Raw genomic sequence first — 71,604 nt, 5'->3', positions numbered from 1 at the left:
CTTCAAGATAGAGATATCTTCCAGCATAACCTGGCTTAGGTAAATGAATTCATAAAATGAGGAAGTAATGGTTCATAGATTAAGACACATGGGATGAGAATAAATTTGTATTATATACTTTATTCTGGGATTAGAAACCAATGACCCGTAAGTTCCCGCTCCAAGGATCCACACCCAGGGGCCTCTCCTGACCCTACAGGAACCCAGAAAGCGAGCTAGGGTCCAGGACCCCAGACCAGCCTACTCCATCAATCTGCACTTGTGACAACTCCCAAATGGGCGTGGTCAGTGAGACAGGTAAGGTAGGGTAGATACCTCATCACAGGGAAGCTTTTCCCCCAAGACAATCAGGTTGAGAGGATTCCATGTGAGGAACCAGCTGTGGCTGATGTGGATGAAATGGAATGTGAGCATGCCCTGAAACCTGAAAATGTGGGCCCCTGAATGCCTTGGGAGCAGTCTAACCCCTGAGCTCTCCAGAATGGAAGAAAGCCTGGCCAGTATCCTGATTTTACTGCATGAGACCCTGAGCCGAGAACCCAGCCTCACTGCTTCCCAACATCAACCACTGACAGTAGACTAGTATGTGGCTTCATCTGAGAAAGACAACACATGGGGACCTTTCCACAGCAAAGGAAATCAATACTGGCAGATCCTTGAACAGCCCTGACCATCCCACAGTGAGATACTGCCAGCATCCTCAACCTGCCTTCTACTCGGCACTCCTAATCCTCACCCTTGACTCCTTCCTAGTGACTGCTCAGAAGCCACTGATAGCATGGAGGTTGCCTTCTGGGGTGGAGCCAATCCTGCTCCCACTGCTGTGAGTGTCAGCAATTTCAGCTGAGGCTGTTTCATCGCCAGGGCCGTTGGACCATTTCCATAACTGGGTCATATTGTGACAGGGCCATGGCACTTCACAAGCTGCTATGGCCACAGAGATGCTGCCTGGTAAGCCTCAGAGATGCTGCACACTCTCTGGCTGTCCATCACTCTTAGGATGTCATGGGATAACAGTAGTCAAGGACAGCAGTCAAGGGAAGCCTGTTCAGTGTTCATATGGCACTATCCAACTCATCTGACCCCATAGCATTTTCCTTTAGCCACTCTGAAAAATCCCATGGCACGGCAAAGGCCACTGGAGCCAGCTGGGGAAGCCTGGCTCAGTGGCTTGTGACACTAGATCATAAAGATCTGTGATGTTCTAAAGCATCTATCTAGCTTTGTTGTATCATGAGCCTGAGTCTACATATGCTATCTGCAACCTGGGGCTATCAGACAACATTCAGATGATCCCTGTGTCTAGGACATTCTCATGCTCTGTGGGCACAGGAAAATTAGCCCTGGGAAGACTAGTGAGAAAGGTATCTCTACCTTCAATGGAATCAAACTAAATTTGTAACCAAGTGACTAAAAAATATGCAAATATAACTGACAGTATTTCACGGAGAAGGGAAGATAACTTTTTAGTCGAGAAATAAGTATCCTCCAAACGACAACTTGCTGTCTTTAAACAGCACTATAAAAATAACCCATTTGCAGAGAGAGACAGAGACAGAGACAGACAGAGAGAGAGAGAGAGAGGAGAAACATTTAAGCAAGGCCTGCTTTCCCAGATAAAGAATTATAATATAAATCAACAGTAATTTACATGGTGTGGCCTTCAGCCAAGATAACAGGCAGATGTGGGGGGTAGAACAGACAGTCTGGGAAGATTGGGATCCTCACAGACTTCACATACAGACAGTGTGACAGGAAAGATGATGAACTGTTCAATGGTTAGGATTGAGAAGAACGGCCAGTTCTCTGGGGGAAGGTATTTTCTAATACTCATTTTAAAATGAATCTTAAATGTACAAATCTAAGTCCAAAATAACAGCCTCCAAATACAGTAGAAGAGAATAATAAATAGATGGGCATTCACTTCTGGAGTTAGGAAAGGATATTTTTACATAATTCAAGAACTGAAACCATCAATAAAAATACCGATGGGTGTGATGGATTTATACTGTGTGTAAATTTCTTCATTGGAGGAAAACACAGATCTAAAGTGACAATGGAAAATTTACAAGAACATTTGTAACAGGCCCATAAGATGAATTATAATGATCTTGTCAGTGAGAAAAAGGCTGAGTTCCCCAGGAGGAAAGTGGACAGAGAACACAACAGACAAAGTGACTAGAACACATGGCTGATACATACATGCAAATGTATTTGACCTCAGTGGTAATAAGTGAACAGATGCAAGATAATGACACACTTCTGGGTGGGGATCTAATGACACCAACCATGGCCTTCATGCTGAGTTGGTTATGCCAGGGATCAGTTGAAGGCCATGTGGCATGTGTGTCATCAGCAGCCTCTTACAGTGTCCTTCCAGGCCACTGAGCATCTCCCTGCATGAGATAAATGTGTCACCCACATGGGCTCTCTGTGCTTCCATCAGAAACATCTCTTTTTTTTTTTTAACTTTTTTATGAAAGAGCTTAGTAGAAATCTGGCCAGCATAAATCACTGTTCTGAAATGAGTGCCTCTCCCCTGTAACTGTCACTAAGCTTTCAGGAATCCACCCTCTATTGTCATTGGACAGGAAGAAATGGCAGCTACAATGACATTCAAGTCACTTTTCTAGAGATATTTTTATGAGGAAAGGAAGCTGGAGAAATGGCTCAGTGGCTAAGAACATTGGCTGCTCTTGCGGAGGATCCGGTTCAATTCCCAGGACTCATATGGTAGCTCACAGCCTTCTGAAACTCTGGTTTCAGATGCAACACTTTCCTCTGGCTTTTACAGGCACCAGACATGCAAGTGGCACACAGATTCATATATACTTTGTGTGAATTAACTCATTTGACATTTGAAAAAAATGTAGAAGGCAGATCCTGTATCTGTATGCACTTCAGAGATGAGAAAAGAAATTTCATGTATCTGATTCCCCTGGATGCTCTGTTATATTGCCACAAGCCTGTTGGCCAAACACAGCACAAAAGTCTTCACTTTGTGTCCCTGGAGGTCTGGAGGTAGAAGCTGGATTCAGGAACTGAAATCACCAGCTCCTTCTATGCAGTTTTAGAGGAGAATGCATCCCCAGCCTTCACCAGTCACATTGGCCACCTGTGTTCCCTGGCCTGCGCCTCTCCCTCTGCCTCTCCGTGCATCTTCACAAGTTTCTCTATCTCTGCTTCAGTCTGCACATCACTTGATTCTGCATCGACCTGACCCAGACCCTCTTATGTGAATGCTCGTGGTTGCATCGCATGCCCTGATCATCAGGAGCAAATCTTCTATTCTGTGATTTTTAGCCTGATCACATCTTCCAAGTCTCCTTTACCATACAAGGATAGGGCATGGACAACAGTGCGGCCATTATGCAGTCCACCACCTAAGAGACTGTTTAGTACTCAGCCAGAGTGACAGCACTTACTGCTGAATTGTGTTGAGTTCATAGATAGCACATTTAACTACTTATTTATTTATTTGGGGTTTTTTGAGATGGGATCTCACTATGTAGCTTTGGCTGACCTGGAACTCATTGTGTAGCTCAGCCTGACCTTAAACTTCGTGCAATCATCCTGCTCTAATCTTCCTACTACTGGGATCACAGTCATGAACCGCTATGCCCAGATAACTTCTGTTTTACTTAGTATGCTTTCTGTGTTGGGCTGCTTCTAACAGCCCTGTGAAAAGGGAGTGCAGAGAAATGGATGAGCCCCAACTTGTGAACATGATGTCTCCACAGCTCCACACCCATCACTCAGAGAAGCCCTGCGTGTGATCTGCTGTGTACACCATAGCATAGTGGAAGGACTTGTTTCCCTGTTTTATGAATGCATCAATAAAAATCCTCCCAGATGTCAGGTATCTGGCCAAAGTCACACTGAGGGGCTGTGTCCTAAGTGGTTGCATAAGACCACACTGCCCCCTGGTATTTCCAGACAGTGCGTACACGATTGCTGGTTTCTTTCCTGCAATGCTCTGTGAGTTTTCACACTGTGTGTGTGTGTGTGTGTGTGTGTGTGTGTGTGTGTGTGTATCTGTGGGCAACTTTGGGTTTCAAATGTGATTTGAGAGAGAAGAAAACCACCCTAAAAAGCTCTTGAAAATCCAAATTGTTAGAACACAAGAAATATAGTGTTCTTGCTACAGAGTTCCTCCCTGGAATTTATAGACTCCCCAAATCCACCTACTGGGCAATAGTTCCTCGTCACTGCCTGGACAACATCCCTTCTAGCCATATACTACTTCTCACCTGTCTTTATGAGGCCAGTACTCTGCCATGTGCCTTTGCCAAGACTGTCCCCTTTCTTTGAGAACACCTGGCCCTCATAACAATAGTACTGCTCCTGGCAGACTCCAAACATTACATCTTTTGTGAGGCATTCCCGAATCCTTGATGAAAATGGGTGATGCTGAGCCTCTCTGCTCAGGCACTGTAGTACTCACAGTGACCACCACACTTGATCTAGGCTAACTTGGTCAGGCTCGTAGCTACCTGGAGGGGCAATTGTGTTTCTTCTGCCTCATCATTCCTGGATACGGGAGTGATTCTCCTCAGTGTTCATCATACCTGGGGACAGAAATACTTTCCCTCAGCCCCCATTACACCCAGACAAGAGAGCTCATCTCCTCAGCCTGCATCACACCCGGGGATGGTACTGTATCTCTTTATCCTCCATCACACCTTGGAAACAGGACTTCTCCTCCACCTCCATATCTCCAGAGGAGTGGCTGGCTACAGGCAGATATGAAATTGATAGTTATTCAATCTGTAAAAATAGAACAGAAATGGGTGGATCTCAGGATCTCAACGTGGACTCTTACTCTTTGGGGGGGTGGTATTTAGGTGAGGGAATCATACAACACATGAGAGTTTCATCAAATCTCGTGGGAACCAGGAATTTCCCCTGAAAAAGAAACATGGGAAGACCTTCAGATAAGGGAATTGAAAACATAAACCCTGGACCCTGGCTGCCAGAAAGGTTTTTTTTTTTTTTTTTTTTTTTTTTCCTTCTAAATTACTACCACTTGGTTTAAGAACAATAGATCATGCTTGTCGGGTTTAAAATGGACCGGATTCGTTTTGCTCTTGTCAAATCTGAGATTTGTGAGTTAAACCTTTTTCGTGAAGAGCATGACCTTGTGCTGGTCACGTCTCTGTTTCCCCGTGGAAAGCAAGCACTTTACAAACGCCACAGTGTTCTGTGGGATTCCAGAGCTGTGAGTCAACATACTTACCCAGTGGTTTTTGGGCAGAAAAATCTGAAACAAGCAAAAAAACAAAAGGTTTTCTGCAGTGCAAGATGTGCATGGGTAGCTGATGTTGCAACATAAAAGTATTTCACAGCACCCTCAAGGGCTGCGCACAAGACATACTCCCTGCCTACTAATTCCCAAGTGTCTCAGTTAAATGATTATGGATTAATCCCTGCATTGTGAATTGACTTGTAATATACATTTGAGTGGGCCCAGTAGTGAAATATAGTACTTGAGATTTATGACCTACAGATTGAAGAGTGTGGAAAAGCTTGAGAGAGGAGGGCGAGGGGCATGTGTGAGAGAGAGATGACATGACTCTGTTGCATTCTTAACTCTACCTTGGTTAATAGAGCAGAGCAATTACTCTGAGCTACATTAATGCAGCATAAATCATAGAAAATGCTGGGGCTTGGGCAGGAAGTTGGAGGTGGCCAGGTTGGGTTGGGTGAGACAGACAGGCAGAACTCTCCATGAAGGGATTCTACAGAAGAACACACGTCAGTGGCACCCATGTCGGGAACCTACTCACTGGTAGGGAATAAAGGTTCAGAGACGGAATGGGAGGGGGGACTTCTGTCTTGTTGCAGTGGGCCTTTGTCCCATAAAGGGAGAGAGATGATAGGACCAGAGAATAGCCTGTTTTCTTCAAGATGCTATAAGGAATGTGTGCCTGCTCTTCAGGGGGTAACAAAGTGAAAAAGTCCCTCTGAGTAAGTACACAGGGACCAAGAGAAAGGGGGTGCTGGCGGAAAGAAGCCAGGGCAGCAGAAGGGACGGGAAGAGAATGGCAGGGAAGATGAACAACTGTGACCCGAAGGAGGCAGCTTTGGAGAACAAAACCAAGGGCACAGATGGAACTCCCAGAGGAGGACACCAGGCCATGCTCAGGACCATGCAAGGAGCCCTGTCCACTAGCTATCTTCAACAGGCACAGCTGAGGGCAGGCTGTGGGACTGCTGATAGGTCAGAAGGGGCAGAACCGTGCCCTGTCTGCGGGTACCAGACAGTGCCCCCGAGGGCTCTGTGGCTGGGTGACAGATATTGTCTCTGAGGGCTCTTCTGAGGGCTGAGCCCCCAGAAGGTGAGAGAGGCAGGCCATGGTGAGATCACCCCTGAAACTGGTTACGGCAGGAGCGCACTCAGGAAATTGCCTCTGCATGGGCTGATGGGAGCACTAGACCAGGAAACAAGGTCACAGCAGCTCACAGCTTAGCCCCACTCCCCAGGGAGGTGAACCCTGCTTCCCTTTTGTCTAAAACTCTTCCTGGAAGGAATTGGCTGGCTCTGGAGCTCACTTCCCTTCTGTCCACTCAGGAATGCTAGTAATGACTCGGCAGGTACAGGAGGAGAAGGTTGGAATGAAGATGAGTGTCCATCCACTACAAGTGTCAGACAAAACTGATGACTCTGAGCCAAAACTGCCACAATGTTGCACAGCACATTCCAAAAGTGGAGTGGTTACTGAGCTCACTGAAGCCTCTGTAGCACCTGGCCATTGTACCATGCATGCTGGAGACCCAGATGGTACAGTCCCTGGCCTTCTTTTCTTTTGCTCTGATCTCCCTTAATGCTCACAATCTTTTGAGTTATTCCATCCATCTGAACATGGCACCTAACCAGCAGGCTGAGCAAATGTCAAGCTTGTTTGGTGGGGGAGTCTTCATGGGCTGCGTGGTATCTTCACACTCACTCAAGATGGGGTGCCTGCTGTGTAACAATCTTTTGGGCCACTGTGAAGATGTGTCGCTCTCATTGATTTGATAACAAACTAAGTGGCTGATAGCTAGGCAGGAGGAGGTTAGGTGGGACTTGCAGACAGGGAGAGAGCTCTCTGGGATGAAGAAGGGCGGAGTCCCCGGAGACAGCAGGGAATAGCAAAATGAGCATGCCGTATTAAAAAAAAAAAAAAAGTACAGAGCCACATGATAGAACACAGATAAGAAATATGGAATAATTTAAGTTGTAAGAGCTAGTGAGTAACAAGCCTAAACTGTCTATCGGCCAAGCATTTATAATTAATAATAAGTCTCTGTGCAGTTATTTGGGAGCTGGCTGGAGGGACAGAAAATTACATCTACAGGTGCATTTGAGTACATCTGGAGTTGTTAACTTTCTCCCCATGTGCCATGATAGCTGTATAGGTGGCTGATGGAGGCCACCCAGGTTTTATTTTTCTACAGTGAATTTTTGTACTCCATAAAAATTATACCACTATTATTTGGACAGTTTAACACTTTTTAAAAGACACTAATTGTTTTGAGTAGAATTTAAACATAGTTCCCACAAAACTGCTGGGCACTGGGCTGGAAACTGGTTCTAGGCTGGGCCTCTGGAAGAACAGGTCAGGCCAGAGAAGAGTAGAGAAAGGCTGCCCTCCTGTACTCAGGAAGGCTGAAAGCAGAGAGTTGCCACATCCTGCCTTGCTTCAAGGACTCTTGTCTTGTCCAGAGCAAGAAGTTCTAGGCTCCCCTGTTACTGAGGGCTTCCAAGGTCATCTGTGAACTGCTAGTTGCACAGCTAGCAAGACATGTCCTGTCCTATGAATGTCTAATTGCCAAAGTATAATTTGTATCTAAACTCCAGTTACATTGGGTTTTGTTTAAACAATTGGTACATGATAGAATGGATGCGTACCTACAGAGAATCATGTGGTAATTTTGTGTGACTAGAAGGGTCATGATGAATTAAATAATTAATCTATGCACCACTTCTGTATTGTGAACCTTCAAATCCTTTTGTTAGTTTCTACAAAGCATATTATGAACCGTTCTCTCTCTAATGTTCTACACAATGCCAGAGAGTTTTCATGAAGGTTTTGCTTACAAGACAGGTAAGGGCCAGGGTGAAAAGACAATATTCTGATCACCCCATCTGCTACATTAACAAGTCCCTCTTTGAAGACAGATCAAGACTTTAATTTATTGTCATCACTTTTGCATGTGATCTGAATTAATTCACCTCAGGTGTCAGTTTCCTATCACAAGCAGAAGGTCACACGAACTTGCTGGCTCTGTCCCCTTCTCTGATGATTATTAACTACTTTGACTTGAGTTTTGGTGTCCACTCTCCTATCTAGGGAGCTAAGTAAATGATCACTAGCTAGCCTTTCTCTCCTTCTCTAGTTAAAAATGATCACTCACAAGAGACCAGACTCTGTATACCCCATTTGCATAAAGCTCTTTAAATAAATGCCAAGGGACATACAAACATTTTCCAGTGAATTTTTTTTAAAACCATGTCTTTAATAAAGATGTCGTTCCTATTTCATAGCTTCAAAGACAGACATTCATGGCTCTAGGTTCAGCTATTTGTCCCAGAAGAGTCGAGGCAAATCTTGGCTGGGCTAACTTCTGTTGTCTCTGTGAGGAGCTGAATCCCAGTGGAAGGCACTTTGAACTTTCCTGTCCTGTGTTCCAGCTCCTGGCACAACTCTTCCCAAAGAGCAGAGTGAGGCTCTGTACATTATGTTGATGAATGAACCACTGAAAGAAATTGGTTTTCACAGCTCCCCCTCCCCTATATGATGTCTGTTTACCTCTGAAGTTCTGGCTATGGACAGTCACCTTGGGAGGGCCAGTGAGGTGGTTCATTAGGTACAGGCGCTTGCCACAAGCCTAATGACCTGAGTTCAATTCCCAGGACCCACACACTGGAGGAAAAGAATCAACTCCATCAGGCTCACTTCTGATCCTGGTGAATATACCATGACATGTGCATAGGCACGCGCGCGCGCGCACACACACACACACACACACACACAGGCAAATTCACATAAACAAGTAAATGGTAAAATGTAAGCGGAATTAGGAATGCCAAGTAGCCATTATGTGTCCACCTGGTTGGGTCTCTGTCACCTCTACAAGGTTAAACTCAAAAGTTGAAAGTCAACCCAGGAAGTGACACCCCACCTTTCTGTTCACATGGTTCAGGGTAGACTCCCAGGAGTCAGCACAATCCCTTCCCTCCCCTCAGCCCACCAACCCTCTAACCATACTCTTGCCGGCACCAGCGGCATCTGTGCACACTGGGTGTCCTTCCCACTCAGTCCCCTATGTGGACAGCAGCCAAGTATCCCCGGGTGTCTGCATCGTGGCCACGGAATCATCTCTCTGCCTCCTCTACTGTCATCTCCCTGTCAGTTTCCTAGGACAACCACATCATTGTTCACACATCAATACTATGTCATTCCTAAACTCGGTCATATGAAAGGTTTCTGCCCCAGCTTCTGGATGCCTGTCCAATCTGACCCATGCCCACCTCTTGCCTCAATTATTCCATGCAAGTGCCCTTTGCCCCTTGCCTTCTGGAGACCCTTACAGACCGCTGTCTTCAGCACAACAAATTACCCCAGACTCTGAGGCTGTTGTCACTCTGACACTTTGCTCTTGTTTGCTTTTCAAGTAGACTTAACTTTGTAAAGGTTTTGTGGTTATTTTAAAAGGCAAGGGGGGCAGTGCAGGGAGGTTCCCCTCCCCCGAGCATTCCTTCCTGCCTGTATGCAGCTCCCTATCAGTGCTGATTCCCATCAGGGCTGAGTCAGGCTGGTTTAGGGGAGGTTAGAAGTCCACATTAGGCTTCACTCTTGAGTTTGTAAAGCTGCACACATGTACATCGAAGAGTCATAAGAACAGCAGCCTTGCTGTGAAACTCCCCTATGCTCTGCCATTTACCCTTTCTTCTCCGGAGCACCCAGGACCTCCTCCGTGACTCCACAGTTTCACCTTTCCGGCATGCCATGGAATCACAGAACTCACAGCCTTATTACATGGGCTTCTTTCCTTAATGAATCAACCGTTAAGGTCTACCCCCTCCCCATACTCTTTAATGATTGACTGCTCATTTCTCTTCACTGCTGAATACTATTCCATTGCCAGGATGCACTATGGTTCACTTGTTAATCTGCTTTCTAAAGGACATCTTGATTTACCCCTCCCCAAGTTTTGGTGTTATCAGTGAAAATTTTCTAGATGCTCACATGTGTATTTTTCTGTGGTCCTATATTTCAAGCCCTCTGGGTCAATACCAAGGCACAGCACTGCTTAACTTTCTCATTCCTCTTCTCCCTGGGTTGTGATTTTCTTCAGGTACCAGCTGGAAAACTTCCATTAATTCCTCCACTCATGGGTCTTTCAACAGGTACGTTTTTGAATGGTTGCTGTGTGTGAGGAATGATGTCAGCCGTGTGGACACAGCAATGAACAAAGACATGGGTTCTCCTCCTGGAAGCCCCCATGCCTGGGGAGAGAGGTGGTGAGCAAATGCATAGGCATCATCTGCTGGGGATGGCAGCTGAGAGCTGGGGAGGGATGGGATGAGCTGAGTTTGTGCCAGGATGCTCTCTGTCGGGGTGGCCTTGCAGCAGGCATATGAGTGAGGTGAAGTCAGAAGTCAGGGGAAGGAAAAGGAGATAGAGGGGTGAAAAGCAGGGCAAGGGGGCTTCGAGAAGCAGGGCAAGTGGTTGGTGGCAGAGAGGTGACACAGCTGTCCTCAGAAGGACAAGACAGCAAGACAGGCAAGTGTGAAAGGAGTCACTGGTGGTCTTCTAACTTTAGGGTTTCTTTTCTTAATCCATGGAAGATATTGTGGACTTACATTTAAATACACTTTTATTTTGGTGTGTGTGTGTGTGTGTGTGTGTGTGTGTGTGTGTGTGTGATACGCTGGGAGTTAGGATGGGAGTTGGCACTGCTTGTTTTGAGGCATGGTCAGGGCTGCACAGGCTATTACTTTTCTTGAGCTGCTACCCCAAGAGGCATGACGTGATTGTCCACATGGGAAAAGAGAGTGTGTGGGAGGTCTCAGCCTCGAGTGCTGGCTGTCACCAACAGGGATGTAGTTACATGTGGAGGCGTGTCAGGTCTAGGATACCCCAATGGAGAATGAGAATTTATTATAGCTTGTGAACACTGATGTCATGAGCCCTCTAGAGATACTCTTTCAGCTACCCCACATCTTCCAAATTCTCCTAAAGGACCCCCATGAGAAACAAGCCTATACCCAGGCTCACAAATGTAGAAAGATGTGTTCCTCAGATGGAACCAGAGACATCAAAGGGCCATTGTGTGGGAAGCACTGAATGGAATCCATCAGCCCTTGTTTTAGTGACCACAGAGTGGTGATATGGGGATCTGTCCCACAGCAAGGGGACTTAGAGATGTTGTGATTAAGTCAGCAAAGATGTTCGCCTTGCTTGATGAGACACAGGGGCCTCCCTGTAGGAATAGCTCTTTGTTTCCTTGGAATATTCCCAGAGGCAGTTTATGATTATCTTAGGGCTCTGAAGAACTTTTGTTCCACATCCATGTATGGTAGGTATATGGCCAGAGTAATGTTCACGATGGCTCTATCCCAGGGCACACAGATGACATAGGTAAGCAGACAGATGGGAATGAGAGGCCAGCAATGTCCTCGGCCTTGTATGAAGAGCAGTAGAACTGGACACAAGGGTTAGAGATCAACATGGGTGTGTTTGAGAGTGGTGGTGGACAGTCTGTAACTCTGGCTTGGGGATGATGACACTGTGCTCATGAGGAACACTGGTATGGTCACTAAACAAAAAAAAAAAAAAATCCTGGCAAGGCCACTTCCTATGCATGCTGTGTAATGTAACAGCCACCCACACTCCCAAGGGCTTTCATATGAAGGGTCTTGAACCAGCTCTGATGAGTTCAAAGGGAACGGCCTCTGATTTCACTGGCACCACACCACACAGCTTCTACAACTAGTCCTGGTGCCGGAAGGAACCAGAGAAATGCTGGTGGCATGGGTATGTTGAGGAAGGGGAGGTAATCCTGGCTGTCAAAGGGACTGTGCAGGAAGCTAGCAAGAAGGGGCAAGGATCTATGGGCAGAGACCTGGAGAATACACCCTCCCTGTTGGGGAGACTCCTTGCCTCTCTCCTGCTCACTCACATCCTCCTGTGCTGACAGTGTCCAGTGCAGTTTTCACTCAGTAAACATCTGCTACAGTGCTGCGGTGACACGCAAGGAAAGATGAACAATGCATGGGCTCTGGGCCTGGTGAGGACCAGTGTATTACAGCATCCTGGGCAAGTGCGGGAGACTCGGGAAGGCCGGGTCTCAGGTGTGTATGTGGATAGGCAGGTGGAAACAGGTGGTAAGAGAGGGCCTGAGAAACTTTAGAGGGTTGGTAACACCACATCCTAATGTAACACAGACAAAAAGTGTAGCAGGTGAAAAGCCCCACGTGTGCTCTCCAGGCTGTAGCCTGTGGGGGCTGTTCGAAAGCCTGCTGTATGTAAACACCGTGCTGGTATCGGGGAGATAGCTAAGAATCATTTAGCAAGTCACACAGGGCCAGCCACTTGATGACTCTGGCCCCTGAGTAGGCATTGTAAATCAGCTAGGGCCTTGCTAGAGTGGTGCTTTAGGCTCTGGTAAAGAACATGACTGTAGGTTCCTACTCTCTCGTGCTTACCTGCTTTGAATATTTTATATTTATTTCAGGGAGTGTGATCCACAGACTTTGCGAAAGATAACTGGGGGTGCGGGGCTGGAGAACCTGAGCTGGGTGCATTTTGGCGGAGAGGTGGCAGCCATGTAAGATTTGGAGACTGACAAGGACAGTAGGTACACAGAAAGCCTGGCTTGGAGCCAGCCCACCAAAAGGAGATTTGGTTTTGTGTCTGCTGCTAAAGAATCTGGAATCTGTCCAGTCTCTGTCTCTCAGACAATGCTCACAGCTGGGAGGTGAAGGACACTGAGCAAGGAAGGCACAAGCTGGACAGATTTTGTAGTGCTCCCTCCGGGAATCCCAGGGGGAAGCTGGGAGGACATGACCATGCTCCCTCCAGAAATCCAAGGGGAATCTGGGAACCTGGGATGGGAGTGTGGAGGTGACAGGGTGGCTTCCCACTGGAGAAACACAGGGCTAGTTGTGGCACAGCACCAGCAGCACTCTGAGATGCATGGGTGTGGGGAGGGGTGGAGGTGCAGAGAGAAAGACTCAGAAGGATCCAGCACAGCTTTGCATGGAAACAACCAGAGACCACAAGCCAGCACCAGGGGACCTCACAGAGGAAGTGCATTAAGTGGATCTGGGAATCCTGGGAGGATCCCTGCTTGGAAAGGCACCATGTGCAGCCCACACAGCCCAGGCAGTCAGCCCATCAGGGCGGCCACCTGGAGTGGGGCAGGGGAAAGGAAAGGAGCTGGAGAAATAATCACACGCCTGATGTCCACTGAGAGTCATGTGTGCACACTGAAGGGAAGAGAGGTGGACTCACGTGACACTTGTCTTAACCAGGGAGGGTGGCACGTGGTAGGGGTGGCGGGGGGGGGGGGGGAGAAGAGGGTGCAACCTGAAAGCCAGTGCATCCATTGTGGATGTGTAATCAATCACTAGGGCCCCTCTTAGCTGCCACGTCAGGCACGGACCTTGGCCTTTACAGCCCCTTTAAGAAAACACAAAGCCCCTTTCAGTTTGCCGGTCAGGCCTTTCTCTCTTATCTTGCAGTTAAAATTTCTCCCAGTCTGGGAATTCCATTCCATTCCTTGAGGGTCTAGCTGGGATGGGGGTAGGGCAAGAAGGCTTGCCTTTCCTCCGGTCGGATCTGGTGTTCCCCAGCTGGCTGGTATTCCTCCAGGAGTGGACAGGGAGAAGCTGAACCAGTGGAAACCATGAATGACTCTGTCAGCTGTGACACAGATTTGTGAGGTGTCTCAACCACAGCATGCTTCCTCTCAGGGCCCCACGAGGGCCATGGGACTCTGAAGATCCTGCAAATCCTACCATGTGACTCTCACCTGAATCCAACAAGGTCAGCCCTAAAAGCACCCCAGGACTGACCAAAGTTAAAGTAAGACAGGACCATAAAGATGGCTCACGTGGGGCCACTGCAGGGACCTGCAGGAGAAGAAGGCCAGAGCTCGGCAGCTCGAAGGAGGAGCCCTCAGGACTGGGCTTTGACCGTTTAGAAATACTTTTTCTCATATTTTGAAATTGTGATGTAATTACACAATTTCCACCTTCCCCTTTCCTCTGCCCAAATGTTCCTATATACGCCTCCATGCTCTCTTTTAAGTTCATGGCCTCTTTTGTCATTAATTGTTGGTGTGTGTGTGTGCGTGTGTGTGTTTTTCTAAATGTAACCTGCGCAGTCAGTATAATGCTACTTGTCCATTTGTTTTCGGGGCTGCATTTGGTGTGGGATAGTGGTGTTCTTTCCTGGGGAGATGGCTTGTCATACTCTCAGCATTCTTTAGTTGCCTGTAGTCAGTTCTTTGTGTGGGGTTGAGGCCTCATGAGCATTCTGCAGCCCACATTGTCATGTGTCATTTTTATTCAGGTCATGTATAGGCAACCACAGTTTTAAGACTTAGTGAATAGGGGACAGGGGCTTTGTCCTGAGGTGCTGCTGCTGCTGCTGCAGTCTCCGCACTGGGAGGTACGATCCAATAGAACTGGGAACCAACGCCATGTCCCAAAAAGGCATTATTATGGACCTGGTTCTGCAAGAGACACGGCATGAGGGATGCTGATGTTGCTGCATGGGGAAACATCACTGTCAAGGTGCAAAAGTGAGGATTTGGGCACGGAATTAAGCACACTGGAGCAGGAGGTATGAACTCAGTCACTTTGTGATGTGTAGCTGCAAGGCACACAGCCTGTGTCCCAACATCAAGAAGCAGAAAACACAAGTGGAGGATCGGGATTGACGCAAAAGCCCAAGAGTCACCTTTCCCCCATTAGTAGAGGTGACAAAGGGCAAAGGAGGGATCGTTCCACCAATGGGCAGCCAGGAGAATTGAGTGACAGATACAAGGGGACTGGAAGCTGCCTCAGTGTTCAGGGCAAACAGAAACAAGTTTTAGTAAGCTGATGGCATCATGGCCTTGGGGTCATAGGAGGAGGTCAGAGCTCCGGACAGCTGTGGTTCTGGGGAGACTGCCAGCTCCCCTCTGAAGAGTTGCAAACCCTGCCTTGTCCCTGACTGCTACAGAACACCTGCTGGTACCATTTTTCTATGTCTCTCTGTTCTCTTGGGGCTAAGTCACTCTGTGGTCTATTATAGCACAGAGACCCTCATTGCTCCAGTGTGGTGAAAATGTAGCTCATTGCATGTGCGTGCCTGTTTCCCATAAGCACGGGTATGCTCAGGCATCTGTACTGGGCTGTCCTTGGGGTTCTGACAGGATACACCCTCAGCTTCAGCCACTAAGAGCACCACCTGTGCACATTCACTATGTTCCCTTTAAAAGGGTCCTGCCTACCTCCCATCCTCCTCTCTCCCTCTCTCCCTCTTTTTCCCACTCTCTCTCCTGCTTTTTCCTTTCTCCTCTCTCTCCTGCTGCACTGCTCCTGTCTCTGGAGACTGGTCTCACCCCTTCCCTTTCCCCCTTTTATGATCCCTTTCCCTAATAACATTGCCCTCTGCTTGAACCCTGTTGCATGGAGTCTTTCTCTCAAGCACTGCTTTTCTTAAATTACAACAGCAGGTACCTCTGATCAAGCTCCCATAAGCAACCCACAGCTCCCTGGAAACCAGCCCAGGGAACATATTCAGCTCTAAGTGAATCATTTGGTGGAACTCACTGGCCCCAGATAAAGAAAAACATGTCACTCCCTTTCATATCCTCATCTAGAAGGCTTAATGTTAGCATATGTCCCCTCTAGGTCTACCTTCCTCCCATGTGACAGGTCATTACAACTACCATGTATGCACAAGCAAGCAGAGGTCCTGCCTGGGTCAGGGTATGGCGGCGTGGGAACCTGTCTCATTTCTGCCTTTATATCTGACAGTTTTGCATTCTGTCTAGGCTAAGACTGATTGAAAACAGGAGAGGCCTTGCTGTTCTTTTAGCATGCACGGGAATTGTTCCCAGAACTGTGCTTGTCCTCCTGCGTTACCCATCCTGAAGGGTAGAGCTGAAGCTTGGAACACCTGCGGCCCACTGCAGTCAGGTGTAGTCCAGACACTGGAGAAAGGCCTTTAGGACCAAGCTGACAGGTGGAGGGCTAGCTAGGTCACTCCTACACAACCTGCTTCTGTAGAAGGTCCCACTGGCCATCTCCCCTCCCCCAAGGATCTCCTAAAGGCTATTGGAAAGAGGCCCTTCTAAAACACTCACGGGGAAAGATAGCCACCTGGTGGCCAGATACTAACATTACATTACAGAACGAGAAATGGACATAATTGAAGACTTGTCAGGATCGGGGGCTCTTACTGGTGGTTGGGGGATTTAAAATTCATAACAGAATTCAGCCCACTTTTGTGTAGTTGATTAAAGACTCTCTTTTCCTCTTGTGTGTGTAAGTATGAAGACACACCTATGTGAGCATGCGTGTGGAGGCCAAGTGCCACTCATTCTTCAGGTGCCACCCACCTCGTTTTTAGAGACAGAACCTCTCACTGACCTAGAAACCAACATGTATGCTACTCTGCCCAGATAGAAGGCCTCAGGGAGTCGCCTGCCTCTGTGTGCCCAGCCCTGAGGTTACAAGTGTGCCTGCTTTTTGTTTGTTTGTCTTTGAAATGTGGGCTCTGGGAATCAAACTCAGTCTGTGCACTTTGACGACTGAGCCCCATATATATCTTCTCATAAAGAGAAATGCAGTGCCTTCAGATGACAAGTGGCTCTGTGAATTCCCATGGTGAAAATTCCGAGCTCTCTGAACTGACTGTCGGCCACTCCAGCTGAGGCAGGCCACTCGATCACACCAACTCCCAAAGCTTTGCTTCCTAGAAGCTACATATGTCTGGGGATGGAGGAGGGCTGAGGCAAGGATGTGGGCCTTTAGGTAGATTCTCCTAATGGCTCTTTGGACTTCTCTCCCCTCCCTCTTCCATCCCCTCCCTCCGTCTCTCTGTCTCTTGCTTTGTCTCTCTCTCTCTGCCTCCGTGTGTGCACGCCTATGCACATGTATGCATGCGTCTATGTATCTGTGGAGGGGTGTGCATATGCAAGTGTGCACATGTGAAGGACAGGGTTTAGGTCTCTTCCTATGCATGTTTGAGTCTTCCATGGGACCTGAAGTTTCTGGGTCCCACTAGATTAGCTGCCAGCACGCCAAGGGATCCTTCCGTCTTCTCCTTCCCAATGAATGCTGCATCTCTGCTTTTCGTCTGGATGCTGGGTATCTTAATATGGTTTACTATTGCTGTGAAGAGACATCATGGCCACAACAGTTCTTACAAAGAAAACATTTAATTGAGGAGGCTTGCTTACAGTGTCAGAGGTTCAGTCCATTAAAATCATGCAGGGAGTATGCCCGACCGAGTGAAGACAGAAAGTGGTGTTGGAGCTGAGACCACTAATCTTGCAGGCAACAAGAAATCAACTGACTGTCACATCAAGTGAAGCTTGAGAAAAGTACTTCAAAGCCCACCCCACAGTGACATACTGGCCCGGATTAAAGGTGAGCCCTCCAGTTTCAAGGACTGATTAAAGGCATGTGTCATCCAGCCTCCTCCAACAAGGCCACACCTTCTAATAGTGCCAGTCCCTATGAGTTTATAGGGGCCAAATACATTCCAACTACCAATTAGGCTGAGGTATGTCTTGGCTGTTTTGTGTTGCTAATACCATATATCAACAGCTGGGTAAGATTTAAAAAGAGGTTTATTCTGCTTATGGTTCTGTAAATCTAAGACCAAGTAAAGGCCCTCTTGTACAGTCTCTCATGTGTGTGGTACCACAGAGCAAGAAGCCACAGAAGGTCATCTCAGGGCCTTCAGCCTGGTGGCCGGCCGTTACTCCTCTTAGGCATCTCTCTAAGTCTCTTACTCCAAACACCAAAGTCTGAACAGTGGTTGCAGCTGTTGTGTTGTGTTTTGCTGCCAAATTCAGGCAAATGAATCCCAGATGCCCTAGTCAGTGAGGCCAAGAGCGCACCAGGCTCCGTTTGGGGGTGAAACGGCTCCTTAGCCTGCTGTGGATGCTGGCCTCTTCCTCCTGCGCACACTCAGCTTATAATCTTTTCACTCCTTTCCTGCCAGGGTGCAGGTATACAAAAGGGTCGGCTCTTTCCTATTTTTCTCATCACTGTTGCTGGGCAATCTCACCTGGACTCTAAAAGTAGCCAATGTGACCCCTGTTGCAGCTTCAATGCTTTGTTTTGAAATCCACCGACTGGCGGCGAAGAGCAGTGGATCACTTTCCAGTTCAGTCTTCTTTCTACAAGCTTCGGGACACTGGTCCTATCTCCAAGTTACCGGTGGTGATGTTGTAACAGGGATGATGTTGTAACAAGGGTGAGGATGACCTTTCTTCCAGCTCCCAGGAGGCCCCTCCTTTCCCCCTGAGAGCAGTTCCTTACTCTCATCCTCTGAGGCTTCACCAAGAGCATTTTTGAAGATCATTTAGAACAGCAGTTTTCAACCTGTGGGTCACAACCCATTTTGGGGAAGGGTTGAAACATCTTTTCATAGGGGTTCACATATTGGATACCAAGAACATCAGATATTTACATTATGATTCCTAATAGTTGCAAAATTTCAGTTATGAAGTAGCAGTGAAGATAAATTCATAGTTGGGTGTCACCGCGACATAAGGGATTGTATTAAAAGGTGGCAGCATTAGGAACCATTGCCTTAGAACTTACTAGATGCCTGTTCCTCCAAATCCCTTTCAGTCTCAAACTATCACTCTCCTGTTGCCATGTACTTGCTACCAGCAATCCCCTCCACACTTGGTTGTCTGAGTCTGTTTACTGTTACTAATAACAGGCCACACGCTGGGAGATTTAAAGGGTGGAGTTGGTCTCACTTAGGCAAAGCAGCCTAAGGCTAAGGGGAAACACCTGGTAGTGGCCTTATGCCGGGAGAAGCCCCGAGGCAGGGCATTGCAGGGCAAGAATCAGAGAGTGCACCTGTGTCTCAGCACTGGTCACCTCTGTAGCTACTGCTCCCCCATCGAGGGGCTCCGCTCTAACCCTACTGGTCCTCCCCACCCCAAGTTTCTACCTCTAAATGCTCACCTAGTGGTGTAAATGCCTATTCTCCTACTAACATGAAAAAGGACTTAAACAACAGCCCGTCTGTGAGGGGACAAATCATAGCAAGGTGTAGTTATCTTCCAAGATGGATAGAGCCATCGGTGAACGACAAATAGTTTATTTCTGCATAGTGAACCCTGAGGTTAAAAAAGAAGATCAGCACACAATTCAAAATGTGGTATTTGAAAATTTAGTTGAAACTAAGAAACCAACAAGGAAACGGGTGTTATCTTGGGACTAAAGAAATAAAGTGGGGGGCCTGGAAGGCCAAGTGGGACTTCCACACACCTCGGGGAGATGACCGAGTGCTTCAGGAAGCAGGCAAGCACAGGAAATGTGCTATGGTAGGAGAGCATCACTTAGCCTCTCAGGACCATGTCATGGTATGCTGTTTTGCCAGAATGTAGTAGAGTTCTCTGCTAAGGCGATTTTCAATAAAATAAATACAAACAAACCCACCCAGTTGGAAAATGAAATTACTGTGAAGATAAATCTGTATGGGTCAGAAGTGAGAACTGGACAGTTGCCAGAGTCCACATCCATTTCCCCAGTCTCTAATGCCATGATTCAGAAGATGGGTTTAGGGTAATGGCCAGAGGTGGGGCTAGTCAGTGGATCTCTTTTATCTCCTAATGTGACCACATTGGGTACATATTTGTCTGCTTATCACTATTGTGTCCTTTAGTTGGCATGTGGTGGATGGGTGGCCAAGCCTAGCCTGTTAGTTACCAGGGATTGGCTCTGACCTTAAAATTTAAGTATGTTCCTCTTATGCATTCTGTTCAGCAGCCTCTGAGACCCGGACCTCACCTTCTACACAGACTGTGTACGGTGTGTCAGATCATGGGCCTGTCTGCCTGGGTGCAAACTACGACAAGGCATCCAGCCCTCTCTAGGTATCCATCCGGTCCTTCAACGTCAAAGAAGGTGGCTTGAAAAGTGGACAGGGTGTGTGGGGTTTGAGTGTTATCAATTGCACTTTCCACTGGAGAGTTAGGATAGGACTGCAGGGTCTGGATGCTCACTGAACACATGCAACACCACTGACGCAATCTCAGAAATTGGGACTTTGTAACCAGATGAGGAGAGGCCAGAGACTCCTGGGAGGAGATACTTATGGCAACAAAGAAACGTTTCTGAGAGCGGTGGATACAATGATAGGAGGTCAGCGAGAGTTCAAACCCCGGAGTCAAGCAGCCTTTAAAGCCGAGTGAGACGTTGTCCCTTTCACCTCTACAGCATAAGCACGGTGGCCCAGATGTTAGATGTGGGATTCATCTCCTAGAAGGATGGGGCGGTGGAGGTTAGCCTGGAAGGCGCTAGGTCCCTTCTGCCGCGAGGCACTTTGGGAATTGTAGTCCGTCCTCCGCCCCCCAGGCTAAGGTCGTCCTTGGAAAGACTGTGTCCTAAAGGCATCATAGGCTCCGCCTCCTGGAGGCTGAAGGGATTTAGGTGTCTACACAGGGCCTGTAGCGCGGCAGGCATGCAGGAGAGGGGGCAGACAATCCTTAGAGGCAGGACCTGGATCTTGATCCGCTCTCCCGGAACGCGCCCTAGAGCTTCGTCTTTTGTGCGGCCCCTGCACTGCGCCGGCTTTCTGCTCAGGCGTCGCTGCGGGCAGCCCGGATAAGGGGCGGGGCCGGGTGGGGCGGGGTCCTGCTGTGCTGTCGTCGCGCTTGGGCCCTCCGGGCTGCGCCGCTCCCCAGTGCCCTGGGCTTGCTATGCTGGTGTGAGTCCTAGGCCGCCTCCACGGGGACCTCTGCGCACGCATGGACCTGCCCGCGCCCGGCGGGAAGCGGCCAGGCTGGAGGTGGCCGGGGCGGCGGGGCAGGGCCGAGGCAGCGGGCCCCTGAGCGCGCGTCCTGCAGGCCCGGTCGGAGCACCATGATGCCCGGCGAGACGCACCCGGCGGCGCCGGGGCCAGCCGACCTCGCGCGGTGTCAGGGCTGCGCCTCCCTGCAGCAGGTACGAGGATCCCTGGCCCACCCTTTTGCGCTGTCGTGGGATCGGGTGTCTGTGCTTTGTTTAATCACGGGTTCCAGAATTGGTTCACCTGGTGCGATGCTGGTGGCAGATTAGAGCGAGCGTGCTCTGCAGGGCTCCTTTCTCCCGTGCCCAGATCCAGGGTCTGCAGGGCCCAGTTGGATTGGTGGGTGACTCTTAAGTGCAGAGGGAATCTTGCTCCCTGGGATGAAGGCCTTTTCACACTCCAGATTATCTGATACTTGAAGGCAAAGGTTTTATGTTTTTATGTTGCGTGTCCGAGTCACTAGCCTTCAAGATGCGGGAGCTGCATTTCAGCTTACGCCTATCTATTAATGCACCGTCAAGCGTAGCTTTTGCTAAGTAATGTGTTACTGGTCTGATTAAAATATTCCACTGAGATGTTGCGGTAGTTTGTTACGGTGCCATGCTCTGTTCTCAACAATGAATCGCTGCAGATGAATTGTGGGGTTTACTGATGTAGTGGAAATATTCCCAGCTCACCTCCTTCACCTTGTCCCAGTCACCTGATCGCCTTTCTGCCTTGCGTTCTAGGCACTGTTCACATGGTTGTGAATCAGGTGGACAGGAGTAAGATGACGTATGCTAGTATCAGCAGGATTTTAGATGTTGGAAAGAAAATTATGGAAGATGTCAGGGTGTACGAGTGATGTGTTTTTGAGGCAGTGGCAGATGTGAATGTTGAAAGGCAGCTCTGGATATCGGTTTTAACGGGTTGGGATCGTTTCTGTGATGAGAAAGGACTGATGCTTGATGAACAAAGCTTTCGGAAGCCTCTTGGCTGGTGAGATGAGATCAGAAGGGATGCAGGCTTAGGTAGTCATCCATAGATACTTGATTTTTATTGAAAATGCAATGTTTGTGTTGATTTATATATTCTAGTTGTTTTTTTGGAATAGGAAATGGGGCTGGCACTGTTGTATAAATAAAATGAACATTGTGTGGGTATGTTATAAGCCTCTGCTCCCATCTAAATGGCATGCTCCTACATCTCTAATAGACCATATTTGTTCTTTGAGCCTGTTCATTCACTAAAGAATTTTTTTGTATCTCCATAGCAACGTAAAGAGAAGAGGAAAATTATAAGTAATGTATTGGTATTGGTGACAAATAGAGTCAAAAATAGGAGGGAAGAGTAGGTAAGGACCAGGATGGTGGTTGCTGGGATTTTGTGATCTCTGGGAAGATCAGGTCTGAGCAAAGTAGTAAGACAGTAGATTCTGTTGATTTTTTTTTTTTTTTTTTTTTTTTTTTTTGAGACAAACATCCTAGTGGATGCCTCGAAACCTGAAGCAGGTGCTTTCCCAGTGTTTTTGTACAGAGTAAATGTGGTGGTTTGAATGTTTTTGCCCCTATAATAAGCCCATGGGGAGTGACACTATTATGAGGTGTGGTATTATTGGAGGAGGTGTGACTTTGTTGGAGGAGGCTGGATGACACACAGGCCTTTAGTCCAGATTTTGAGGCTGGAGGGCACATCTTTAATCTGGGCCAAGCCTTCTGTTGGAAGCGTGTTACTGTGAAGTGGGTTTAGAGGCTTCATATACGCAGGATATAGCCCAGTGTGTCGATTGATTTCCTGTTGCCTGTAAGATATAGTAGTCTCAGCTCCATGCTCCCTGCCATGTTCATGGTTGACTGAACCTCTGCAACTAAGCAAGCCAAGTCAATTAAAATTTGTTTTCTCTCTTCCCCCCTACCCCCCAACCCCCCCCCCCAAGAGCTGCCGTGGACACAGTGTCTCTTCACAGTAGTAGAAACCATAGAACTAAGATAGCAAGAAAGCCAGTGAGACTGAGTGTTTGGGGTTTGCAGAGGCCAGAACAACAAGAAGAGCCCTGGCCACACACCATTGTGTAGGCCTGGGCTTCTCAGAGCCACTGGAGGTATTTTCACAGAGCAGCTGTGTGAACTGTGCTCCTCTGCCCTCCTGAGAGCCACCTCCACACACTGCCCACCAGGAGTCTCTGTTCTGTTGAATCATCAGAGGCATAGAGTCCTAGAGTCCTTCAGGTTGCTTGAGACCATCCTTGTACCTGTCTATTCTGATAGCCTTCATCCAATTACTGGTTCTCTTGACCCTTACCATCTTTACTGTAGAAAGCATTCTGACCTATGCTATGTCCTAGAAGCTGCTGCTTTCCCTTCCCAAGGGCACCCCTTTTCCTTTCCCTCCAAGACACACTTCCACTCTTGGTTCCCAGAACAGCAACCAGAGGGGAAGGTTCCTTTAGATCCCCATAGGCCTGGTCTGTAAACTCTTTTCTGTAAGGGGCGAGATCATAAATTACTGGGCTTTGGGGGCTTGTTCACACCTGCTCAGTTGCCATCAAGGTGTGAAAGCAGCCATAGACTCAAGAGTAAAAGAATCCCATGGCTATGCTCCTAACAACAGGAAGTTGGCTTTTGGAAAGGCCTTTCAGGGCAACTGTGTTCCAGAGAGGCTGTGAGTCCTGTCTCTGGAACATTTCTTTAATTTTCAAGATAGGTTTCTAGCAGATGTAGACAGTGAGGCTCTGTGCTTATTTCCTGTGTATTGAGAAAGGGAACCTTTTGTCTATTAACACCACCAAAGCAGAATGGGCAGTACAGGATGGAAATGTGTAGTACAGGTGGGAGGCCCAGGAAGCTAGGTTTGGCCAAGGGTTAGTCTTCTCACCAATGTGGCCCAGTGAGAGTATTACAGCATGGGAGTTCATCTAAGGAATGATAACACGAAAAGCACGTAAGTGTGAGCAGCAAGACAGCTTCTCCTGTGGGGAAGGAGAAGGTACCACAATTTCAGTCTTTGAATAACTTTGTGAACTGTGATGGAAGATGAAAGGAAACTAGCCGAAGTAGGAAGGCTGTTGGAAAATATGAGGCTGGAGTTTTAAAATGGCATTAGACTAGGGAGTTTTAGCCATTTTCAGATGTTTGTGGAGTATCTCTGAAATGTCCTAATGCATTTCCAAGGAAGTGGAAGCTGGTTTCTACTTTTCTATGGATGCTGAGTTCAAAGGGAAAAAAAATATTTCCTTTTTTTTGAGGGGAAGGGGGTTTGGGTAGTCCTTTGAGACACTTAAACTTTGAAAACCTCAACCATCTGAAGAGGGTCTGGGACTGAGGCTAGGCCCTTGAAGAAGAAAGCATGGAATGGGGAGGGGTGGAAAAGGTAAGGACACTTAAACAGGAAGTGCCTGCTCTATGGAGCTTACCTGTAGAGAATCCCTAGAGTTTCAAACCACTGATTCTCCTGGATCTTCTGAAGATGTCCACATAGGCTTTCTCACAGTGACACCTACTGCAGTGCTGGGCCTTCTTTCTGACTTGGAGCCTTAGGGCAGCATGTCCCTTATCTGAAATGAAGTCTCTTGCTTGCAGAATATCTTCCTGTCTGCTGGCCCTTGTTTTTCCTTTAACATGGAAGATACAGTTGCCTTTTTATCTACTCCCTCAGAAATGTATCTAAAGGCATCTGTGCTTCACAATATCTTAAGTATCCTGTGATAGCTTCATAGAGCACTCTTGACCTTTTGGACTGTGGTAGCTTGTTACTGATTTGTAGCCCACTATCCACTTGTTCTAGAACTTCAGCAGTCACAAAAATCAGTGTGGGGCCTAAATCTGATGATACTATGTGTCCTCGGAGTTGGTGTGCTTATTAAAGCTGCAGATACTCCCCAGAACAGGAGACTGGTCATGAGTATTTCATTTATGGCATCCTCCACATGTGGAAGCTCCAGGAGCAGAAAGCATGAATGTGAAAGAATGAATGAATGCCTAGAGAGAAACCTGCAGCTAGCACTCCTCCTCCCCACAGAGGGCAGCCCTCCCTTCTGTAGAATTGTGGAGTAGTGGCTCCCACCTGCACTCAGGTGTGGGTCAGAAGGACCCAGAGGGTCTCCACCCATCTTACCTGCTGATCTCGCTATTCAGAGAGTTTAGTTCCACACAACGTAAACGAACCTGGATTGGACACGGAGAGAACAATGTCCAATTAGGAGCATTGCAGTGTAAGCTGGTGATACTGGGATGTCTGACTTTTCACACTGGCATGCACACAGGCCTTGGGGGCAGTGCAGAAGGGGCTAAAACAGGTAACTTGGAAGGCCCTCCTTTCCCTCTAGGACAGTGACTGTCAGCCTTCCTAATGCTACAATCCTTTAGTACAGTTCATGTTGTGATGACCTCCAACCATAAATTCGTTTTATTGCTACTACATAACTGTAATTTTGCTACTGTTAAGAATCATAATGCAAACAACTGTGTTTTCCGATGGTCTTAGGTGACTCCTTCGAAGGGATTGTTTGACCCCCGGGTTGAGAATCACTACTCTAGAATGTTATATTTTTGTGGTTTTAATGTCCATCCGCCCCCCCCCATTTGTTTTCTCTAAGCCAGAGTTCTATGTGATCAAAGTTGATAGAGAAAACTGAATATGATGTTCTATTAAGACAGCCTGTAGTACTGCCTACATCTTTTTTTTTTTTTGCAAAAGACACCATTTTTAATTGCTTATATTATGTGAATTTTTATACTGAACCTTCTTGTCTCTTTAAATTTGTTGGTTTTTAGTTGAAGACTGTAGATCCCTAATCTTGGAAGTTGAAGGTGGGGCACTCATGCTGCCTCTGTCTTTCCACAATCACCGCCCATCCTCTTACTGTGCAGGACTTCAGTTAGTGGGGTTGAGATTGTTTCCACGTGTCAGTTCAGGTTAAATAGGTTAATTCAGACCACGGGTTAAATATACTCTAACGTACATTATTACTTTGCATCCCTTCATGGTTTATTGCTTGCCCTAATTCATATATATTTTAAAAGAGAGTGTAGCGTGGCTGATCTAGGTTGCTCCGGAACTCACTGTGGGGCTGAGTTTTGGGATTATAGCCATACACCACCATGGCGCGTTTAGTAATTGGACTTTAGTTTTGGTTTTTCCTATTATTGTTTTGGCACATGGTTTGAGGGGATACAGTCCATGGAGAATATGTGCCAACTGTAGTGTGCTCACTCTGCGCCAGCAGTGAGGATGCTGGGAGTGAGTACAAGTGCTTGGCTTGCCTGATCCCTTCCATTCCATGTGGCACTTAGCCCTTGGGATGGTGCTGCCCACCCACAGTCACAGCAGGCTTCCACCCTTGCTTAAACCTCTGGAAGTTCCTTCCCTCACAGACACTCTGTGTGCATTTGTCTTTTAGGTAATTCTAATCTAATCAAGTTGACCTTGAAGAACAATCAGAATAATTCTCTTTGCTCTCTTTTCATCCTAAACATGAATATTCACTGCATGCTGGAGATTGCAGTGCACTGAACATGTAACATGGCTGATCCTGGTGGCATGCCTCCCATTAAGTTAGGCTCTTTAGTTTCCCTGAGGCAGGTAGAGGGTAAGAAATGTTGCCCCATCACACAATCAGATTCAAATGAATGTAGAGCTAAGGTTTGTTTGCTGTCTCTGGCATAGTACTTGAATTTACAGTGTGGCATCTGGAAGCACGGCAGCGAAGATTCCAGGGGGAGTAGCAAAGACCTTGAAGGAAAATGAGAAAAAGAGAAGCATTTTGGTTTTAGAAAGAGTTGAGGAGTGCCATCAGCTTTGCCTAAATACCCTTCCATGCAGCGTGGCATAGTGGCACACACCTGCAACCCCAGCTCTCCCAAGTCCAAGGCAGGAGGAGCTGCAGCCTCCAGACTAGCCTGGCTGCCAGGCGATTTACTGGCTGAGAAAGGAACCTTTAATTCTTTCATTCCCAGCCTCCCCTGCTGATCCAGGGCTCTGCTGCACCCTGCTTGTTTCCACCTACACTTCTGTTCTCCATCACACTCACTCTTGGGTGACTTTATGCTCTTGGCAGAACCTGCTTACATCTTCTGGTGCCCCTCCGAGCAAGGATGTTTGGACAGGGGAAGCTTGAGGAGACTTTGTAGATTTGAAAGTCTTTCTTATACAGAAGTTTGAATTTTCTCTCCAAATTGGGAAGTCTTCCTGGGCAGGACCCTGGTCTGTAGCAAGGTCCTCCCAACTTCAGGTGCTTAGAAGGCTTTGCCCTGTCTCCATCAATCTGAAATCCTAATTCTGTTCCATAGGTGGCATCCTGTTGGGATCCACGGGCTTCCCGATAGACGTTGGAGAAGCACTTTCCCTCACACAATGGACACTGGGGATGGGGCCCAAGGCTTGACACTGTTTCCCATGTCTTTACATCTTTTCCTTGTGCTTTGTCCAGAGCACTTGTCATTGGGCCTGTGGGACGGGTTCCTCTGACGCCAAGATTTGGTGTCTTTTTCTTTCTCCCGTCTCTGTTTTTGCTTTCTTTTCTAGGTCAGAACTTTTGAGTCTGTAATTATGCTCTGTTTGTAATCTAGCTACAGCTTGACTAGTTCAAAATGCATGCTCTTGATGTGTGCAATCAGTCAATGATCCACACATGTAGCAGTTGAGGGATTGATTGGCCGCAGCCTCCTGAGACATTTCCTTCCACCTTCCGTCTCAGAAGCCTCTCCCAGCTAGCACTCCTCCCTGCCCTCCTCCCTGTGTCTACCTACCGCTGAGTCCTCACCTATGGGCTTGCTTATTATGGACAGTTCAGTTACATGACTGGGATTAGTATGTAGGGTCTGTTGTGGGTGTGTGGGTGTTGCATCCAACACAAAGTTCTAACGGTTCATGTGGTAGTTGTATGGCTGATTGCTTTGCCTTGTCAGTGTTGGGTTGCTCAACCATCTTAATGGGCCTTAAGCTTATGTTTCTGTTTGTAGCGGGAGCAGTGCGTGCTCCTGGAAATATTACTATGAACTTGCCATGGCATATGTTTTCTGTTCTGAGTGTGGGCCCAGGAATGTCATGGTGCTTAGTTCCCTGGCATCAACTGTGATGGGGGCTAGTTTCCTACAGTCTCACCAGCACAGGCTGTTCTCTGCTTTAGGTGTTCTAGTGCCTGATTTTCCGGTTGTTCTCAGAGTCCCTTTAACTGTCACATGGATTCTCCGGTGTGCCATCATTTATGTCATTGTGTTTGTGCTGTTGAGGGCTTTTTTTTTTTTTTTTTTTTTTTTTTTGTCAGCTTTTGTTGTTTACGTCAAGTCTGGCCCGGGTCTCCCATTTTCCATTCATTGTACCTTAGGTTTGGAAATCTTCAGTGGTTCATTAAGAGCTGGGGGTGGGTATGCTGGCTGCAAACTGAGTGTTCAGGGCCTGCTGGGCTGTTGTGTGGGGGTATAGCTCACCTACTCACTGATGGAGGAATAGCCAGCTCCAGCACTTGGATCTTACCTCTGACCTCCCTGGAAGACAGAGAACGAGTGGACACCATTTTCAGATTAATTTGCTCAGGTTTTGTCACCCCATGTTGGGTCAGCATGGGTCAGCACTAGAGCACGTGTGTGTCGAGTAGACACCTTGGGAAGATGGCAGAGGACCACTTCCCCTCACAGAGTGGGAGACTGGAGCTGGCCTCCAAGGCTTGGCAGGAAGCTTGCAGCTGCTTCTTGCTTGAGCTGCATCCTCCTTTACCTCCAGAAGAAACTCAGCATGGCGCTGCCTGCGCAGACCACTGCACAGTGTGCCTGGACCACCCACTTCCTTGTCTCACCCCGACTCTGGGCTTACACAGCTTGCACTCTGCCTTCTTGTGTCTGTCTGTGTCTCAACCTCGGTCTGTGCTCTGTGTAGAGACAGTGGTTCCCGCATGGTTTTAGGTGCTTTCAACTGAGCAGTGCAAACTCTGGCTGCTACTCTTTCCTGGCCAGTGAGTCTGAGTTAGAGCTCACTGGTTTTTTGTTTGTTTTTTGTTTTGTTTTGTTTTTTTCCTGATCCATGTTATTTAACCTGATTGCATCTACAGAGAACTTTCCAGGTAAGGTTATTCTGAGGTAGGGTAGTAGTGGGAGGTTAGCCTAGAACTTGAGCATACCATTGAGGAGAGGAGAGTGTTTCAGTCATTGACACTGAGCAGACTGCTTTTCACAGCTCACGTGGGTGGAAAAGAATGATGAGTTTTGGAGTCATTTTTAACACTGCTAGGAATAGTGGACATAGTGCAGAAAACAGTACCGCTTAAAGAGTAGAGTGACAGGGAAGCTGAAGTGGGGTGGGGGTGGGGTGTGAACCCAACATGGTATTTAACAAGAGTTGTCATTGCTTGCAGTTGTCTTCATCTCTGGAATTAAGGTTGCCTCAGCAGTAGAAGTATATTGTTGAAATCTACTACCGATAACAGAAAGAACCAACATATTTAAATAAATGCTAAATGTATCTCATGAGGGGCACTTTTACTATGGACAGAAGTCTCAGTGCATGATTGAAGGAGGCTGCACTTACCTTGTTCTGATTGAAGCCTGGGGTGCCTGTGACCATGCCTGTTCTAAACATCACTGCAGGAAGACAAGAGCAAAGGAGATAAGCATAGTAGCAGAAGGGTAACACTGTCATGGGACCTCTGGATAATACACTTGGGCACACAGAATGTCCAAGAGAATCTGTAGGCCCGTTGCCAATGGAATTTTCTTTGTCCATTGTGTCTTGCAAACTTTTACATCTATTTGTAAGTGACCCTGTAAAATGAACAGGTTTGTTGCAGTCAACAAATACTAATTAGTTAACTTCCTTCACACATACAATACCCATTTGAGGAACAATGAAGATGGTATTCATGCAGGACATAGAAACTGATGTAATTTTAGGAAAGCATCTAAGACGAGCTCTTATATAGCAGTAACCAGCCATAGAGTTAGAGCTGGAAGCATGCCCCTTATATCCCTGCAGTGCTTGTGTTTGAGTTTGGGACAGGTAAATATTTGCCATCTGAATTCTCTTGATACCATGAAAGTGGTGCATGGTCCTCATCTGAGCTCATGTCCTCCTGCTAATGCACTCCCCTTCTTGGAATTGGGGAGCCAGGTTTGCTTATGTTAGAGATTCTTTGGCTTCTTGTGTGTTCTGACTGCATCAAGGTTATTGTGTTGGTGCTAGGTGCATGGTGTTCAGTGCCTACAGACATGTGAGATGTCTCTGCTGTGGGTGCATCAAGCTTCCGTGTGCTTTCCTGTGCTTTGACGGTCTTCAGGGGTCACCCTGATAGAGGTAAACCACTACACATAACTGGTAGTCTATGTACAGAGTATGTAGTGTATATGAAAGGTTTAAGTGTTGGCAGCTGAATGTGCTGGTGTTACTAAAGAGTTCATCTGCCACCTTTTGATGTAAGTTCGGGGAGTTTGCATGAATAAAAATAAATCCTAGAAGAGGCACAAACATAAATAGGAAAAAAAGAGTATGTAAATGCTAGATAGTATAAGATAATTCTCATTTTTATATAGGAATGACCCTGCTAATTTTTTTTTTTTTTTCTGGGAACAAAGCCTTAGTATATACGCAGACATATCAGCTGTGTCAGTGTTTAGACACCTCTGGTTGCTGTGTGAGTGTCCTTGAGTGGTTATTTACCAAGAATGCATATGTGCACATGTGGTGAGAAGTTACTGTACTGCCTGTCAAATACTGTGGCTTACAATGCATGGGCAGCACCGAGCAAGTGTCAGGCTGTTAAGGAAAAAAAAAATTCTCAGAAGTGACTGAGAATTCTCATCATGGCTGAGGGTTAGGGAGGGCCTGGGGAGATGGCTGAGCCAGAAATGGTGCTTTCCACCCAAGCCTAGCAAACTGGATTCCACCCATCGAGCCAACTCCACAAAGCTGTCCTCTGACCTCCACACGTGTGCCACAGACACCATCTGCACACATGCAAAGATGCTGTCCACAGGTGCATGCACAGACACACAAATAAATTAATAAATAAATGCTATTGGAAATGTCTATAAGGCTATCCAAGATCACAGCTGTGGAGAAGCCAGGAGGTCCATTGTTTGCTGTTAGGAAAGACCAAGCAGGACCAAGTGTCCTTCAGAAGAGAACTGGGACATTGAGCCCCCTGGGAAAGGTGACAAAAAGCTAAGTTGTATGGAGATTGCAGAGGACCTGAATTTTTCACTGCATCAGTGCTAGCCAGGGTTTGTGACTGTTTTAGTTGGGATGTACATGTGGCTACAAAGATAATATAGACACTCTCAGTAGAGAGTACTGTCTTCTCCAAAGCCTCTGGATTGATGTGAGGGTGACTGTTGAGGCAGAAGAGCTGGGTGTAGCTCTTAGTGTGAACCTGTCTGTATTAGGGGTGGGAAATCTACTGTGGTGTGTTTAAGACGTGCTGTTACTCTTGGAGTTTTTACTGATTGGAAAATTGACATTTAAAGAAGCCAGCTAAAGAAAAGAAAAAAAATCTGTGTTGTAGTAGTTGGGAATCTCTGGGTAGTGTAACTAATAACACTGTGATCTTTAGTTTCCTAACAGGATTTGGAGCCAGGTTGGGATTGGTCCCTGCAGTGTAACACATCCTCACAAAATGACATTTTAACTTAATCTTGATCCCACTATAATATTTTATCTCTGTTATGTTATCTCAGTTTTTGTTATTTTACTATATTTTTTTTTTTTCTGGCAGTTTCTATGTTTCTGCTAAGTTAGTAGGCAGCCAATAACTTGTTACTGCTCTCTGGCTTTAGTGTGAAGGGACCTTGCAGTTTTCACGGAGGGTAAGGGCAGAGTTTGCAGAGGAGTCCTGTATTACAGAAGAGAATTGCCCATTTCTGTTTGTGTAGTGCTGTAAACAACTTGCTTATATGTGCATGTTGTAGGACAGTTATACATAATGAAATGCCATAGCAATATAAATAGCTGACCATGACTTTTTTCTTTCAGAACTTAAATGAATATGTTGAAGCATTAATTGCCTTGAAGCAAAAAATTATTAATACAGAGTAAGTATATTTGCATTTTGAAAGACCTTTGCCAGTCTGTGCAACGGGCTGAAGTGGGTGGTGGTTTGGAACCTCACAGTGGACACAATGGCGCTGGGTAGAACCACTGAGCCTTTTGTTTACTGACTCACAGGCTTTTAGTAGAATGTTATCTTTGCCAGATTAGATTTAAAAAACTGTTTCTCTCTAAAGGTGTTTTGTGTGCTGGGTTCACACTATGGTATGCTACATAATGAGATTTCATTATTTTTAATATCCCTTGATACTCTCGTGTTTCAGAGAAGCTCATAACACTTGGGTTACGCATTGAGGAATTGAGGTGATGTCAGCCTAGCATGCTTTGTTTCTGGAGACCAAAGTAGAGAGGCCAGCTAGAACGAACGGTCTGAGCCATAGCTTTCTGTGGTGTTCTTTTCTGTGGTGTTCTTGCCCAGTGACACAGGCACCTAACCACTCTCTTCTCTTTCACAGCAACCTGCTGACAGAATACCAGAAGAAATGCGATGATATCCTTCACTTGTTTTTCCCATTTAGACATCAGTACTTATGTATGATAACTCAAAATAGGAAGGAGGGCCCTCCTTTTTAATCTTGAAAAAGCAGTGTCTGTTAGCTTAAGGGGAGCTTCTCTTTAAAGCATGGGTCTCTTAGTGCAGTAGCAATGGCCATGTACAGGGGGAATCCCAAAATGAGATCGCCTAGCATCTCTCTTGTTTCTATTGCTCGTTTGGATGGTCTTAGGGTCTTCAGCTTTTTAGTGAGTGGATTTCCCTCCTGCATAGTGGTGTGACGTGACATCACAGGGGTGGATGCATCGTTGCAGCTGCAACAGTGCTTGCTGATGAATGTCTTTGAATCTTTTAAAAACCAACCATACACAAATCATACAAGTAATGCAGTTGTATGTTTGTAAGACAGTGCTCAGTTTAGATTCACCGCTGAGTAAGCGCTTCAGTGTAGTTAAAGTGGTCAGATGTTTGTGGTAGCATGAGGAAACTGGCCCTACCACATCTTTTAGTGACACCCACCTTGGGTGACATCTCCTTCAGAAGAACAGAACATTTCCCCGCCCCCCCCCCAAAAAAAAGTCAGCGTGTGTAGACCCATGGAGATTGGTGGAGAGCTGGGTTCTCCTTCAGTGCTGGGGCAGATCCTGGGTGCATGGTCTCTGCAGTACCGTGAGCCATTTAGCTGATTGTGGCACCTGAGCCTGTGGGATCACAGCTCACTTGAGCATCTGTTGTGAAATCCGTGTCGGAGTGACTTCAGATGCTGACTGTCACATTGAACTCTACAGGTCACTGGACATTCCTGCAGGTGACTTATCTGCTGAAATGTAAAGTACAACAGGAGCAGAGGAGAAATGGTATCTGCAGTTGACTGTAGGTGCTGTGCAGCAACAGTTGTCACAACTGTTGATAGAGAAGTAGTAGCAGATGGGATGGTCAGTGTTGGAACAGCAGTGATCACAGCACTCTAGAGAAGGGCTGTGAGCTTTTTGGTCATTACATTTGCAGTCTCATGATAGAGTGGGTAGTGTAATGTTCTAAAATTTTCCTATCAAAATGTAGATAAAAAAAATTCTATTTCTTAAAAAGTTATTAGTTAGGTGTCCGTGTGTGGGTGTGCCCACATGAGTGCAGCACCTACGCTGGCCATCTGATGTAGTTGCGGGTGCTGCTGGGGTCTGACTTGAAATTCCGGAAGAGCAGTATGTCTATTAGTAACCACCCAGCCATGTCTCCAACCCAGACAGGGCCTTTACGTAGATAAAACTTGCAGTTATGTTTTTGAGATACAGAGATTTGGCTTCAGCCACAGAAACTGATTTTAAACACACCCTTGTCATTATCTGCAAACATCTACTTGTTACACCTCAGAAGTATAGCTGTCTTACCCCTGGGGCGCCAGTGTCTGGGCTTCGTGTAGCTTCTTCCTGATTGGATCACTTGTAACACCTCTGCTGAAAGCCTAGAGCATCTCCTTATGAGGTCACTACAGCCATGAGACTGAGGAGGATGGATGTGCACTTCTTGACTCTGAGAAGAAGTGTAGTCCCACATGGCTGTGGAAACCTAATGTCTCTGTTGGACTTTTGGAGAAACGGAGGAGGGTTTGGACGTTCTGTTGTAAATAAAAGTATTTTCCCTCAGTTATATCAGTCTTGTAGTTCTAATCAGTTGATTAGTAGAGAAATAGATGTTTTGGCTTGGGTTCTGTCTTAATCACTGTGCTGTGAAAAAACACCATGACCAAAGCAGCTCTTACAAAAGAAAACATTTAATTGGGTGTTGCTTTCAGTTTCTGCGGTCCATTCTATTGATATCATGGTGGGAAGTGCGGTGGCGTGCAGGCAGGTGCTAGAGCAGCAGCTGAGAGCTACATCCTGATCTGTTGGTAGAGAGTGGTCAGGGGGAGAGATGCTGGGCCTACTGTGAGCTTCTTAAACCCGCCAAGCCCACCCCCAGTGACACACTTCCTCCACAAAGCAATACCTATTCCAGCAAGGCCACGCCTCCTAATCCTCAAATAGTGCCTCTCCCAGGAGACTAAACTAAGCATTCATATTTATGAGCCTGAGGAGGGCATTCTGATTTAAACCACGACAGAGTCATATAGTGGTAAGTAGGGATAAAGTAGGCTCACCACTGTTAGAGATGGATGTGTGCAAATTGTGTACCGTTGTGGTCCGTCCAGCCTAGGTGCACATGATTACAACAGAATTTATCTTCAGACAAATATCATCGGAAGATAAAGGTTCAAGTTTTCTTTAACAAGTTTTACAGCTGCAGTTTGCAAGAAGGTGAGCTTCCGACTTCCTATCTGTTGATAACACCGGAATTTTTGTGTGGAGGTGGATATATGGCAGGCCAGAGCCTAGGTGACCTGCCTCGGATTAAAATGCTTCAGATGTTCCCCTTACAAGCAGATTAGCATTGTCCCATTAAATGCCTCAAATGTATCAATTGCATTGGTTTCAAATTAAACCTTCTGGTTTGCTCCAGTAACTGTTGACCACACTGTGAGCTGAAATTCTATTACTTTTGCCCACACAATTACACTGTTCAGTGCCATTTATCTTGTGTTGTTTGTAACAAAATAAAGCCACTAAAACTGTAATGATATTTTATGCTCCTACTATAATTATAACTTAGAAGTCAGCATGAGGGTATAAATCAGATTGTATTTGGATTACGGTTATCACTTAGAAGTCAACGTGAAGTTATAAATGAGGTACAGATGGCATCACTGTAGCACTTAATTGGAACAAATAGGGGAAGATGAGGATCTGAACATCGGACATCCTAGATGTTTGGCAGACTATCCTCAAGACAGCTTCTCCAGTATATAGAAGTCTATTGGGCTAGTTTCTGATGTTGCTTTTTAGTAGTTTCATTAAAAAGTTTGTTACGCTTAAAAGATACAAAGCAGTCTGATTGTTAGCATGAGTGGGAAGAATCATTTAGAATTAATAGCGCACTCCAGCTGTTTGTGCTCAGTGATGCTGATGCCTTGTCCTTGTCTGTTTTCAGAGAGAACAGCATGCTGCATCACCAAGTGGAACAGATGCTTCAGAAAATCTCCCCTCTACAGAAATGCCAAGAGGAGCTGGGGTCCTTGAAAGCAGAGCTGGAGGAGAAAAAGGTGCCCAGAGCCGCTTTCCTGTAGGGGGTCACTGCCATTGTCAGGATTAACTTTGCTTTTGCTAGAGCCACTTTCCAATAGAGGGTCACTGTCAGTATCAGAATTAATTCATGCACTTGATCCGCTTTCCTGTAGAGGGTCACTGCCAGAGTCAGGATTAACTCATGCAGTTGCTCACGGGATTCGGGAATGTTTACATGTTACTGAAGGATGTAAATGCTAGAGGAAACCCTTCTGTGTCTCCTTACCTTATAGAGCGCCCTGCTCTGGTTGATGGCTGTCCTTAGAATGATTCATGGGTCTCTGCACAAGGGTTGAAAGGGTTATGTGTAAACTCTTGTAGTTGTATGTTCCATGTAGTAATTATCTTTTAATTTCAATTTGTTTCTTAAGTGAGAAATAGCATGTAAACATTCAGAATTGATGGTGGGAGAGTCATTGTGTGACAGTGTGGGAGGAATTTGATTTCCTTGGTGGTACAAGTCTAGCCTCAGCTCAGCATTTAGGGCCTCTGCTCTGGTAGCATCCAGCTGTCCATTAAGCACCTCTCTTGAATCTTGAGCCAGTTACTATGAGTGGTTTTGACAGCTGGTTTTGGTGGCAGTGCTTACTCTGGTTTCTCAGGACCATGAGGTCCACAGAGAGCCGCTTTCACTCGCATTATTTCAAGTTCTTACAGGTGAATGTTTGCTTATTTCCTCAAGGGAGATGGGACCTTGGGAGAACATGTTCAGATAGGAAGCTTTGACTTCTCATGGACTCTGTTCTTCATAGTCAAGCTCTCTAAAGCAGTCCACTCAAGCTGTTATAAAGTCTTTCCTGGTGAACTTATATCCTTCATAGGAACCCAGGGAGCGTGTCCCTGGAGTTGATAGGCAAAAGCATCCGAAGCCTCTAGCTAGGTGGCTGGCCTGAGGAGGTGGAGCTGTCTGAGTTATTATCCAGCCTGTGTCACCTCTGGTTCTTTTCAGAGAAGATTGATACTGGCCATTACCCATCTGTCTCACATTGTGGTTTTAGTCTGGTTTTTCATGTAATATATGACTTTACATGCCAGCACTCCTGTTTCTCTAGGAATTCTTTGTGGCTTAACTATAGTACAAGTTAAACAGCCAATCACGGTGTCCAGTCCTATATACTCTTGGTTATATAATGTCCATAGTATACCCTCAAGGAAATGTGAGCCATGGAGTCAGACGTGCAGGAATATGCCATCCTCTCAAATCCTTTGTGAAGAGGGCTTGATGAAGGTCGTAGGGTCAGAGAAATGCCATGTACAGACTACATCAGGGACATGGTGTCTTTCCAGCCCATAGGGTCATCATGGCAGACGAGTCACTGTTCAGACATTTTCCCAGTTAGTATTCATTAGAAACTTCTTTTCATTTTTCTGACAGTAATAACATTTACTGAGCCCTGTATCAGCTTAGATTCTGTTACTATAATTGCTGAGGCGAACATATTAACTGGTATGTGTTCAAGCCAGTGGTGTGGTGTGCAGATTGGAATTGTGTCGATTTGCCTGACTATACTGTCAGGGCTCTGTCTTTGGGGAACCTAGCCTCCTCACAGAGATGCTGAAGGACTTGTGGGCTTTGCTAACAATTCTGGCTCTGTAGTCGGTTAGTGTTGTGCTACCAGATGAGAATTTAGCTTATGATAAAATGAATGAGGACCACGGCCAGTGGCTTTTGGGGTGATACTCACATTTCCCATTTGCTTGTTAGAGTTGTCTGAAGCTGTATCAAGACACTCACCAGGAATACGCCCGTGTGAAAGAAGAATGCTTGCGTAGTGATGCCCAGTAAGTGGATTACTGTTGACACGTGCTTTCATCTTCGACACTGAAATATTTGCAAATAATTGGTGTTTCCTTTCTTCCGGTTTCTGTTCATTGGTTGTAATTAATTAGCCATGCAAACTTGGGCTAATCTCTCAGCCACAGCTTTCACCGGTGTCACATGGGGTCGGCGCTGGTGATTAAGGTCATCTGGTGCTGAAGCACTGCACACACAGGTGTTGGCCATACTTACTTTATCATGTGGGAGCTCCACCTGTGTCTGTGTGTGAGCTCCACCTATGTCTGTGTGTCCGGATGCAGTCATGGGCCTCCTGTCTTTGCACCAGTCCTTACAGGCTTCACCTGTTGTAGTGTCTCACTGTAGGAGGGCCTTCCTTACCACAAGTGAAATGGGCCAAGTATCTTGCTAGTTATGTTGAAGTTTGGTACCTCAGCCACACCATGCAATTGCTGGTGATTTAGTTATGAGTGAAAGTCTCTTATATATACCATGTGTGGTAAGTTGTAATTTCCTTTGCCATCTAACTTACAAGGTTTTATTATTAGGAAGAAGAAACTAGAAGCTAAGGTGAAGAAGCTGGAAGGTAAGTGCACCTGTTGTTTGCCGGCCAGCAGAGCCATGTCATTGTACAGACCCTGGTAAGTGTGAGGCTGAGTGTCCGTGCAGTGTGCTAGGAAGGGTTGTGTGTGCTACTGCTGCTCAAACTAATCCTTTCTCTGTAACCCTTTGCTATAAACAGGCAGCGTGGAAGGAAATGCAGTGATTCAGTTTTGAAAGTTGGATCTTGTAGCTGTTTCTGCTTCTTTTATTCCCAGTTGAAATTAGTGGTTACTAGAAAAGGTAGGGTTTCCATTGCTCTCATAAACAACATGACCAAAGCACTTTGAGGAGGAAATTTGGCTTGTATTTCAAAATCCATTGAGAGAAGCCAAGGCAGTAACCTGGAGGCAGGCGCTGATGCAGAGGCATGGAGGGTGCTGCTTACTGGTTTGCTCTTTGTGGCTTGCCCAGTCTGCTTTCTTATCAAAACCAGGACCACCACCCACAATGGGCTGGGCCCTCCTGCATCAATCACTAATTAAGGAAATTCCTTAGAAGTTTGTCTACAGCCTGAGCTATGGAAGCATTTCCTCAGTTGAAGTTCCCACCTTTCAAATGATTCTAGCTTGTGCCAAGTTGAGGTCAAGGAATTGATGTACTTAGATAGTTCAGGCACTGATACATACATACATACATACATACATACACACACACACACACACACACACACACACACACACACACACACACACACATTTCTATGAAGTGCCCCATCCTGGTCCTTCCTTCCTCACACCTGACTTGAGTTCCATGCTTCTGTTTCCAAGTAGGCAGAATACAGAAGGGCACACTGTGATATGTTATGTCTTTACACCTTAGCATTTTCGGAAGTCAGCTAGGAGTGGAATGTCCATTTTGTTTGCAGTTACTTATGGGTGGAATCGGGTAGAGGCAATGGCTATGCTGTCACTGTCTGCCCAGCATGATGTTCAGGTGTCTGCTCTCGTGGGCTTTCGGCATCACAGTGGTTGTGCTCTCTTTCAGAATGAGGTGTTTCCATGTACGCTGTGAACTTAGGAGCTCAAATTTAGTAGCTCGGGCATTTAGAACAAGAATTCGTGAAGTATTTATTGCTGTCCTCAGTTTAGACATCAGCTCTGCAGATGGTTGGATGTTACCCATCTCATGAACATTGACAGGCACTAAGCGCACGGCTGTGTTCCCGGTTGGTCCTCTCTTGTCTGTGGAGATAAGTGGAAATGCCTAAGAGGCTGTATGCAGCTTTGAGAAGGTACCCATTACGTCAAATGTAGCTTTAACTTTAGTGTAACAGGAGTGTAACCCTCCCTGTAAATTGATAGGACATGATGAAGCGTTGCACACAGTCTAGCTCAGTGAGGAGAGAAGCGTCACTGGGGTCTGGTAGGGCTCTGCTTTCCTTCACAGCTGTGTATGCATATGTCTTTGTGATGTCGGTTCCAGCTAGATTCTCACTGGTGTGTGCATCGTGTGGTGCTTTTGAATCAAAAAGGAATGAATGGTTTGCGCACTGCCCCAGCCAGAGTGTTGCATGGAAGAATTTGGAGTTGCTGTGTCAGTTGTGGGAAGGATCCTCACAGCCTGAGTCAGTTCTTTAACTTCATGAGTAGGTAGTAACTGTCGGTGACATTTGTTCAGTCTTTGGAAAGGAAAAAAACTGGCACCAGATCACACAGGATGAGGTCACTAACTACCCCCTCTTTCTGACATATTACACATAGAGGCTGCTATCAAGCAAACTCAGGACTTCAAGCAATTGAGAAATGAAAAGAAAATACTTGAAAAGGAATTTAAGAAGACACAGGTACTGGGTAAAATGATGCACACACTTTACATCCTGACTTGGGGCTTCTGAGAACACAGACGCTCATTAAAAGTTGCACACACTTTGCATCCGACTTGGGGCTTCTGTGGCATCCAAGTTGCGGCTACAGTCACTGTCTGTTACCTTGCGCCCATCTGACCTTTGCTCCACAGTGTTTGTTTCTGTACAGCATAAGCATTCTTGGTGTTTCTCTCCCCCCAACACAGGAAAGGTTTGAAGAATTTTCCAAACAGAAAAACGAGAAGGGTGAGTATTCAGTTAATGCTGACATGGAGAGCCAATTTTAGTGTGCAGTGTTGATTTTAAACCCTTGTCCTTATGTTTTTAGAGTTGAGACACATTGGAACACAGATCTCAAGTGACTCTCATGGAAGTATAGACAAAAGTGAGTGTCCTAACAGTGTAGTTTATGCATTGCTTGTTGTGGTTAGTGGGAGTCTGTACTGCTTAACCTAACTGCAGAAATATGGCTTTGTAGATGCTTTGTTGGAACAAATGTTGCTATTTTGGATGTATGTTAGTTAGATTTGCATATATCCACATTTACTTATCCATGTCTATAAAGACAACTATTTTCTTAAAATATATGAATGAAAGAGTCAAAGAAGACATTGTTTGGGAAAGGAAAAGTATTTATGTAAGCCCCACACTTCTCAGCAAGTAACGGTAGATGTCTGCCTAGATTCCATCCTATCAGATTATTTCACTAAGCGTCCTGGGTGCCAGGGTTGTGTAATCCACCACTTGGAATATCCAGGTGAGAGCATCTTGAATCTGAAGGCACCGTGGCTACATAGAGATACTGTGTCTACAAAACCAAAAGTAGCTCTCCTGGACAGTTTAGGTCAGTGGTCCTCAACCCAGGGGCTGAGACCCTTTTGGGGGTCAAACAACCCTTTCACAGGGTTCGCCTGAGATCATTGGAGAACATTATGAGTCATAGCAGTGGCAAAAGTAAAGTTGTACATTAGCAATGAAAATGTTTTTATGGTTGGGGGTCACCACAACACGAGGAACTGTATTAAAGGGTCACATCCTTAGGAAGGTTGAGAACCGCTACTGTAGATGTTTAGCGGCAATAGAGAAAAGTGAGTGTGGAGGATGGAAAGCTGATGGTCACAATAGCAGACAAGAGCAGAGTTTCAAAGGGCACTTTTCCAAATCATACAGGCAGAGCATTAAAGTTCTGCAAATGACGAGTAGAGGGGATGATGTTCCAGCCTTCCAGTTTTAGAAGCCGCTGCTTCTAAACAGGTCAGAAACTGTTCCCAGGTGCAGTTTATTAAGGTGTGACCTATGAATGAGACTTGTTTAGAGATGAAATAATTGGTTAATTAATGGCACACTGGTTGTGAGTTGACACTTGATCCAAGAGTGACAGTGGAGTGGAAAGTGAAAAGCAGGTGTGAGCCTAACTATTCATAACAGTAGCAAGATTAAAGTTATGAAATAGCAGTGAAAATAATTTTATGGTTGGGAGTCACTACAGCATAAGGAACTGTATTAAAGGGTCACACTACTAGAAAGGTTGAGAAACACTGCCCTAGAAGACAGGAAAAAGCAAACACACCTGTGTCACGTCTTCAGTTTTTAGTCAAAGCATTGCCAGACTTCTGTTGGCAATGAACTGATTGTGCAGTTATAGTGTGGAGGTTGAGGTGCCGCCTTCTAAGTGGATAAGGAGTCTCTTGGCTCCACAGAACTGTGGCTGATCTTGGTGCTTTGCTGTTCACAGGGAAGGTAAAAGTTCTCCTGAAAGAGCTGTGGCTCTGTGTGAACACTGCTCACAGGCTGTCCGGGGAGGGCGGCAGGCGCATCCCAGGTGAGTGGTACCACAGAGGCTCATTACACATGAACGTGCCAGCCTTTGCCACAGGCTGCATTGCAGCCTCCAGTGTGTAGCTCCGAGTGGGACTTGAAATGTATGAAGCAGTATGACTCTAATCCCAGCAGATCCAGTTTACTTTTGGTAGCAGCTCTCAGAAGAGCCTGGAAGGTGAAGCTAAGGCATGCTTGGCCTTGTATGTGGAAGAGCTCCTGTACTACAAAGTAGCTTCTTTTAGGTTCTGTTTATTTTCACACAAGAATGTTGAACAGTGGGAAACTCCCTTAGAACTCTGTCCCAACCCTGTTAGCTATGGGGCTCATGGAAATTGCACATGTTCCCACCTGTACGGGGCTCCAGTCCCAGACTCCTTTCCCACTTCTGTTCAGGACTGCAGGATACACTGTGACCCACTGAGGGCCACATCTATGGTAGATGTCCTCTGCTTCCAGTTTGCTCAGTGAAGATTTATTAATCTCATTCCTTTTGCATTTAGTTACTGGAATTTTTGCATAAGAAAGGCTGTCCCTCTCCACTGTGCCTCTCTGGTCTGTTTCACATCAGGGTAGCTCATGTGCTTCCCAGTGCACTGCAGTCCCATGCGCCCCTTACACATACTTGCCCTGCTTAGATCATTTTTCTGGTAGAGTCTCAGTGTGAATTTCTGTACCACTAACACAATCCAAGTTTCCTGAAGAGGTCTGGCTCCTATGTAGCTTAAAAACAACAGAGGGTGATTGGCAGCGATGCCATGGGATCCATATTTCTTGAATAAATAATCATTGTCAACTGAAGTTCATGAAACTCAAAACCCCCTCTCCCTGAAAAATGATATACTTGCCTCTTTCTCACACAATGCTAGCAATACTTGAGGGAGCTACTGGGTAGCAGAAAAATTGAACTGTGTCCATAAGCTGAGGCAGACAGATTTAGCCTCCTGAAAAGCAGTCTGAAGCCAACCAGTGTCAAAGCTGTCCATAGCCATTCTGTGCAAGGTGCATGAGACCATTGTTGAAGGGAAAGGCTCTCCCAGTGTGCTAAAGCAGTAAGGCGTCTTGTGTCTTCTGCTGTGCTTCAGGCTGGCTTGTGGTGCCTCCGTGGGCCACTCTCCATCCACTTCCCTGTCCCAGTCTAGGAGGTAACGTTGGAGTTGAGGGGTGACATTTTTTAAGCTGTCTACTCATTTTCGCTTTCTGCTGGCAGTTTGACACGATGTCAGGGTGTAATGTGTAAGTTTTCCTGGCATTAAATGTGTGGTGCCTGCTTCTCTCCTGCTCAGGAAAACCTGACAAGGGAAGCTGCGTGCCCAGAGCCTCTGGGGAAGATGAGCTGCTCCCAGTGCAAGGCAGTCCTGCCAGGACGGCAGACATGCGTTCTTTCCTCACCAAGTTGTCCATGGAGATGGAGGGTGACTTCACATCCTCTGACAGCGCAGATGAGCAGCCCGGCAGAGCAAGCCTTAGCACAGAGCCTGCCCGTCATGAGGAAAGCCAGCCCAAAGTCTCCTCGCAAAGGCCTGGCGATGGCAATGGTGATGGGACCAACATCTATGACCATGAGCACTTCTTTGATGATGACCTTCAAGCTGCCATCGACTTCTTCAAGCTCCCCCCTCCTCTTCTGTCCCCGGTGCCCTCTCCCCCTCCGACAACATCGCCACACCTGGGCTCTTTATCATCCTCCATGGCTCCTGTGAGTTGGCTTTCTGAGTTTTAATTCCACATGGATGTGTTTGTCTTATGTTCAAGGTATTTCAAAGGCGTTAGTGTAGTTGGGGAAAATGTGTCACTTTAGCCAGTTTTACTGTGAAGTAACATAAGAAAATAAAAGGCTGTGCCAGGGCCCTCTGTATCAACATCTGTAGTGTGACTTTCTTCACTGTGTATTATGGTTACATTTTATTGTCTTTCATTGTGCTTTAATGTAGAAAGACAGTGTTTATTTTTATTGCTAGTGCACACAGTACATGATAGGCATGGAGGGACAGAAGCATATTCTTACAGACCCAGGCTGTTAGCAGAGACAGTAAAATTTCCATGTCTAACATTCCTGACATTGGCACAGCATTCTCAGCTTCGGGCGCATCTTCCTCTTCAGATGCTTACACTGTTTCTCCACTTAGGAGTCCCGGCATTTACTCCTGTCCCAGACCCCTAGCCAGGAACTGTGGGTTCACAGGTGATGGATGGTACGGTGTTGGGCTATCGTGTGAATGTAGGACCAGGCATGGAGCACACAGCTCCTCTGCTGGGTAGAGCTCTTCAGAGCTGTGGTGCAAGTTCTTCCTCCAAAGATGAGGCTCTACCTAGGAGAGGCTGGCAGGGAGGCTGCACGCCTGTTTCTGAAGAGAGAAGCCCTTCAAAGAAAGCACCAAAACGTGGGTGGATTTTGGGACAGAAGCTGCTGTACAGTAGTGTGTGACCCAGGTCGAGCACGGCTTCGGGAAGCTTGAGGTGGATGTTTCTTAAAGGGTCTTGCAAGTGTTCCTAAGAAACTCATGTGTTATTAGGGGGATGGGAAATGGTTGTGCCAGGTTTCCATATGAAAGTTTCTGCTTAGTCACAGTATGAATAGCAAAGGATTGACAGTTGAGAAGCAGAAGGAATGCTGGTCAGGACTAGCTTTTACTATATGTATGCAGGTTGCAGCACTAGGGCCACAGGCTGGTCTAGTTTAAAAATAGCTGGGGGACTGGTGCTTGATAGCATTTTCACTATGGTCTTTAGGGGAGATGAAGGCAAAGCTAATTTAAAATGTTACAGAGGCTCCCTTGGGGATTCTACAAGTGTCCATGAGTTACCTATTGATTTCTCACCCATGCACGGCCTCATCCAAAATTAACACACACTATACCTAGATGGAGATGGGTAGGACACAGCCACTTGGGACCAGTGGCTGTGCTCAGCAGAGCCATGTGCCTGTGGCCACATTCAGTAAGCATATAGAGAAGGTGGGAGTCCAGTCAACCTTGGCAGCTACCAGCAACTAAGTGAAAGTAGAGGCAGGGAAGAAAGACAGGTGGGGGGAATGTGAGGGAAAGCCTGGAGACGGATCCTCTAGACTCCAGCGTTGGCGAGGGGGGATGTACACTGGGTTAGTTATGTTCTAGCACTTGAACTTGCCCTCCCCTTATGCATACGATGGGCAGAGTTTGATGACATGAGAGAGAAACAGTTCACCTCGGTGGGAGCCACTAGTTGGGATGTAGGAGGGTTTTGGGAACAGAGGTGACTACTGGCTGGAGAACATGGTGAAAGGAGAGGGGAAGAGCTGTGCGGCAGGATCTGTGCGGTCCCCGAGTAATAAGAAGGCTCAGGAGCTATCCTTAGCGTGAGTGGCAGGAAGAGGAACCAAAGGGAGGTGGAGCAAGGGTCCAGTGAGCCTCAGCATAGAGCCTCGTCCCTAACAGCAGGCAGAACTGGGAAGGTGTGAAAGCTGAAGGCACAGACCCAGCCTCAGTGCTGTGTAGACCGCGACTCGGAAGAGCGTGTGTTACAGGAAAGTAGTAAGAGTGGGTCCCAGCTTCCTTAAGGATTGGGTAGAGCGAGCGCCACACCAGAGCCTGGTCCACCCTTGACAGGTATGCTAGTGAGAATTCCTTCGGAAGCACCCACTCTCGTGAATGCGTTCAGTAGCACTGACAGGTTAAGTGTCTGAGCATCTGTGTGTCTGACTGTGTGCTTTGTGTCACTTGCAGGAATCCTGCTTTGGAGAGTTGACGGACTCCAGCGACAGTGACTCTGCCCCACTTAGAAACTTTGTGGAATCGGCTTCAGAAAGTTACACAGCAGAGGCTCGGGGTTACTTTGACTTGCTTGAAAAACTTAGAAGGAGTGATATCTGCCTGGAAAAATCCAGGTCACAGGGATTTTCCCACACTGTAAACAGGCTGGCACCTGTTGGATTTGATAGCAGAAGAGTAACACCGGGAGAACCCTCCTCCACATCTTCTCTAGCTCGGGCAAGGCACTGGATAGCATCACCTGAATTTGTGAAGGATAGGGGAGATGTCGTAGACAAGGCAGAAGGAAAGGTAGCTGCCCAGGAGATGGATAAACCTGTACGAGTCAGGAAAGGGCTGCTGAAGCGTAACAGGAGACTGTGGAGGGAGAGGGCATCCAGAAGCTCAGCCCGAAAGAAGGAAGCCAGAGCCAGGAAGTCAGAGGCTCGTTATTCTCCTTTTGGCAAGAGGACATTCAGTGAACTCATGGAATCTGAAGGGAAAACCCTGTCATCAAAAGCGTTGTGCTCACCCCACTCAGAATTTACCAAATGGACACTCACTGGTGAATTTCCTTCCAAGTCACACCGTGTGGTGCATTCTGGCCATTTTCAGAGAAAGGAGAAAGATGTGCAGGCGTCTACTTTGGGGCCGGGTGTTTGTGCAGCGGCAGCCAGTCTTCCTTCCCCTTCTACCTCTGTGCCAGAGTCTCTGTGCAGTAACCCCAAGGCTTCTCGGCTAGGGTTTATCAATGCAGGGGCTCCAGCAGATGGGAACTGCACGAACCTGCATCGTTCAGAACAAAAGTCACCAACTAGAACTTTTAACACGTTCCTTCAGTGGTCTGAGCCAGCAGCATGCTTTCCAAAAGGAAATGACCCAGAAAACAGCTCGTCTGCTTTGAATTCCAAGTCAAAATTAGGAGCATCTACATTTAGCGATTGGAGGAGCAGAGGCCCGGAGCCTTTAAACATTTTTAAAAGTACCATGCAGGCACACCCACTTCCTCAGTCAGTATTTCAGAAGCCAGCCACAAGTGGGCAGTGTGGTGTCCGAGGTTCAGGCACTGCGTTCACCCTGCCTAAGTCAGATTGGACTTCATTAGCGCATTCTCAAGCTAGCTCTACGAGGAAGAGCCCTGCTTCTGCTGACAGTACCTCGTGGCACCGTAGTCATATACTGAGGAGAGGTGGTGAGGGCAGTCCCAGAGCTACCTCCGAACATCAGCAGAAGACGAGTGTTCAGTCCGAGAAGGCAACACCAGCCTCACAGAACAGCAGGTTGACAGCCGTGCCTGGACCTCCTCCAGAAAGTACTGTCCCTTTGGAATTCAACACAGCTGCTGCTTTGCTCCCAAACCAAGTGTCAGTCATAACAAAGCAGGCAAGACCTGAGCGGATGCAGAGTGGCAGCCTGGAACACTGGCAGCCACGTGGGGCCACTTCGAGCCCTTCTGCAGACAGTAGTGAGGAGGCAGGTCCTACGCTATCTGTATCGGAGTCTACTGGAGATGGGGATCCCACAGCACAGGGCAGTGACGGGGTACCTGAGGAGGAAAGCCTTTCTCCAGGAGTTTCTGTGTCTTGGCGAAAATCAAGTTGCGATTCCCCAAGTGGCTCTGTGCCAGCAGAGAATTTTGGTTCTACAGATAAGTTACCCTTTTCACCTGGCCACAGCCTCATCCAGAACCAGTGCGTTGTAAATGAAGCCCTGCTACAGAAACCCAGGAGGTCTCCCCATACCACACAGTCAGGTGCCCGTAGGCTGGAGGCTGGGAAGCTACTTCTGTCTGAGGTGCCATCCAGAGACTGTCCTACTGGACAGATGCCCAGTGGAGCTCATCCCCAGGCAAACACTGAGACCCCTGTAGCTGCGAGAGGTTCTGGTAGTGCTTCACGAAATGCCAGCCCACCTCCCACAGTGCCCACCAGGGCGCTCCTCAGAACCCGTGTCCCCGCCGGTACTGTCTGTTCTTCAGTTCTTGGCAGTGCAGATGGGGAGAAGCAGAGTACCTCCCGAAGTAGTCTTCCTGGGGCTTCCTACTGCTACACAGGCATCAGAGAGCAGAGGGAGGATACTGAGGTAGAGGATGAGGCCTTTAGCTGCAGTGAGGGAGAGCATGAGACTGAAGCTTCCATGGGACACAGACAGCAGGGTGCAGCAGGAGACTCACGGAGACTTTTGGGAGACCCGGAGGCTGGGCTGCGTGGGCTTGGACATGCCTTGGATGTAGGCGATCTGGCCTCAGCCTTGCAAGGATGTAACTTAAGCACTTTTCTTTACATAGATAAGCTCTCTACATCAGAGGTCGTTATGTTTCTTGAAAGTTGTCAGTTAAGGGATTATACTTCCAGGGCCTCTGTTTCAGAATGTTCTAGCAAAGAAACTGTTAATGAAGAAATGAGAAAAGATTTCAGGCAAAGTGAAATCTTCAGAAAGAACCGCGGGAAAAGGTTCCATGAAGAAGAAACACCCAGAGCCTCGGAAGAGTGGGTCGAGTCAGAGGGAGATGACTTCCATGTCAGAAATTCAAGCCAGCGTGCTTGCCATCCTCTGGAAATGCCATCTGATATTCTCACTGGAACCAGGGAAGAACTGGTTGCAAACCCTGGGGTCTGCAATGAGAAGGAGGCTGATGTGTTGCTCTTAAACACGCATCACAGCCAGGTAGCTGACGAGCTGATAGAAAGCACCCTGCCCGCGGTAGCATCCAGCTCCATGCCCCACACTGCAGAATTGCCCCATCCAGCCACTGTGGGTGCTGCAGGCAGCTCTCCACTGAGTGTCATGTCTGACCCGGAGCATATTCAGAGCAGATCTGAGGATGAGACCAGTTATGGGGGCTGCCCCAGCACTGGCCGGGAGGGCCTGGCAGATCCTGCGGAGCTTTTGGCCTTGAGCTCTGACTGGACTGCTCCACCAAGGCTAGAGCAGAGCTCTGAGTGTGTGACAGAGACAGCATTTCGCTATCAGATCTCCGCAGTGACCTCAGAAGTCATAAGCGTACTGATAAATAAGGACCAAGACGTGGTGATTGAAAAGGGGGACAACTGGACTATCATCAGTGGTGTCGCCATCTCTCCCGGCATGGAACAAGTAGTTCTTTGTGAAACTCTTGATGCTTTCTCTTCTCGGGATCTGGGAGGCCCAGACAGTGGCTCTGTGGGCAAGTCCCCTGAAGCCAGTCCTGCTGGCCCTCTACCTCAAGAGCCTCCATGTGGCGCCCAGGAGGATGCTTCCAGCAGTGATCAGAGTGCCAACTTTGATAAGAGTCGTCTTCGGAACAGACCTGTGAAGCCTAGCATCTGGATTCGCTCTCAGATGTATGACCAGACACTTGAGACCGAGAAAGTTGTGTCTGATCACACATATTGTAACTGGAAATTAGAGCCACTTGGTAAGAATAAGACTCGATCAAAGATTTCCAACAAAGATCAATCAGGCAAACTGGCAAAGACTCCAGGACTGGACACAGGGGAAGCGCATCTGGACGAAGTCCCTCAGCCAGTGCCAGGGGAAAGAGCAAATACGAATATGCCAAGAAGCCAAGCTCCGTCCACCATGGTGGGTGCAGATGTGTCCACCCCTTCCAACTGTTCCCCTGATACTCTGAATAAGATCCGGCAAGAAGTGGGGCCTCCATTGCCTCCTTTGCTCGCCCCGCTGATAGCCACACCCCCGAGGACGTCACAGCCACTGACTCCTCTGATAACACGTTCCAGTCCGTCCTCACTGGCCTCACCTGCCGGCCGTGTTTCCCCGCTGCTGTGCGACATTTCTGGGCCTCCCGTGTTGTCTCCGTGGCCGGAGGAACACCAGCAGGCCTCCGCACTGGACCCTTCTCCGTCCCCATCTACGGCGGCAGCCACTGGAAGGATAATGTCCTCTCCTCTGCAGTTCTGTGCCGCTACACCAAAGCATGCACTTCCCGTGCCCGGCCGGCTCCCATCCTGTGCACCTGGCCATGCTGCTGTGAGTGGGCAACAGGAAAATTCCGTTAAAATCCTTGACACCATGTACCCAGAGCTATCTGCCAGGGCCCGGACCCTCAGCCTCCTCAAAGGGAACATGCAGCTGTCCCGAGGCTCCTCTGTGGATGGGAAGGTGTTGCCTGGGCGTGTCAGTGCACTCATAGGACTCAAAGCTATCACCTCAACATCAACTGCTTTTGTCCTAACTGGGGGCACCTCTGGTGGTGACGGCAGCCAAGGTAAGTCACAAGACTTGAGTGCACAGCAGGATGCAGGTGGGAAAAGAACACTGGCAGCCTCCATACTGAGGAGTGCTAAGAGACTGCGCCTCGACAGTGAGTCCCCAGAGCCAGACACCAACCAGGTCGCTGCAGAAGGAGTCCCCGGGGACGCCCCAGGAGGAACCTCACCAGTCGAAGTTGTCGCAGCTGAGGAAGAACAAGCTGCTGCCCTGGTCTGCAGCCCAGCATCTCAACTGCATGTGAACCCACGAGAGATGGCAGAGTCGTACAACATAGCCATAGCTCGTGCTCTGAGGAAGATTGCCGAGTCCTCCTTTGACCTGCTCCCTGTCATTCGCAGTCATGTGTATGTGGGAAATATCTCCAAAAAGCCTGTCATGAGAGATCAAGAGAAGGAAGTTGTTTATGAATTTAGCACAACAAACAAGGTAGGCTGCAGCCTTTCTCTCACTGTGGCTAGACTGAAATGAGTGTCTAGTAGGGACTGGCTAGTGAGGTGACACTGAAGATTACCCTTGCATCTAGAGATTAGAAACACAAGATGACAGTGGATGCTTGACACGTACGACTCTGTAGAGAAAAATCTGTTGGAGCAGAAATTTTACATTTCCAGATGGCGCCGGCATTTCAGGCATAAAGTATCCTCCCTCTGAGTGCCACATTCCCATCACGTACATTCCCTCCCACAGCACCAGCATCGTGCAGACTAGTGTTGTGCTGTTCCTGAGGGCTTCCTAGCTGTGTGTGCTAAGCATCCCTCAGCTCCTTGCCCAGGTGACTCCGGTGCCCGCTGGATCACTCTCCAGTGGCCACTGCCACATGCAGGATGTCCTCAGGGACTAAATACAGTGCATTTGATTGTTGCTTTTCAGAAAGCCTGAGAGGTTCAGGTGTCTTTGCGAGACTGTCTTCTGTGTGAATGGTTATCCAGTTTCTATGATACAATTCTCTTTCAAGGGAAGGAAAATAGCACCCAATCCCATAGAATCTATAAACAGTAGAATAAATGAAAATGGGGGTAGAATTAGCCTGAGCTTAATGTGCATGTACACATGTGGATTCTTAGCAAAAACCAGTGAATTATAATTTCTTTGAATGGCAAACTTGTCATCACAGGCAAGTAGATGTACCTATAGATTAGCTGTGGTATCTGTAGCTTGACCAATTCCAAGAGGTCAGTCGTAGGGAGTTCTCACCTCTGGGTATATTGTTTGCTATCATGCTAGACAAGTTATTAGAAGTTATCCTGGACTACCTTCTGGTACTGTGTAAGTTTAATTTGTCTGATAGATACCTAATTAGGATTGGTTCTAGCATCTCTAACCATAATTCTTTTATCTTTCCCAATCCAGCATTTAGGAGAATACTTACTTCGCTCTATTCTCTCAGAGCTAAAGGTTCAGAAGACATCTCTAGACCACAGTTACATTCATGCACTTTGCAGAGTATATGTGGGCATTTGTCGGCAACTTGGAGACTTGGAAAGAGCTCGCTTGTTCTGCTACAGCCTTCTGAAAGAAGGTGTGTTCAGGTTGCAGCACTTGTCTTGAGAACCTGCTGTTTCATTTCCACCGTACACTTGCTTCTGGCTTTTCACCTGGTTGTGTCTTTAAAAATAATGTTTTTTATCTCTGTGAGTTTGAGGCCAGGTTGATCTAGAAATACTGTGTCAAAAAAAAAAAAAAAAAAAAAAAAAAAAATAGTTTTGATCTGCCGGAGGGCTTAAGTGACCAACTATACCTAACTAGATTTAACTTACATTGGCACACACTCCCCTTTGAAGGTAGGTTGTCTCTTGTCACCCACTGTGTATCTACTTTATTCCTGTGTTGTAAAATATTGGGAACCCTTGTGCAGTGACTGCCCGTATTGCTGTGCCCCTGGCTAAGGACAGTAATTGTCGGGTGGATCTGTAGCCTCGTGAAAAGCTGTACCTTAGTGATGAAAAGGAGGGGGAAGATCCAGGCTGTCCTCACTCGCCTTCCCCTTTACTACAGCTTCCTCAGTCTCAACTGTGGATCCAGATTAGGAGACCTGGGTGGCAGCAAGCCATCAGTGCTCACAAGCAGGGAAAGAGGAACACAATAAAGCGTTGTACCAAGAAGTCGATGCTAGTTTGCCCACATTGTTTCACTGATTTGTTCAGTTTTCCATTGTGGGACTCATGCTATGCGGCCAAGAAAGGGCTGCAGACCTGGTGACACGGGGACACAAAGCTGGGCGGCAGAGAGGAGTACGGTTAAGTCCAGTTCCGCGGCTTTCCTGCTCTTACTCAGTCACAAGCTTGCTCACACCACAGGCTTTGTTCCGACAAATGTCTTTCTGTCGTTGTTCACTCTGTGATGTGTCACAGGTGCCCTTAATCATTTTCTGTCCCATATTCTCCTGTTGTCATTGTGACACTTACCTTCCTTCCCTTTATGGGACACAGATTACTTTAGTCCCACTCTCTGTCCCGTTGTATTGTGTAGTCTAAAAGGACAAATTCTGTCCCACCTCACTGTTTTACAGCCATTTGCACCGTTTACAGCCGTTAACCCCTGTTGTGTAACTGGCTTGTACTTTGGAAGGTAGATTTGATAGTCTGGGGCGGGACTCAGGGAAGCTTCCCTGTCCTGTGAAGAGTGTGGATCAGACTTAGGAGGGAACATGTGGAATTGCTGTGACAGGAAGCCGGCACCAGAAGAACAGGTGTGCACAGCAACACATCAAAATAGTGCATCAGGGCTATGCTCTGACCCACTCACCCTTTTACTCACAGTAATAATAGACAAAGTAGAAGGAAGCTTTAGCCAGGTCCACCTTCGTGACAAATAGGACAAAACTCATATTAACTGCATCGGAAAACTGGTTTTGTTTGTGAAATTAAGATACTCATTTCATGACATACAAACAAGCTCCACTTTTAGATACATATCCAACAGAAAACAGACTTGAGAGCACATTTGTGATGTGTTATTTCATAATAGCCTGTAGTGGGAAACAAATGCTGTCAGCAGGTGACTGAACATATCAGCACACTGTTAGCTGTTGAGCGTCTGAACACTTCATAGTTGTGCAAGTGAACGGACTCCTCATGCGTGCAGCCCATGGGTAGATCTCAGTTTTGTTGAGTGTGTAAAAGAGTTGAGTATGTAAGAACACATAGCACACTAAGGCAGTATTACCTATTTGATTTGTAGTGATAGTAAACAGACTTGGGATTCTCCATCTAGGAAGGAGGTACTCTTTAAGAGTATATGTTACTGCTTTTATTTTAAAAAGAAAAGCCTGGAGAGTGAAAGAATATGTGGCAAAAAAATTCATGGTAGAAACTTGGTTGCATTTCAAACTTTGTACAAAAATACAGAACTTAGTATGAAAAGGTGGTATTGGTCAGAAGGGCTCCGTCAAAGGAGAGAAGTTAACATCCTGCCTTCAGATTTTTTCAGGCTGAGAATTTTCCCATTTGATACACAATATTATAAGGCCATTCATTTCCACACAGCTGGTAACCATTGTTTAGATTTAAAGGGTTGAAGTGTAACAGTATGCCAAGCCAGACATAGCAGCTCCTTCCTAGAATCCCAGCACTTGGGAGAGACTGAGGTGAGAGTTTGTCACCAGTTTGAGGCCAGTCTGAACTACAGAATGAGACCTGTCTCAAAATAAAAGAAAACCCAAAGAGAGACCCAAGACGGGGGGGGGGGGGGCAGGGTTTTGAGACAGTGAAGACCCCCCCATTAACCATGCACTCACAAAGCTGTCAGCTTCAGGTGCTTCGTGAGACATCTGTGAAGTAAAATCCATGTCTAGTTGTAACTTACTGTCATAGGTGAGACGTAAAGGTTCTTTTTATCCTCTCTTACAGATTTTCCAGAATCTGAGAAGTTGACCCTATTCATTGCCAACATGTGGCGTGAAGTGTTTCTCTCCCAGTCAGCCATTAGTGAAGCAATGCAGCTCGTTGCCAGGCAGCGTGCCAGAGGGGAGGTTCTGAACTGCCTGAGAGCATTCCTCAGCTGGGAAAAGGTACACTCTGTGCTGTGTGATGCCCTTTCTGCGGTACATGTAGAATGAACTTAGAGGTTGCTATGAAGCTTTGTATTTCCTTTTGTTCAAATTCTTGAGCATTTTTAAAAGATGATATTATATTTACTTATTTATGTTTCTGTGTCCTGCCATACCTGTGCACGCTCTCTCTCTCTCTCTCTCTCTCTCTCTCTCTCTCTCTGTGTGTGTGTGTGTGTGTGTGTGTGTGTGTGTGTGTGTGTGTGTATACACCTCGGAACAAGCACAGGGGTCTGTTGTTCTCTCCCCCTCACTGTGTTGGCTCTGGAAATCAGTCTGAGCTCCTGAGGTTTGATGGTGAGTGCCTTTACCTGCTGAGCCATCTGACCAGCTTCCTCTTGGGCATTTTAGAGTATCATTCCCCACAGCAGACCCTTTAAAACATTGTGCTAGCCTAATTTTGTGCAGCTTATTCATTAGTTATTCATGATATCTAGGAAAAATTCCAGACCCCCCAAATGTATGAAGATTGTTTGTTACACTAATTTATGACAGATGAAACCCATGTAATCTGCGGAGACGAGGACTATGTACTCTTGTGGAAACATAAGATAAGAAGTGTCATTCATTAGCTCCCAGACGTCTAAGCTCAGGCTTTGCTTTGTGTTGACCTGAGCCTGTGTTTGCCCTCAGCAGCTGCTTATGGTGCTGGTGGATACTGAGCAGTTCAGCCTTGTTGGTAGTGACATGGCTCACACAGTTCCCTCCAGTCATGGAAAGGAAGGTTTCTCCACAAAAAGACAAATGTGAATATTCATACAAATAAAACCAGGTGGAATCTGGTATGCCCTTTGTGGAGGTAAGCTGCCCTCAGCAGCGTGTCAGTGTGATTTATTACTCAGCAGGGAAGAGGAGTCCTTAAGCTGCTCACATGGTTGAGAACACAAAGCCCAGAATGCTGGTCTCATAAGTGAAGGAAGCTACCTACCATCATCACCCAGCAGCAGAGTTGATAGAAGTTTAAGTGTTAGTCCACGTTGTCCTGGATTCAGTCTGCTCTGTTTTGACTGGCAGGGTGGTGAATCCAGTAGCTTGTGCTGTGACTACTCGTTCCTAGTTCACACTCAGGCTGCTTCAAAGTCACTCTAGGGTCCATTAGATGCTTGTTACACTCTCAGATTGCTAGCACCCTAAGATGTTGATTTTTAATTTTATTTCTGTTTGCTAGAACGCTCCTATAGATGTCGGAATCGTGGTTTCTAAGCTGCTTTTGACCATACAGCTGTGCCCCAAAACAGAATTTCAGGCGAGTGAAGAGTTTGGTGAAGACCTCAGTGCAAACATTTGGGAATACATCTTTGCCATTGATCTCCTCTGCTGCCACCAGAGATGGATTTGGACACACGATAACATCATAAGGTGAGCAGCTTTGCTGATTTAAAGAACAGCTGTGTTAAGGGAAGATAACCTGTTAATGCTGGAGTGTGGCTTAGTTGTGGCTCTTTCTTACACAAGGCACTTGAAGTACCAATAACTTATTTTTATAAGAGTTAACAAGAGTACCCCTAAAATGTCTGAGTCACCACTAAAATCCCCCTGCTTTGTTTTTCTGTATGCTTCTGGCTACCTTCCAACGCTCCCAGTAATGTCTCCCCAAAAGCAGTACCTCAAGCATGAGGGCCTATGTTCCCACACCCCTCCTCAGAATGGCACCAACACAAGGCACCTCGGCAAGAACAAGCTAAGGAAGTGTCATACTGAACAAGCTAAGGAAGTGTCGTACTTGTCATCATACCCTCATGCGCTGATGGACCAGAAAAGAAGCTCAGAGAGGGGACCAAGAGTATGCAGATTACGAGCTAGGAGAGGGCAGGCCCTAGTGTCCTGGCCAGCCACTGAGTTTAGTTAGCTGAGATTTCTCTCCTGGTCCACACTTCTGGCTCTAACTGTGCCCCATCCCTTGAGAAGAGAAATTATCCCCCGATTTAAAAAAATAAAACAAAAAATTCTTTTTGAACAATGTTGCTGAGAAAGCCTGGTTTAAGGGGAAGGTACAGAGTTAAACCACTCACCACATAGTTGGTAGTATGCCTTTGAGATAGCTGGTTTCTGTGAGAGTCACTTTTGCAAGGAGCTATCTGCAGGAGAATCTTGTTTTCACTCTCCTGATCCCAGGAAAGACAGACTTGGGCCTCACAGTGAGAACTGACACCAGGTCCGTTTTTACAGTGATAGCTGTGTCAGGATGCTTGTGTGGAGGAGGTCTTTGTACATACACATGGAGAAACATGTCACAGTCAGTCCTACGTAGAGAAATGACAGCTGTGCCTAATGCCTGTCTGTGAAGGTGCGTGAGCCCAGGTGGATTCCTCAGGTGAGCTCAGGGAGGCAGGCCATTCTTTCCCAGTGACAGAAGAGGGACCAGAGCTGGCCCCTGACAGGATGCTCTGTTCTTGTCCTCTAATTGACTCCAGATTCTGCTCTTCCCTGCTTGTCACTTTGTTCTCACCACCATGTCATCTATGTCTGTAAACAGAAGGCGGTGGGGGGCTGGGAAAAAAAGCCAGAATTTCAGGAGCAGTTCTGTAGGATTGTCTGGTACTGTCTGCACAGTGACAGGCGTGTATCTTGTCGTGTTGTTTCTAGTAAGGAGCTGTGGCCTGTAATGGATAAGTGGATCAAATACAGGAAAGGCCATTCGAACATAGCGTACACTCCAGATGTTATTGTCGCCTCTGTGCTGAGACTGATCGGTAAGTTTCTGTTTGACTGCTTTTGCCACCCTTGTTCTTGTTAGGATTTGGTGAGGACCAAGACTACAACTCAGAGTGTTTATTGAGTACACTAAAGGCGCACATTGAGTACACCAAGAGCATGCATTGAGTACACTAAGAGCGCGCATTGAGTACACTAAGAGCATGCATTGAGTACACTAAGAGCGCGCATTGAGTACACTAAGAGCATGCATTGAGTACACCAAGAGCATGCATTGAGTACACTAAGAGCGCGCATTGAGTACACTAAGAGCATGCATTGAATACACCAAGAGCATGCATTAAGTACACCAAGAGCATGCATTGAGTACACTAAGAGTAGACAATGGCTTTGAAGTGCCCCTGACATGGCTGCAGTCACACTGTCAGATTGGTGGGTTTGTGCTTCACCACTCTCCTTACTCTTTCTCATCACACTAAGTCATCTAGTGTCTCTGTCACCACTCCATGGTAGTATGTTTGACTTATATAATTATAGAGGTGATGTCGACACGTGCCCAGAGGTTTATAAATTGCTACCAAGTGTGTGTAGTCTTGTTCTGTGTATAAAATATTGAGGATGTAGTGTGCAAAGGCACTAGCCGCCAAGCCTGAGCCATTTAGTCCTCGGGCCATAAGCTTGCATACCTTCCTCTAAGCTATCCCAATGATAGATGCCTAAGAAGGATCACTTCAGGTCATTAGAGAAATAAAAGTTGCTGTTGGAGAATGCTGTGAGATCCAGACTCTCCTTGCTGTAAACTGTAGAGAGGCCTTCCGATGACCCCTTGAAACTCCCAATTTTATTTTTACCTACTTTGTTCGTCTTTGCCTGACCTGTGGCAGCCTGCTGACCACTCTTTCCAGATCATCAGTAATGCTCTCTGTTCATTAAAAACCCTCATATTTTGTTTGACCTGTAGGTGCCTTCCTTCCATCTGAGAGACACAAACCAAAGCCTCCCTGGTTTGTTCAGAGAGCCCTTTGTCTAATTAAACTTCATAGGCAATACTGTTGAAAATAATGTTACCATTTGAAAATGTGCTGTGTAAATAAACCTTATAAGTATGTAGTGTAACGTCACTGTATCTACAAATGTGTTTCTTCCTCATGGACTCCATGCCCTAGTTATCAATGCCATGCTTAGAGCATGTATAAAACATGTAAGACAGAGACGTGACTGTGGGTGGGACCATACCTTCCTGGGAAATAAGTAGAACTATGTGTGCTTTATGTTACCTAGTAAGAGAACATGAGACGCAACAACAAAGACTAGGTAGTCACGAGCTCCGAATCAAAGGACAAACAGGCACAGGCTTGGTGATCCCAGGCATTGCACAGGGCACAGTCTCCGACTGCTTGCTGAGTTCCTTGGTTGGTGACTGTTCTCTCCTAGATCAGGAGGATGGTACTGAGAAGGGCCTGTGCTGACAAATGAGCCATCAGGTAGCGTGCATGTACCTGGGGCCAGTCCTGCTCATGGATTGGAGAGACTGCTCTGCTGTGGACTAACTGCTGGAAGTGGCGAACTTTTTGAGAGCTTACAGAAATAGGAAAGGGATTTAAGCTAGTCCGTGTGTGTTGACCTGGGTGGTTCACACAGAGGAGGAAGTGCATTTGCAGGTACATTAAGAGCAGGGATGCCACTTTTCCACTGTGTTGTATTTATAGAGCTCATATATGTTTATGGCAGTTCCCCTAGAATGTGACTTTCTGAAGCCACACTTTGTGTGTGCATGTGCACACCCAAGTGCGTAAGTGTGTATGTGTGCACCTCTGTGTACATATGCTTGTGGAGGTCAGAGGACACCTCATGTCTGGGGTGCCACCTACTTTGTGGGGTTTGTTTATTTTACTTTTGGGCTTTTAAGACATCTCTCACTGGACTGAAACTCACTAAATTATCCAGGGGTCCAGCACTGGGGTTACAATTTTGACATGAGTTTTGAGGATCGAACTGAGTCGTCTTCCCAACTTGAAGCCACACTTGAAAATGGGAATTTTGATGTTCTTGATACAGTGATTGTGTCCTGTATTTGTCCCTGCAGTGAGGGGGCACGCAGGTGGAGTGCTGCTCTCCGGTGGTTGGTGACCTGTGCCCCTGTGGTTCTCAGGGAAGGTGGAGAGCAGGTTCCGGTGCCTGTTACTCCTGCTGGTTCTGCACAGACTCCCAGGGAAGCTTGTCGTAGGAGATGTGAAAGTGCCACAACTGCTCTAAATAGCAAGCAGGCACTTTGGGTTAGATGTCACAAAATGCTTATAGCTACTTATATCATGTAAGCGCTTGCAATAAACATGCCTTATGGAAAGGCTAGTTCTCAAGTAAGTCAGGAAGAACATGCTGGAACTTTATATCAGAGGCAGATAAGGATAATTGTAGAGCCAAAACTCCATTTGTACTTTTGTGAAATTAAGGCTAGTTTATTTTTTAAATCTTAAGGTCTCTGGCTTTCAAGAGATAGACTGATTTGGAGTAATAAATATATTCTTAATTAATTAGTAATTACTACAATTGTTATGGACAAGAATAATTTTTTATTATTATTACATAGCTGCCAATGCCATATAAAGACAATACATAAATACATGATATGGACTTTGAAGGATGGATAGCCATCTTCGGTCCAGGTTGTGTTCTATAATGAAAAACAAGCTTTCTGTCAGTGTGTAACATGGTATAATACGGAATGAGCAATAAACGTGGCTGTTAGGCAGCAGCCGCATTCAGTTATTAAGTAGGATTTGCTCCAGCTCACCTTACAGTCTTGTGTTGGAGATGACCCAAGAAAGCGAGGAAGGGCCTGATGTGCTGTGGGGCTGCAGGTGTTTGGCAGAGGTGACGCCTGCACCGGTTGAGCCTTGGACAGAGCCACTGACTGAGGGTGACAGAGCCAGGGTAGAATTGTGGGTGAGAAGCAAGGAAAAAGTAGCAGCTTCACCTTGGAGTACCGGGCCAGCCCACTCTGGGGGAAGGTGTCCCCCTCAGTCAGTCGGTCATTTCAGGATAAACACCCTACAGACAGACGCACACAGATCTTACCTCTTGTTGATTCTAGAGCCAGTCAAATTGACAGCCACACTTAACCATTATTACTACATTTGTAACTAAAGATAATGAATGGTACTTCTGAGACAAAGCCAGTGGGCATGGATGGCATTGCCCAGACTCTTTCCTTAGATCCTCAGTAGGAAACAGCACACTCTCATCCTGTGCTCTGCATGTAGTGTGCTGTGTTGTTTGGTGTGAGCAAAAGAAGTGGCTCTTAGTGGGGCAGTGACACCTTAATACCAGTAGATCTTGAGTTTGAGGTCCAGGAAACAGCCAGCGGCTACACAGAGAGCCTCCCTCTCAAAGAAACAAAACAAAAAAGGAAGTGAGTCTTGTACAGAAATGTGATTGGTGAAAGTGAATACAGTTGCAGTAGCTGTTTTGATTTTGAGTATTTCTAGATGTCCCTCCTTGTTTTTCCTGAGATGGGGTCCTGTTGTGACCCTGTTGAAGTAGAGTCTTTAAAGCTATTTGTGAAACCTGAAAGCCACCCAACTAACATTCAAGGTAGAGAAACCCATTTGCCCACTTTAGTTTTGTGATCTGCAGTGTTCACCTGGGAAAGGGCAGGTTATGTCACCAATACCCAGAATACACATACAAGGTCATGCTTAGAGGGGAACGTAAGTGGTGGAGATCTCCCAGGCTAAGATGGCTGATGGAAGTTGTTGGTCCAAAGCTGCCATGTCACCCATGTCACCATTGCCCATGGCAGTAACTTCCTCAAGGTGCAGCTTTGTATAGAGAACTTAGCTCTCTCTACCAAGTGGCTGTGGTTTGTCAGTGAACATGGCATGTGACAGGGTGCCTGACTGCACTCAAAACTCTACTTTGGACACACTTTTCACAGCAACCTGTGTGCTTGGTGTGCTGTGTTTTGCATACACTCCTGTGACCTCCTATGTTACACATGTGTGCACCACCATCCAGGTTGCGAGTGAGTTGCTGTGCCCGCTCCTTCAAGCACATTTTCTAGTGAAGCTGGCATAAGTACTAGCTGGAAGGAATTGCCCTATCCAGTGAGATCCACAATGGCTATCTGGTGCTGACTTGGCTCCCTTGGGCCCTGTGGGTAGGAAGCACAGAGCCTCCTTGCATTGGTGACAGGTGTCATCAGGGCTGCCAGTGAGACCACAGCCTTCTCTGTTAACCCGGTAAAGTTACTTATCTCACATTTTGCCTGTGGTAACCACTATTTAAATTCCATTTCTTCATGCTACCTGTCTTAGTTAACAAAAGCAAGTTGGAGAGGAAAGGGTCTATTCTTTTTGCTTACGATCCCACATTGTGGTTCATCACTAAAGGGAGTCAGGACAGGAACCTAGAGGTAGGAGCCGCTGCAGAGGCCATGGAGGAGTGCTGTTTACTGCCTTCTTAGAGAACCCAGGACCACCAGTGGGAAACTCCCACATCAATTATCAATCAAGAATGTACCCTACAGGCCTGCCCACAGACCAGTCTTACGGAGGTATTTCCTCAATTGCATTCTCTCTTCTCCATGATTTAGCTTATGTCAGGTTGACATCTACCTAACAGCACGCCATGAATAGCAGGGAGCGCCATGCTGTGAGCTCTGTGGCCTCAGCTGTCTCACTGAACGTTGGCCTCCGCCACAGTCTAGGATCTTCAGGCTTAAACTTCACCATGTTAAATAAAAGAAAACATGGATTTGCCATTTCTTGGAAGCATTAATCAGAATTTACTGAAGCCTACTTTTACTGTGTTTTGTTTCTCCAGGTCGATTAGGCCAGTTGGGATTGAAGGAAGGGTTTCCAACTGCTGTAAAGAATATCAGCTCGGTTATTGGTATGTTCATACAGCATGCTCAGGATGAAGGTAAGACCATGGCTCTCATGTCCTGAGGACATGAGCCAGTGCCCCTCCAACTTGAACATCATGTGGTTTTGACTTTCATGGTGTGTTGTTTCTATGAGAGTCAGTTTGCCCTGTTGAGCAGTACTTCCTCCAAAGAAGGAACTCTGCTCCCAGGCCTGGTGCCCTGCCTGCCCCAGGAGGCATCTTGAGAATGACTTCCCACCTCTCACCCATGCATAAGCACAAAACGTCTGTTGCTGGTTGGTTTTTTTATACTCTTTTACTCTTGATCTTACTCTTGGGGGGGCCTGTCACCCAGCTGCCAGATAAGTCACACACAGAGACTTATTGTTTCTTATAAACACCCGGCCTTAGCTTGGCTTGCTTTTGCCAGCTTTTCTTAAATTATCAGGACTACCTTTTGCCTCTGGGCTTTTTCCTTTTCTTACTTCTGTTTATGTTACTTTCACTCTTACTCTGGCTGGCCCCTGACATCCTCCTCCCCTTGTTCTGTCTTGCTCCCTCTCTTCAGATTTCTCCTCCTATTTGTTCTCTCTGCCTACTAGCCTCGCCTATCCTTTCTCCTGCCTTGCTATTGGCCGTTCAGCTCTTTAACCTTCAGGTGTTTTAGACAGGCACAGTAACACAGCTTCACAGAGTTAAGCAAATGCAGCATAAACAAAAGCATTACATCTTTACATTGTTAAACAAATGTTCCAGAGCACAAACAAATGTAACACAAATTAATATTCCACAACAAACATCTGCTGTTTTGTTAGGTAGTTTGCCAGCTAGTTTTATGTCAACGTGGCATAAGCTAAGGTCACCTGACAGGCGGGAACTACAATTGAGAAAATGCCTGTGAGGCTTCTTGCTGGAGCTGTGTCCTCAGTGAAAACCAGCTCAACCGTGTGCGGTGAGGGCCCTGCAGCAGATGGGGCCCAGTATCTTAGCCATTTGCGGATTTCATAGTGTGAAATATGATGTCGTGCTCTTTTGTGGGGAAAGCATACTCATAGTAACACTTAGAATGATGGGTCTGGTTTGTTGAGCAGTCAATGATTGTGTAGTTAAACGGCTCCTCACTAGATATGCAGACTGACAGCACAGGGCTGATCCTGGAATGTGCCAGGCATGTGGACAACAGCCTGTAAGTGCTTACTCTGAGGCACTCTGACCGTATGGCAGTGTCTTTTGCTTCCATATGAAAATGCTCTTGACAACAGTTTGGGTATATCTTGTCATACAAAAAGCACTCAGGGTCATAGCTGATGAGTCGTCATGCTAACATGTGCAGCCTGGACTATGTAACCTGGAAGCTGTATATCGTGGGACATCACTGCATGCATCCTCGATTCCCTGGAGGTAGAAAGGCTCTGTCCTCATTCCATACTTTACATGCCGGAGGGAAGAGTCAGGAGCCAGCAGAGCCTGCCTGCCAGCCCTGTTAGTGCAGATCTGTGTGCTGCAACGTCTGGGAAGTCTCATAGGTCACATGTGCATGTTTAAGGCTGTTATGAATGCCTTTTTTATACCTCACTGAGACCTGGCCCCAAAGGGAGCCATATTGTGTTTTTCTTGAATCTTCAGACCAGGAAAGAAATCCTTTTAAAGCATCAGTTTAGACACATGGATTTCTCTGGTGTTTGCTTCCTGCTTTAAGAGCAGAGCCTTCCAGAACTGCCCTTGACAGAAAGTAAGCATCACCCCATTCCACGTCTAAGCACTGACAAAATACTATAGCTGTAAAGTTCTATGCCACCAAACTGGCTAATACATGAAATTATTAAAATGTTGTGCTATGTTACCTGTGCTGTGTATAGAAGGCATACAAGACTATAAACAGATGTCATGGTTAGACCCGAGGATGGCTAGATTTGTGAATGTACATGAAATTATTAAAGTACTGTGCCGCATTACCTGTGCTGTGTATGGAAGGCTAATGGACCGTAAATGAATGTCACTGTTAGACACAGGATAACTAGATCTGTGAGCTTGCATTTGAAAGAGGGACACTCATCCTGGAACTATACTTTGCCTTCTTTCCCTGCTTTGCTCATAGAAGATAGAAGATAGAAATGCATGGTTAATACTGAACTTTGGCTCCTAAATAGTTAAAATTTCAATCAATTACATTAAGTTATGAATTAATAAGTTATATTTTAAAAATTAAACTTTTGCCAAGATATAGGGATAGTGGCTGTATGACTAAACTAGCTCTGTCACACTGGCCTTGGGGTCACAATTGCCTTGGCCTCACACTGGTCTGGGGTCACATTGGCCTTAGACTCACACTGGCCATGGAGTCTCACTGTCCCGCAGTCACACTGGCCTTAGACTCACACTGGCCATGGAGTCTCACTGTCCCGCAGTCACACTGGCCTTAGAGCCATAATGGCCTGGAGTTACACTGGCCTTAGAGCCATAGTGTCTTGGAGTCACACTGGTCTGAAACCATGCTGGACTGAACTCATACTGGCCTTCAGTCACAATGGCCAGAATCACATTGGCCTTAGAGTCTTACTCGCCTTGGATTTCACACTGGCCTGGAGTCACATTGACACAAGAGTCACATTAGTGTAGTGTCACATTGGGCCTGGGTTCATACTGGCCCTGGATACACCCTGGTCTGGAGTGTGTTGCATTGGAATAAGAGTCACACTGACCTGGAGTCACACTGACTTTAGATTTCCATTGGCCTTGGAGTCATGCTGGCCTCATAGTCACACTGACCTTGAAGTTAGGCTGGCCTGGAGTCACACTGCTCTTACAGTCACGCTGGCCTGGAATCACACTGGCATGGGGTTTTACTGGCCTGGAGTTACACTGACCTTAGAGTCTCAGCAGCCTTGAATTACGCTGGCCTGGATTCACACTAGACTTAGGGTCACACTGGCCTTAGAGTCACACTGACCTTGCAGTCATACTGGCCTGGAGTTATGGTGCTCTGGATTCCTACTGGCTTAAAGTTATGCTGGTCTTAAAGTCACAGTAGCCTGGAGTCACACTGGTGTGGAGTCACACATCCCTGGAGTCATAGTGGCCTTAGATCACATTGGCCTTACCTTATAGTGGCCTTAGAGTCACACTGGCCTGGAGTTGCACTAGTCTGTAGTCACATTGGCCTAGAGTCACCCTGGCCTGGAGTTACACTGGCCTGGAACCACCCTGGCCCTGAGTCACTGTCTTATCTTCTGTCATTGTGGCACATGGATGGGCTTTTACTTATCTGTTTATCATGATTTTCATGTATGTCTGTGTCCATTTAGAGACAGTGCTGCGGATGTCTGAGTTTTGTGCTAGTAGGTTGTTTTGGAATTTATTTGCAGCTTCATGGGGACAGAGGAGCTCCAAAGTCCTTGTGACAGCCTTTGCTCAGATGTGCACGGAGTTCTTTTATTTTTCATTTTTATACAGATCTTAAATGAACTTTTTTATTGAGAGACATTCCGTTGCTGGCAGAAAATAGTCTGTGTCTCTGTGTCTGAGTAGAGTCCTCCAGGTCATGCTTGGAGAGTCGGAGAGTCTGAGAAACAGATATTTTCCTAGCTGCTGTGTTACAATGATGTGAAATTTCTTTTCAGATATCCCATGGGGTGTACAGCTTGCAGCTGTCTATGCCCTTTGTGACTTGAGTCCTAGCAATCCAATAGAGATATCCAAGATTCTGGAAGCTTGGCGGACACAGACTTCCAACACTATTCCATCAGCAATCGTCAACTGCCTGGAAGAGGTTGGCTCCTTGAGTGCTGAGGGCTCAGCTGGTTCCACGAGCACAGGAGAGTGTGCACCCTGAGAGCTGGGGGCTCAGCTCCCTGAGATGGGAAGGTCACCCGAAGGTTATGGTCATGGTCACTGTGCAGAGAAGTGTCTTGTCACCTTTTGTTGTAAAGGATTAACCTGCCTTCAGTTAACTGAGGTCCAACAGAGAAAAGCATAAAGCAGGTGACAGTACAAGGCTCACATTTGGACTGTGTACAGATGGCCAGTCTGAGGCAGCGGCAGAGTTCTGTGTGCTCTGTGCACAGGGGACAGCTCTATAAGCTCTGTGTACAGGGACATCTTGGTAACCTCTGTGCACAGGGACAGCTCTATAAGCTCTGTGTACAGGGACAGCTCCACGGGCTCTCTGCATAGGGACAGCTCTCTGGGCTCTGTGTACAGGGACAGCTCTGTGGGCTCCGTGTACAGGGACAGCTCTACTACAGGCTCCGTGTACAGGGACAGCTCTGAAGGCTCTGTGTACAGGGACAGTAATATAGAGTCTATGTACAGGGACAGCTCTGTGGGCTCTGCATGGGGACAGCCCTGTGGGGGTATGTGCATACAGACAGTGCTATCTATGATGTGTCTCACATTGGATGATATTCCTTTCGGAATTTTTGTATTTGTATATAGAAATGGGTTTAATAACTCACTGTGATTCCGATTTGTCTTATATCCATCATTTCTTAAACTCTTGTATGTGTTTTTATAATAAAAATAAAAGCAAGCCATGCACATTGTTGTTTCGATTAGTTATGTATGATACATGGTGTACCATCTCTAGTGGGGATTCAGATGTCTCCCCAATTGTGGAATCAAATGGTTCTCTGTAGGCTTTGTTGACCATTTATAATTGATGACTGTAAAATGACACGTGACAATGGTTCTGGTGACTCAACCTGCTTATTAATTGGCTTTCACAAACATGGATGAGCAGACTGTCCGTTCGGAAGCTCTTTTTAGTACCTCCTGCCTGTGCTGTGAACTGGAATGAGGTGCGCAATGTGCCTGTCGAGAGACATTTTCAGCACTCTGACCTGTGAATGAGAAGTCTCCTAAGTCATCACCCACTTGACCTGAGTGAGGAAAGTACCAAGAAGGGGGTACAGATGTCAGCATGAGATCTGTGGGTCACCCAAAGAGGTAAACTTAGAGGGACCCAGAAGGAGGGTGTCAGCCTAGAAGACGGAATGGTAGCATCCTTCCCTGTTCAGGAGAAGCCCCTGCTGAGTGCTACAAGACGCCTGGACCCAACTGCAAGTGACTGTCCATGAGATCCTGTTCTACAGCAGCCTACTGTGTACTTAGGACTGGACTGCAGGTCTTTTTGTGGGATGCTAGGCTCCGGAAGTCTGAGGGTAACTGTTCACTGGGCCTGCCCTAGGGTAAAAGGATGCAAGCAAGTGCAGAGAGAAGACAACTGACCGATGCACAACCGAGAGAGAGAGAGAGGGAGAGCATAGGATGCACAGAGAGGGTACGGGGTGAGGCACACAGACCTAGGCCTCAGAGGGGACAGGTACAAGGCACTATGGTGGCAATTCAGATGGTCAGGGTAGATGGGTTTCAAGCCTGGCCCAGTAGCAGGGACAATGTTCTGTTGCAGTGTCTGTGAGGACCAGGGTACTGAGCCACTAGGTTGAGTGGCCACGTATAGTTGCACAGGCTTGGTGGCGGGACTCACAAATGCATGCTTTCCATTTGCCTTGCAAACAAGATATCCAAGTGTTGGTGGCCTGGAGCCTCTATAAGCAAAACTGTATTAGGGATCAGGGCAGAAATTTGGGGATCGGTAGCTGATGGAGGCAAGTGCTAACTGGTTCACACATTACTCATAGCCCTCCACCTCCCTTCCCCTCCCCTTTCTCATCTTTCTGTTCATCTAGCATCCTCTAGGTCCTCCTGGGCGTAAGGTAGGACAGTGAGAGGAAGTAGTGTCCCTGTGCTGGGTAAGGAGTGAGGTGTCAATGGTGAGGTGACCTGTTGAGGTGGCAGAACAAGCAGGAAGTGAGGCCAAGGGCTCAAGCTTTGCATGTCTGGGGTGTCCAGTGGTTGAGTTAGTTCCTCTGTAAGTTTCCGCTGTCCAGTAGCATCAGCTGCGTGACTCACCTGCAAGGACATAGTGCCATGTGATGCTCTCAGAGTGAGGCAGCTTCCGGCTGACATTGATTCTTGGTGCGCAGCGGAAGGCTTTTGTCATCAGAGCTGAAAAGTGGAGCTGGGTGTTGCCACACAGGCTGGGTGTGCCTGCTGGACCTCTATGGTCAGGAGCAGAGCTGGCAGGAATAACATGGACATGGTACATATGTGCTTGGGGCTGTTATATGACTCAGTGAAGGTGGTCATTTTGTTGTTTTTGGCTTATTTTTCCCCCCTCTTTGTGATTTATATAAAAACAATAGTGTGGCTGTGCAGTTTATCAAATGCAGCTGTGGAATGGGAATGTTTTGAATTGTGGCCACTAGGGGGCGCTGCAGACCAGCCCGTGAGCAGAAAAGCCCTTTTCCACTCTAGGCTACTACTAGTTTGGCTGCCTGAGCCCATTTCCATAGTAGAAGGGGATGGATGTTCTGGAAACAGTTACAAATAATTTTAGCTGTTCAGCCAGATCTCTTTGGTGAGTTCTAAAAATAATAACAAAATAAAATACTTCAGGGTAAAAATAAGCATGTCCAGGTGGGTTAGTGGTTATGGCAGCGACCATGGTGGGCAGGGCATACGTGGCACTCTGGCCTGACCGATTAGCAGCACAAAGCCATCTAGCAGACGGGCTGCTCGTCAGTTTTTGACATGCACTCCTGTCTGTCATTTGAAGTGTGTGAATAGCTGTGATAAATGTGAGTTGTCCACTTGGCTCCTCAAGACAGAGAAGGGACAAAGATCTTAATGAGGCAGTTCTAGAATTGAATTTCTAGAGCCAGGGAGGAACTGGTGTGTAAGCCATTTCCTTCTACCTGTCTGACACTTACCCATGAGTGTGATTGTGAACCCCCTTCCCTGCCCTCCTAAACAAAACATTAACATGTTTTTATATCAAGGGATTGCCATCTTAACGTTGTCTGGTATGTTTGTATATTGAAGTCAGTTTGTTTCTCACTAGTGAATGGTCTCTAAGTGCAGGTGAAGACAGAATGTGAGCCTAAGGCCAGGGAGAGTTGTGTGACAGTGACAAATCTACAGCATTTGTGAAGGACTTTGTGCATTTGTGGAGGATGTTAGGTCTTCAGCAGGCTCGGCGGGGGTCACCCCTGGGTGTCTCGTCCTGGCATCTACCCGGTCTGCCCTGAGAGCCCCAACCACACATCACTTCCTGCTGGGAGCCCATGGGGCAACTAGACCTACCCTGAAGGCTGAAAGCTGTGAAGATCTCTGGGGAGGTCCAGTGGAGACATCATATTCAATGAGACTGGAGCAGCAGGTGCTGAAGGCGAACATGGCAGTGTCAACAAAGGACACTTAGCATCACCCAGCAGCTGATGCTAAACCAGCTCAGAAACGACTGGCCATTTTCCCTCTCAATGGGAGGAAGACAGGGACATTCACCATTCAACATTGTTCTGGAATCCCTAGCCAGAGGACTCACTCAGATTGGCAAAAGAAGGAAGTAGCAGTGAGCTTGGAAAAGAGGAAGGTCATTGTCATAGTTAATAATGTGACCCTAAATAGGGACCCCTCCAAAAAAGAAAATAGCATTCAAAATTCAGTAGTATTGCCTTTAACAACTATATGATCTCTGAAACAAAACAAATCAGGACAAATATCATTTACAATTGCCACAAATAAATAAATAAATAAATAAGAAAAAGGAAGGAAGGTTGGAAGGTTGGTGGATACAGATTGGAAGGCTGCCCCTTGTTCACAGGCTCCAAGAAACACTATTGTAGAAACCTCTCGAGTCCACTGCAATCTAAATCAGATGTGACAGTCTTCACAGAACTATACAAACACTAGTCTGAACTCTGCATTGAACCACAGAAAAGCCCCAGATAGGAAGCATTCAGAGCCCAAAGAACAATGTGTAAGGGTTTTTTGCTGCCTGAACCTAAAACCCTACAAACCTATGGTATTCACAACCTGATACTGGTGTAAGAACAGACTCAGCGGATTGGTGAGACACCACAATCAAGAGCCCACACTGAATCAACATCCACATAGTTATGAAAGAGTGTGTGGTGGGGGAGAGATGTCAACCCAGTGTGTTGTGGATTGGATATCCGTGTTTCAGTAGTAACAAAAAGAGTTGGAAGCCACATGACGAGACAAGCTATTCAAGGGAAACTTCGGGAGAGTAATTCAGGGTACTGGAATAGATGGGGATCTTGGTGGCCTAGTGTTTTTTTTTTTTTTTTTTTTTTTTTTTTTTTTCAGATCTCAAAAGCATAGGCAAAAAAGCAAAATTAGATAATGGGGATCACAGCAAACTAGGAAGCTACTCAGCAATGAAACAGCCTGATGAAACAATCAACAGAACAGAAGGCATCACCTACAGAGAGTACATCAATGCAGGCTAATGCGGGGAGCATACATGAAAGTAAATAGGAGAAGATTAGGAATAGTGGATTCATTTCTTTTCCCATCACCAGGATAAAAACACTGGACAAGAAGCAATGTTTCAGCTGGCAAGCCTAAAGGAAAAGTCCACCACGGTGGACTTGCATCCGCACTGTTCATCCACAGTCAGGAAGCAAAGGATGCTCAGTTCACATTTTCCCTGTTACTTACTCTGAGGCCCCAGCTGGCAGAAGTGGTACCAACCACATTTAGACTGTCTTTCCCTCTCAGCTAACGTCATTAATCTAGATCCCTCATAGACACGCCTAGAGATCTGTTTCCATGGTGACTCTGAATCCCATCAAATGGACAATCAAGATTAATCATCACACCCATTAAAAAATGGGCAAGTCGCCTAAACAAATGTCTCTCAGAAGACATAGGAATGTCTGGTAGATACACGATAAAATGCTAGCTACTGATCACCAGAAAAATGTAGTTCGAAGTCACAGGAAACTACCCATCTCTCCATCCCGATAAGTGTGTCTGTTGCCAGTGAAATGGGGTAATAGGGCCATTGAGGATGGCCAAGAGAGAATCCTGCCACAAATACTTGGAATTTATACTCCAATGAGTAGGGTTTTATGTTCAGGCAGCACAAAACCTTATACATTGTTCTTTATGCTCTGAATGCTTCCTATCTGAAGCTTTCTGTGGTTCTATGCTAGCTGTTAATGCCATTGAGAGCAGTTGATGACCTCTCCCAGTGGGCTGGTCACCAAGGGATCCCTTAGGAAAACCAAATACGACTTTAAAGTGGAATCACATGCCTTAGGAGACAAGTTTGTCGAAGACACAAGTGTATGCTGTGGTGTGCTTGCTGCAGAGCCACCTGCATGGTGGCTGCTGTGTATCTCCCACAGAATGGAGATTGCAAGGTGTGGCTTAAGCAAAAAGTATCCATTTGGAATGTGTGTAACAGGCATGCGGGAAATCTGCTGAGGAAACCTGCCCTTGAGCCAAACACAGAGTCATGGAGCAGTCCTTCCTCAGCCCTTTCTGGTTTGCATTTGTAGAGGCTGGCCTTCAACCCTTGTCACATAGGCCATTATCCAGAGTCCTATTTCAAGTGCATTTTGGTTTGTGAAACTTGTTTGGTGATGAGAAAATAAATTTTCTGGGTTGTGATACAATCTTGTGTAACTAACTTTAATATATTTCTGAGAATTGTACCCACCCCTCCATCTCCCTCCTTACCCCTCTCCCAACACACGTGGAGCCTTATTCGCTGTATCTGAACTGGTGTGTTCCTCTCTAATAGTCTCCATTACTTCCTCAGTGAAGGGTGAGAGCATCAGTCACTTGTGCAGATACAGAACAGGTAGATGTCACATTGGCTTAGGAAGTGGCAGTAGTGGCTCTCAGTTCCATGGCCTCTCCAGCCGTGGGCAGTCGACTAGCTTAACAATGCCAGGCACGGATTCCTTCCTATTGAGTGGGCCTTCGTCCATCTGGACAGCTGCCCCCCCCCCCCCCGTGCATCTGCAGTGTAATCTCTAAACCTAAGCCTTTAGGGGGCAACTCACTGTTAAAGAAGAACCTTGGCATTGGGTGGGAAACTAAGCAAGATGTAAATCCAGAAAACGGGCTCTCTTTCATGTTTCCTCTTTTTATGTGCATCCCTGTTTAAATTCTCTCAAGGAAACAATCGGTGTATCTGGGAATGTTGCACATTTTTCACAAGTTGTACATCATGCCCTGTTCATTCAAATTCTACAAGATGGCCAAGCAAGTACACAGAAAGGAGTTTTGAAGGTGGAATTCTGAAAACAGAGATCCCTGTACCTGGCTGTCCGAAGCTGTTAAATTTGGCTGAGTTTTAAATTTTTGTTAGTTTCATGCAAGCCTTTTTTTTTTTTTTTTTTTTTTTTTTTTTTTTTTTCTTTCTTTCTTTTGGTGGAAAACCTGAGAGCTCAAAGCCTTGGCAACCTTGTCTTCCCAGCAGGGGGCGCTCTGCACCTTGTTCGGCAAGTCGCCGCTCAGACACATTTAGAAACAAAAGGTCTTTCAGATCAATCCAACTCTTTCAGATCAATCCAACTCCATCCTTCAAG

At 46.7% G+C, this 71,604-nt stretch overlaps 1 protein-coding gene across 1 annotated transcript; it reads left to right on the top strand.

Moving 5' to 3' along the window:
- Positions 1-20,856: 20,856 nt before the first annotated feature.
- Ice1 (interactor of little elongation complex ELL subunit 1) lies at positions 20,857-65,722 on the top strand. Its single transcript, XM_051182711.1, has 19 exons — positions 20,857-21,178; positions 31,959-32,017; positions 32,489-32,524; positions 34,803-34,820; positions 35,551-35,662; positions 37,390-37,466; positions 38,010-38,047; positions 39,765-39,847; positions 40,075-40,114; positions 40,197-40,253; positions 41,604-41,690; positions 42,973-43,385; positions 45,391-50,055; positions 50,980-51,148; positions 53,478-53,638; positions 54,846-55,036; positions 56,264-56,370; positions 61,157-61,255; positions 64,819-65,722. The coding sequence occupies exons 1-19, from the start codon at positions 21,098-21,100 to the stop codon at positions 65,028-65,030; spliced, it is 6,705 nt and encodes a 2,234-aa protein (XP_051038668.1). The 5' UTR covers positions 20,857-21,097; the 3' UTR covers positions 65,031-65,722.
- The last annotated feature ends 5,882 nt before the right edge of the window (positions 65,723-71,604 follow it).

This window comes from Phodopus roborovskii, unplaced genomic scaffold (assembly GCF_943737965.1).
Source record: "Phodopus roborovskii unplaced genomic scaffold, PHOROB, whole genome shotgun sequence".
Taxonomy (NCBI): Eukaryota; Metazoa; Chordata; class Mammalia; order Rodentia; family Cricetidae; genus Phodopus; species Phodopus roborovskii.
The sequence above is the reverse complement of the archived record's forward strand: the minus strand, read 5'-3'. Positions and strand labels throughout refer to the sequence as shown.

Excerpts from the sequence above, each read along its gene's own strand:
- Ice1 (XM_051182711.1), top strand. The coding sequence starts at position 21,098 with ATGATGCCCGGCGAGACGCACCCGGCGGCGCCGGGGCCAGCCGACCTC. Across the intron at positions 39,848-40,074 it reads AGGAATTTAAGAAGACACAG|GAAAGGTTTGAAGAATTTTC; the intron begins GTACTGGGTAAA and ends CCCCCAACACAG. Across the intron at positions 41,691-42,972 it reads GGGCGGCAGGCGCATCCCAG|GAAAACCTGACAAGGGAAGC; the intron begins GTGAGTGGTACC and ends TCTCCTGCTCAG.